The 72,089-nt window shown below is 39.6% G+C and overlaps 1 protein-coding gene across 1 annotated transcript; it reads left to right on the top strand.

The window, feature by feature from the left end:
- The first annotated feature begins 20,064 nt into the window (after window positions 1-20,064).
- Window positions 20,065-67,695, top strand: LOC139445948 (uncharacterized protein C12orf56-like). The gene is made up of 13 exons (XM_071227197.1): window positions 20,065-20,426; window positions 37,658-38,550; window positions 42,356-42,530; window positions 45,754-45,830; window positions 56,769-56,910; window positions 58,325-58,434; window positions 58,971-59,060; window positions 59,799-59,931; window positions 61,653-61,727; window positions 62,825-62,902; window positions 64,875-65,056; window positions 65,867-66,001; window positions 67,555-67,695. The coding sequence occupies exons 1-13, from the start codon at window positions 20,178-20,180 to the stop codon at window positions 67,556-67,558; spliced, it is 2,343 nt and encodes a 780-aa protein (XP_071083298.1). The 5' UTR covers window positions 20,065-20,177; the 3' UTR covers window positions 67,559-67,695.
- Window positions 67,696-72,089: the final 4,394 nt, after the last annotated feature.

Below are 72,089 nucleotides of genomic sequence, written 5' to 3'. Positions count from 1 at the left end.
CTATTTGAAATAACTGACAGCAAGATTGTTGTCGCCGTGTTATATGCATATATGTCAAAACGTGAGTCCGAACTCATATAGACGTATAGAAATTGATTTAAGCAGAACACTTGTGTCTAAATTCCGGTATTTCGCACTCGCTCAGGAAATGCCGGAATTTAGACAGTCATGTTGTAAACATAATATGTCATGAACATTCATATGATATCCTCTATATAGTAATAAGAATCCATCATATTTAAGCCTTATATGGAGTAATATTTCGGTGATAACACCATAATAATCATGATAACTTAATGCGTAATAATTGCCCCGTGAACAAAACGCAAAGCAGGCGACATATACGTCGTCATTTCTGCCGGAACTTCTACCATTTTAACACGTGCATTATTGTTAAATTGTGAGATGGAACCCCAAAGCTTGCTCTCATAACAAATCTCGGTTTGCACTTGTGACTATTGAACACGTTTTCGGTTTGATGTTCTGCTCAATCAATTTATATGTTTATATGAGTTCGGACTCACGTTTTGAAATATATGCACGAAAACGGCGACAACAATCTTGTTTTTTTCTCGCGAGGGCCATTCGTGACCAACTCGCCTTGTTGTAGGTTACGGAAACATCCGAGTGGTGACGAATGTGCGAAGGCATGAGCAACTAAGAAAATGCATCAAGGGCAGTGTATATAAAAGCGACGAACCACTTTCTGTTGTAATCAGAAATCTCTACAAAATGCATTGTACGAATCCGACTATATCATAAGCCTGGGTTAAAGAATAGTGAGTGAGTGAGTCGGGTATAACGTCGCTTTTAACATTATTCCAGTTATATCACAGCGTGTCAGTCAGCTTGACGTTAAAGAATAACCATCAAATAGTGATAATATCAGGCGTAATAATCGTGTGCGTATCCTGCACCACCGGTGGCTCTCATGAGAAACACATGCAAGTCTATTGTTTAGCTGAAAAAAGCGATGACATATGAGGTACAAGTCAAAATATGGAACTGTATCGGACATGAGTTTTGACACTGATACGCCACATGTACTGAGGCCTTGAATGTTTTCAGCAAAAGTCGTATGACGGTCTATGTTATCTTCGCAGAAAGAGCCTGCTCGATGGTGCCTCAAACGGTGTGACGTTCAGACACCAAGGGCTGGAACTGCTGGGATAAAGTGAAAATTTATTATTGGGAAGTTGAAGTCATCCCCCTTGTTATAGAGGTTTACAAAAATACAAGCGCTTCAATGAGGTTTCCAAAAGTATACATATTTTCATCGAGGTTAACGAAAGTACAGATACTTCATGGAGGTTTACGAAAGTACTAATACTTCATCGAAGTTTACGACAGTGCACGCGTTTCAACGGAGGTTTACAAACTACAAGCACTGCATGGAGGCTAACAAACTACAAGCGCTTCAAGGAGTTTTCAAAAAGTAAAACTATTCCATGCACGCGCTTCAAGGGAGGTTTACAAAAGTGCACACGGTCCATGGAGGTTTACAAAAGTGCACGCGCTTCAAGGGAGGTTTACAAAAGTGCACACGGTTCATGGAGGTTTACAAAAGTGCACACGCTTCATGGAGGTTTACAAAGGTGCACGCGCTTCAAGGGAGGTTTACAAAAGTATACACGTTTCAAGAAGGCTTTTCAAAAGACCAAATACTTCATGAAGGTATACGAAAGGGCACGCGCTTCAAGGGAGGTTTACAAAAGTGCACACGCTTCATGGAGGTTTACAAAGGTGCACAAGCTTCAAGGGAGGTTTACAAAAGTGCACACGCTTCATGGAGGTTTACAAAAGTGCACACGCTTCATGGAGGTTTACAAAGGTGCACGCGCTTCAAGGGAGGTTTACAAAAGCGCATGCGCTTCAAGGGAGGTTTACAAAAGTGCACACGCTTCAACGGAGGTTTACAAACATGCACACGCTTCCAGGGAGGTTTACAAAAGTGCACGTGCTTCAAGGGAGGTTAACAAAAGTGCAAGCGCTTCAAGGGAGGTTTAAAAAAGTACGAATGCTTCATGAAGGTTTACGAAAGTACTAATACTCCATGGAGGCTTACGAAAGTACTAATACTCCATGGAGGTTTACGAAAGTATAAATACTTCATGGAGGTTTATGAAAGTGAACGCGCTTCAAGGATGGTTTACAAAAGTACAACTATTTCATGGAGGTTTACGTCAGTATAAATATTTCATGGAGGTTTACAAACGTGCACGCGCTTCATTGAGGTTTCCAAATGTACAAACCCTTAAAAGACGTTAACGAAAATACAACCGCTTCATGGACGTTTACGAATGTAAAAACGCGCTTCAAGGAAGGTTTAAGAAAGTACAACTATTTCTTGGAGGTTTACGAAAGTCTAAATACTTAATGGAGGTTTACAAACGTGCACGTGCTTCATTGAGGTTTCCAAATGTACAAACCCTTAATTGACGTTAACGAAAATACAACCGCTTCATGGACGTTTACGAATGTACAAACGCGTCATGGACGTTTACGAAGGTACAAATATTTCACGGAGGTTAACGACAGAAGAAACCCTTTATGGATGACTTGAAACTTTAGTTTTCCTTTGTTGCTGACCATAAGAGCGAAATATGGATTGTTTGCTTCACATTGCTGCACGAGAGTTTATGAGTTTATACACTTGGTTTTCGAGTGAGTACACTGACAGGTAGGAGTCATGTTGCATTAACTGTCCACGTACAGCGTCCCACCTGTAGCTGAGAAAGTTATCAAGACAAAATTCCAACCCCTCACCGCCCCACCCCGCAACCAGCTGGAATAGCAAATGGTCTGTCCCTTATGAGACTGAATCAAGCCATGGAAAAACTCCATATCCTTCTACATACTTGAATGGTTCCTCAAGCCAGAGGATGATACTTTCCTTACCCAGACACAGCTTTTGACGGATGAACATGCGTATTCACGGAAATGTAAGAATGGTATTGAGAGGAAAACATGTTATTAGGGAGCTTTGAGAGTGACTCGGGTAGACCCACGAACACAGGTATTGTTGGTAGTGAGTGAGTGAGTTTGTTGTTTAACACCGCACTCAGCAATATTCCAGTTATATGACTGCGGTCTGTAAATAATCGAGTCTGGACCAGACAATCCAGGGATTGATATCATGAGCATTGATCCACGCAATCGGGATCGATGACCTGCATCAACCAGGTCAGCGAGCCTGACCACCCGATCCTGTTAGTCGCCTTTTATTACAAGCATAGTCGCCTTTTACGACAAGCATAGTCACCTTTTACGATAAGCATAGTCGCCTTTTACGACAAGCATAGTCAGCTTTTACAACAAGCATAGTCGCCTTTTACAACAAGCATAGTCGCCTTTTACGACAAGCATAGTCGCCTTTTACGACAAGCATAGTCACCTTTTACGACAAGCATAGTCGCCTTTTACGACAAGCATAGTCACCTTTTACAACAAGCATAGTCACCTTTTACGACAAGCATAGTCGCCTTTTACGACAAGCATAGTCACCTTTTACAACAAGCATAGTCGCCTTTTACGACAAGCATAGTCGCCTTTTACGACAAGCATAGTCACCTTTTACGACAAGAATACATGCTGAAAGTATAATCAAGCGTGTTACTCCAAAAAAACCAATGCCCACCTGGTATGTAACGCAATAGTACTGAACGCTAGATTTAGATAATTGTATAGTATACTGCTCAATATTTGATATGGATACTGGGATACAACATATTGAACTGTGTATTTATGTTAAATCGACTTGAAATAAAGCAGAACATTCTTCAGTTGTATGGCAATAACGAATACTATTCGTATGACAACATATCAGGGCCCCACATCGACACGCCTGGAAGACCCTGATCATAACTTGAGACCAGCTATATCATTTTTGGATTTTACGAATTTCCTGATAGCTTGAAAATGGAGTTGTTTCATGTTACACAATTATTTGTGTTACACACTACAGTGGCCACATCCCAAATTTAGGCTTCAAACATTAAACAAGGACAGTCTTACTGATGCAGCTTATTGTGCCTTGGGCTGTTACATAACACGTATATACTAGAGTCACATAAAACAAATAAACGAAGCGGAAATGAAAGGTTAAAATAAAGGACAAGGTAAGATACAATGACTCCGATTGGTCCACTGAAATGTCAACTTTTAACATTAATTGCGGAAAACTGACATGAAAATTACCAGACATGTTCAAATGGTTGACAACTAGCCCTTTTTCTTCATTGCACTTCTTAGTATTGGACTTTTGATCAAATAGATTGGTAAGGCTGAAATACGTGAGAAAACCTGATTTCTTAAACTTCAAATGAAGCTCTAAGTATGAGGAGTGAGTGAGCTGGGTTTAATGCTGCTTTTAACAATAGTCCAGTTATATCGCGGCGTGTCAACTTAATGTGGGAGGAAAGCCCGAAGTGATGCAGGTCTCAGACGTTTACCACTTCGGTGAAACCCTCGAGCACGGGTATGTTGCTGACAAACCTAGACACATAATCGGGGGAACCGGGATTCGAACCCACAATCATAGGTTTCTGGCGTGCCCAAGGGACGCAACTCGGCACAGCGAATTGCGGCACCTTAGATGACTGGGCCACCCGTACTCCCCTAAGTATGAGGAAGACTGCATTTCATCAAATATTAGCGACAAAACTTCCAGAAAACCTTTAAAATCAGCCATTGGGAATCACTCTCACCTATGCATTTAGCCCCATATGTGCAATAGGTAAAGACATCTAAGCCTAATTCCTGTTCATACGAACTTATTTGCAAATATTTCTCTAATTTCTTAAAACAATGCATATCTCGTGGACCAAAAGAACCCTTATCTTACTTTATCCTTGGACATGCCATTTATGACTGTTTGACGAAGTATCTGTCACATATCATCAATCTGTTGCCAACGTTCAGATCTGAACTAAGTTAAATGGTGCTAGTAAATATATTTTATGAGCACTTCGCAATATTCAGACGCTATGTTAGCTCGACACCATGCACAAGGAAAACGTCTATTCATTGAGGTGAGGTGAGGTGAAATGGGGTTTAACGTCGCGTCCAAGATTATTGCACTTATATAGCGACGTGCATGCACGTGGGTGTGTGGCTTGTGCTTGGTGTGTGCCTGTACTAGTCCGGACTGATGCCGATTTATAGTGCTAGCATGCCGCTCTGAGATACCATGCGGCAGTTTAACATGAATACCCCACTCAGACACAGTATACTGACTCCGAGCCGACCAGTCCTTGTTTTAGCCCTTTTATGCCGAGCAACAGACAGGGTAACAACAAGTACCATCTTTTAACGTCTTTTGGTATGACGCGGCCGGGCATCGAACCCCGGACCTTCCGGAGGCGGTCTTCGATTCATTGAAACAATAAAGTCTTTGATAGGCATTTAGAAGTTGGATGAACATGACAACATGACACCTTTTATGGATAGCAACTTCTGTTATTCTTTTTCACGACGTTTCAGAGCTAGTCTTCGTGCTCTTTCATCAGATGAAAGTGACAGCATTCACCTGATGGAGGAGCAAGAAATAGCCATGAACTATTGTGACTATGGAAGGGGGATAACCTGATTGGTTGGTTGGTTGGTTGGTTTGTTGTTTAACGCCTTACAACAATATTCCAGCTATATTTCGGCGGTCTGTAAATAATCAAGTCTGGACCAGACAATCCAGTGATTGATATAATGAGCATCGATCCACGCATTTGGGATCGATGACATGCATCAACCAAGTCAGCGAGTCTGACCACCCGACCCTGTTAGTCGCCTCTAACGACAAGCATTGTCGCCTTTTACGGCAAGCTTGGGTTGCTGAAGACACACAGACAGACGCACACTGCGGCGGTCAGTGGTTCCAGTGCCGTTCTATCAATATATGAACCTTGGGACTGAGTTCTCTGCCTTAGACCATCGTTATATCTTTCATAACACATGGGGAATAAATTATTGTGATCATCAAAACAAGGATGCTATCATCTTCCCAAGGCAAGGGAGTTAACTGACTATATAAGTTCAGTTTCCACCCTTGCCGAACTAGGCTGGTATTATGGAGTTACATTTTGGCTGGACTAACGAGTCTATGCATAGTCCAATCAAAATGGCGCACCGAAATCGAAATCCGGTTCGTTAACTGTCAATCAGATTTCGGCCGATTGTGCAGGATTTGCAAAGCATGTGCACCGCCAACTCGTTGTCAGCAACTATTTTCCAAATCCTTTCATGTTTTTAAACAAGGTGCTCACGTGATTTGATGCTTTTCGCGATGTAAGACCCGTTTTATCACAATATAGATATTGATTATCGATCAGATCGTCCTGACCGGGCGCCACCATTTTGTGTGAAGCAAACGCAAGTGATACGAGAGGTGGAATCTGATTGGTCCATAGGAGAGGCTTAGAAGGGACATAGCTGGTAATAGCCACTGGTGGCGCTACGATCGAGCCCAGTAATTCCAGCCTAGTTCGGCAAGGGTGGAAACTGGACGTTTAAAGTCAGTTAACTCTCTTGCTTCGGGAAGATTGGATGCTATATGCTTTGAACTACACAGTCATCTTATAACCTGTTTCACTCCCAGTGTAAGATAAATGTGGTCTCGACATTTAAACACAACAGCAACAGTGACTATACAATATGTGCGGAGGTGCCTTAACACGACTGTTACCATACTTGGCAAGAACCACTAGGTACACTTAGTCCCTTAGAATTGCGTAACTGCAGATGGCCAACCCAGAGACAATCTCATTAAAATCAGACCTAAGTTCTCGCTGCCGCTAAACAAAGATCTGAGGACATGCCATTACGGGTCACGTCAGAACGACCTTTCGCGAACTTTGACCGATCACTGAAATGACTAACAAGAAGTCGACATCAGCCAATTAGAAAGCAACTTTCTCGAGCTTTACGGCACTCGTTTCAACCTTGCGACTTCCATTTCAGACTACGCTTGAAAAATATGTTTACACAGTTCTCGATTAAAATTTGGAAAACTGAACAAACGAACATTCCGGAAGGTCTAATATATGGTTGAGATTGTATAGCAGAGCTTCCCACGTACTGTGCAACGCCTCCACCGTTCAAATGTTTATCCCACGGAAGCGAGAGACACTTGACGGAATCAGTCGTACGGGCCGTAACTGTCGTTCGGAATACCCCGTGTTAACGTTTGCATGATTAGAAAACTCATTCCAACCGTCACTTTCATGATCTGGTAAGCGACGCTTTGATTGGTCGGATGAAAGGTCGTTCGGACGTGACTCGTAATGGGATGTCCTCAGATCTTTGTTTAGCAGCAGCGAGAACTTATATCTGATTTTAATGAGATTGACCCAGAGACAACCCAACTGATTGGTACGCAGCCCAGTTCTGTTTCCTCCTCACTATTACAAAAAGGATTGTTACTTTCCACACGCATTGAAGCTAACTACTGAATTGCTAACTCAATGATTAAACAGAAACATGGATATCACGGTGTAAGACTTCAATAGTCATTTGGCACAGCTAATTGGCACTTGTAATTCTCTTTGACTTGTCATGACATAACACACATAGTTCTCTGTGTTCACATGGTGAAGATTCAAATGGTGAGTTCAAACATGGACGGATCAGTTGAATTGTCCTCGTTTAGTACATGTGCCCGCGCACAAGATGATGGACGACCCATGGCGTCATATGTCTTGCGAGCTGGTGGCTGCTTGTCACGTACTGGTCTGGAGATTGATGTTGCTATCCCACTGTTGTCACTAACAAACTCATCTTGGGTTTGCACCTGTTCACCACTACTGTTGTTCTGACCTGATTGAACAAGGGGAACAGCCCTTGGGTTTCGTCCATTCTGATCAGATATTGGGAATGATGATAGATAGGCACTTCATCTCCGCTTGAGGATTCAGCTTCCCCCTTAAGACTTACGGGGGATCTTCTCCTCAAATGTCTTTCCTGTATCTTGTTACCTTCTGTACTATTGGGGTCTCTAGTGAAAGATCATTGCATTGAAGTAGCATTTGTAGGCTTAATGTCCTAGTTTTCCTCTTTGGAACTTCTGATTTAACTTCATACACCGGGGAGCCATCACCTAACTGTTTCTGTATCAGAAAGATTGTGCCCTCCACATATGATTAGCTTTCCAGGTCCTCCTTTCTCTAACACATTCTTCATTAAAACTGTATCACCAGGAATCAGCACTGAACTCCTGTATTTCCTGTCATGATACTTCTTCCCTTTCAACACACTCTTTATGGCGTTCCTACAGGGTATTAATACGCCTCTCTCATCCGCTCTGCCCACTTCCCAGTATACTCAACAGATGCAGTGTCACCTTCCTTCTTGCCTGCAGCTAATCCCAAAAGGAAATCAAAAGGGATTCTGGGTTGTCTTCCAAACAGGAGATAAAATGGAAAGAATCCAGTTGTGTCATTGAGGGTAGCTTTGATTGCATGAACCACCCTGTTGGGGTGATTTTCCCCAGTCTCTGCTCAGGAGGGTCCTGTTTAACCTTACCACCTGTCCCTTCCCTTCCGGATTGTATGTGTTGTCCTCGATCAGGCAACGCCACACCATTTCTGAAGCCTGCTGAACAACTGGTTCTTAAATTCCCTGCCTTGGTCACGATAACCCAAATTTCAGGACAAAGTCGACGAAAATCTTATCTGCGGCAGTTAGTCCAGATTTATTCGTTGTGGCGAAGCGGTATAGTGTTTAAGACTGACCAATATAAATTGGTAACACCCTATACTCTCCTCTGGATGTAGGACGTCTATTGGGGCGGGGGGTAGCCTAGTGGTTAAAGCGTTCGCTCATCTCGCCGAAGACCTGAGTTCAATTCACGACATGGGTACAATATGTGAAGCCCATTTCTGGTGTCTCCCGCCATGATATTGCTGGAATATTGCTAAAAGCGGCGTGAAAACAATACTCACTCATTCACTCACTCTATTGAGACTGACGTGAGGATTGGTATCAGTAGAGCCCGACATCATTGATGTAAGAGCAAGCCTTTGTAACATAATGTTCCCCTTCCTTCAGCATCCGAGGCTAGTAGAACCGTTCTTGCACCAGGTTAAATGTTCTGTCTACTCTAAGGTGTCCATAGAGCTCCTTCATCGCCATCGACCTGTACTTATGAGGGAGGACTAGCTGGAAACGAGATTGCTAGTTTGGAACAGCAGACATGCGGACTAGTCCAAGTTTCCACCCTAGCCGAACTAGACTTGTATTATGGAGTTACGTTTTGTCTGGACTAACGAGTCTATGCATAGTCCAATCAAAATCGTGCACCAAAATCGAAATCCGGTTCGTAAACTGTCGTGCAGATTTCGACCGATTGCAGGGTTTGCAAAGCATGTGCATCGCCAATTCGTTGTCAGCAGATATTTTCCAAATCCTTTCATGTTTTTAATCAAGGTGCTCACGTTATTTTATGCATTTCCCGATGTAAGACCCGTTTTATCACAATATAGATCTTGTTTATCGAGTAGATCGTCCTGACTGGGCGCCACCATTTTGTGTGAAGCAAACGCAAGTGATACGAGAGGTGGAATCTGATTGGTCCATATGAGAGGTTTAGAAGGGACATAATTGGTAATAGCCACTGGTGGCGCAACGATCGAGCTCAGTAATTCCAGCCTATTTCGGCAAGGGTGGAAACTGGACTTTTAAAGTCAGTTAACTACTGCCTCAGGAAGATGGCCAAAGGCCGACATGGGTATAATGTGAGAAGATTCTTATTGGTGTCCCCCGCCTTGATGTTGCTGAAATATTGCTAAAAGCGACGTAAAACACAAATCACTCACTCCATTATCATATCATACAAGTTGGCCCTGTGTCGGTCCCGACTGCCTTTGCGAATATAACGTTGCTCCAACCTGAGTAACACGTGCACCACATCGAAAAATATTGAAGGACAACAAATACAGTTACTATTACTGTGAGACACAAAGAATTCGAACGTATGTATACAAGCACATGCTAATTTCACACAATTTGGGGGACAACTCCATGATTGATCATGATTGCATCAGGAAAATGCAGTCTTGGCAGATCGATTGTACCCCAGCATCACGAGATCCAGCCATCCATCCAATCATCATGACTGCTTGTTTAGTGCCGATGAACTACGCGGGTATCTACATAATTTGGCTATCGACCAGCTGTTACATCTCAACTCCAACTCAACATATTTAGATAAATAAACACGTGACCAACGGCATAGAGACAGAAAAGGTTTTCAGTTCTGGCATAATCTCATTCAACAGGCGTTGTAAACATTTTCAGTGTCACATATAATAATATGTTATTACGTACATAGACCATTGGACCCGTGAAGATCCGGGGTAGAATAGGTCTTCAGCAACCCATGCTTGCTGTAAAAGGCGACTATGCTTGTCGTAAAAGGCGACTAACGGGATCGGATGGTCAGGCTCGCTGACTTGGTTGATGCATGTCATCGATCCCAATTGCGTGGATCGATGTTCATGATGTCAATCACTGGATTAACTGGTCCAGACTCGATTATTTACAGACCGCCGTCATATATCTGGAACATTGCTGAGTGTGGCGTTAAACAAGAAAACCAACCAACATAGACGATTGTTGTTATTAATATATATTAATATCTTACTCTGTCACAATCAGAGGCGCGCATAAAATCTCTACTATCGTGTCAAACATTTTGTCATGTTTTACCGTTCTCCCATTGACAAAAGGGCATGGTATGACAAGTTTGTGAAAAATGAATACGTAAATCACGACTTGTATAAGCATAAACGTAACTTGATAATGGCTCAGACCTAGGCCCACATGCCTATTGACTTTGCATCGTTTTGTATACTACAGTACACATTAACATTCTCTATTTCATCCTGCATTCGCTCACAGGTTTCTATTTCATAGTACCAGAGACCATATAATAGAGGGACGGCCCTCTAGCCTATGCGCGAAACCATCAGTGCTACGGCTTGTACTGCGAAGCCTGTCCGGAAGCGAGCAGAAACGCGTTCACTGCAGTCATCGTTGTCGCCTTTTTTTCCCATGCAAAAGATATATTTTACAATAAAAAATTACACGCGTGTATTTCTTAACATTGTTAACATTAAAACTGAGATTTGTTGGTGCCCTAGAGCATGTCGTTGTCACTGTATTTGATGGCTGTGATCACGCTTTGTCTTTGTCCGAGAGAACAAAATGGTGCACATACAAAATCGGCAAAAGTGCAGATTTTCATTTTCAATAACGGCCTCTAATTCGCAATGAAAGTCCTTGGTTACCAAGGTGTATAAAAAGGAAATATGTTAAAAATTGGCTTAGTGCCATTTACAAATTTAGGGCGGATGGGATATTTCAGATTTTGACTCCAGAAATCTCGGATAAGAGAATTAACTCTTACCCCGGATATTATGTAACATTGTTTACGTGGTTACCAGAATGGTCAGTCGTGAATGTCTGCGCATCTATTGCGCATCTTCAGCGGTACAGGGATGTTAACAGCAGGGTGTCGGGGTGTATCAGTTACATGCCAGACCGTAGCGCTGATGGTTAGTGATAAACTGTTGGTGAGGGCCGTCCCTCTATTATATGGTCTCTGATAGTACGTATACTATTTCCCGGGTTCTAGTTTTAGATCATTACAGATAATTTCTCCCTTGTTCGTATTCTATTAGTTTTTATGTGTCAGTGATTTCCCTGAAGGTAACTACAGTTGTTTGACCCTATCAACTAAATCAAAGCAGTCAAGCGTTTGAACTCAAAGACGAACTAGTAACTGAACACGAAAATAGTAGCTCAGAGTAGCTTCCCTTTAGTCGCTCGCTATCGTAAGTCTTAAAAGTGGTTTAATATTGGCAAATTCGGATCAGATATATTTTTACGGAATGAGATTACTAAAAGATGTATATGTTCGACCTTAATTGATAGGACCAGAAAAAATACCTATGCTCGCCAAAATACATTTTTACAAAAAAGAGGATGACAAATGATTAAATCAGTTTAATTAAGCGCTTAACGTTGAAAGAAGCTGAAAACATGACACAGTGTGTTGTGTAACGATGATGACTTTTAAAAAGAATGGTGCAACAGAATCGAATGGCGCATTAGTTAATGAAAGTTTAATGATACCTTAAAGCATCAATGAAGTTTGGTACAGACGGGTTCAGTACGCGATCACTTGGATGGAATGGAAGGGATATTATTTTCCCCAGTAATTATCTCTTACACTGAGGCCGAATATTGCGTAACTAATGAGCATTTCTGAATTGAAGTTAGGTCATCAAACCATGTAAAGAAATTATGCACCAAAACTGGTTTCCATAGGATATATCGCTAGGGTTGAGATAAAGAGGGATATCTCGGGATATCGTTACCATAGATTGAGTAAATGAGTTAGGTTTAACGCCGTTCTTAACATCATTATTTATGTCAGCTTAATGTGGGAGGAAAGCCCGAAGTGATGCAGGTCTCAGACGTTTACCACTTCGGTGAAACCCACGAGCACGGATATGTTGCTGACAAACCTAGAAACATAATCGGGGTGAACCGGGATTCGAACCCACAATCATAGGTTTTTTGGCGTGCCCAAGGGACGCAACGCTGCACAGCGAATCGCGGCGCCTTAGACGACTAGGCCACCCGTGCCCCCTACCATAGATTTAACCACACTGCTATGCAGGCGGGTGGAATTGTCTATAGGACAAATAAGGGTCGAGATATTCCAAAAGTCGCGTTGACAATCACGACATAAGCAAACAGACACTGATACAGAGTATGCACTGGCAGCGAACATATAGGACCCACGAGCACAAAAAGTACATTGGGGTATATCATCATACAGGACCCATGATCACAACAAGTACATGGGGGTATATCATCATACAGGACCCACGAGCACAACAAATATATGGGGGTATATCATCATACACGACCCATGGTCACAACAAGTACATGGGGGTATATCATCATACAGGACCCATGAGCACAACAAGGACATGGGGGTATATCATCATACAGGACCCACGAGCACAACAAATACATGGGGGTATATCATCATACACGACCCATGGTCACAACAAGTACATGGGGGTATATCATCATACAGGACCCAGGACCACAACAAGGACATGGGGGTATATCATCATACAGGACCCATGATCACAACAAGTACATGGGGGTATATCATCATACAGGACCCATGATCACAACAAGGACATGGGGTATATCATCATACAGGATCCATGATCACAACAAGTACATGGGGGTATATCGTCATACAGTACCAATGATCACAAGGACACGGGGGTGTATCATCATACAGTACCCATGATCACAACAAGTACATGGGGGTATATCGTCATACAGGACCAATGATCACAACAAGGACATGGGGGTATATCATCATACAGGACCCATGATCACAACAAGGACATGGGGGTATATCATCATACAGGACCCATGATCACAACAAGGACATGGGGGTATATCGTCATACAGGACCCACGAGCACAACAAATACATGGGGGTTTATCATCATACAGGACCCATGATCACAACAAGGACATGGGGGTATATCATCATACAGGACCCACGAGCACAACAAATACATGGGGGTTTATCATCATACAGGACCCATGATCACAACAAGGACATGGGGGTATATCATCATACAGGACCCATGATCACAACAAGGACATGGGGTATATCATCATACAGGATCCATGATCACAACAAGGACATGGGGGTATATCGTCATACAGGACCCATGATCACAACAAGAACATGGGGATATATCATCATACAGGACCATTGATCACAACAAGGACATGGGGGTATATCATCATACTGGACCCATGATCACAACAAGTACATGGGGGTATATCGTCATACAGTACCAATGATCACAAGGACACGGGGGTGTATCATCATACAGGACCCATGATCACAACAAGGACATGGGGGTATATCGTCATACAGTACCCACGATCACAACAAGGACATGGGGGTATATCATCATACAGTACCCATGATCACAACAAGTACATGGGGGTATATCATCATACAGGACCCATGATCACAACAAGGACATGGGGGTATATCATCATACAGGACCCATGATCACAACAAGGACATGGGGGTATATCATCATACAGGACCCATGATCACAACAAGGACATGGGGTATATCATCATACAGGACCCATGATCACAACAAGGACATGGGGTATATCATCATACAGGATCCATGATCACAACAAGTACATGGGGGTATATCGTCATACAGTACCAATGATCACAAGGACACGGGGTGTATCATCATACAGGACCCATGATCACAACAAGGACATGGGGGTATATCGTCATACAGTACCCACGATCACAACAAGGACATGGAGGTATATCATCATACAGGACCCATGATCACAACAAGTACATGGGGGTATATCATCATACACGACCCATGAGCACAACAAGGACATGGGGGTATATCATCATGCACGACCCATGATCACAACAAGTACATGGGGGTATATCATCATACACGACCCACGAGCACAACAAGGACATGGGGGTATATCATCATACAGGACCCATGATCACAACAAGTACATGGGGTATATCATCATACAGAATAATTTGATATAAAATCAGATTTAAGGACTTAAATGCGGAACATAAAAATGGAAGGTTTTGATACGAGTGTGCCATTAAAACAGCGTTATTCGTGGAGAGGCTTAACTTCCTTAAAAGAACAGACGAAGAATAATGATGTCATAGCCCATTCCTAACTTCTCTTAAACAACCACACCATTAGTAATATTGATAAATGACTTTTCCGTCAGGGTATGTAATTGTAATACAACTTGAGGTGTTTCCTGTAAATATCGAAGGCTATCACTCACCTTCTTCTTGTTATTCGCTGTCACCAGTCTGGCAGCCACGTACGTTGAACAATGACGTCATCAAACGTCGCAAGAACAGAATCGTCAGTGTTTATGAATACTAGTATATCAATATATACACCTCTACCAGTATTTATGAATATGACTCCGGATAAACGTGAGCGTTGAATGTATTGGTTATAGAACAAGTGAATTCTATTATTTAATTAGACTGATGTTTTGTTAAAAATTAAAATATAATAATCAAAGGGAGACACTGGTATAAAGGCATAACTTAAGTACGCATTATCACTACATCACTAGCTAAGGGAAGCGATGCCAGATCTACAACAAAAAAACAACATTGAAAACATATGAAATTGTATAGACAATTTATTGATATTTTTTTTACGAGAAGTTTTAACTTTAACAGATTTTCCTGCTAATATCCCTAAGTTATATGTTGTCGTAGACGTCAGCACCTACACAGAACTGAAAGAACAGGACTTTATTTACACTCTGGCCGTCAACCACGGCATACGATGTAAATAATCTGTATATTCAAGCTTGCGGGCGGGGTAGACATTGGGCGCAATAATTACAGAAATATTGAAATTACCGGAGGACTTAAATTGCTGAAAATATAATTGCAAAATTTACTAATATTATTAAGTATACTAACTTTTTGGCTTTGGAAGAGAGGAGGGAACTTCAGTACATTTGGATGATGAGTAAAGTGTGAAGGCAGATATCTCATGCGTTCGTTACTGAAAAAAGGTACAGACAAAAATATAGTGGAATTCATCTCCAATATCCCTTTGATTAGAGTGGACGGCTTCTTTCACACAAAGGTACTTTTCTCCACCTGCCAGTTTCTACTGGGGGCCGATGATTTGATAATCTAAACTACAATAGTGGTATTCTATACTTTACATCCAAAATATTAAGGTATTGTTCAAATGATATACAATCTTTCATAATTTTATAACATGAGGTTTTTAAAGAGTTTGTAATTGTTTTGTTCCTGTGTTCCTGTGAGTGGACCAGACAATCCAGTGATTGACATCATGAGCATTGATCCATGCAACTGGGATTGATGACATGCATTAACGAAGTCAGCGAGCCTGACCACCGGATCCCGTTAGTCGCCTCTTACGATAAGCATAGTCGCTTTTCACGGCAAGCATGGGTTGCTGAAGACCTATTCTACCCCGGATCTTCATGGGTCCCTTTAGGCAATAAGAGAAGCTACCTTACACATCGGTATGGCACATTATGTGAAAAACACCTATTCATTCATTAAAAAAAATACACACCCGGAGTTTATGCAGAAGCTACAGTGTATCTCTGGAGTCGTTTTAACACGTTAATGATTAAAACTAATTTATAAAATACACCAACTGTTGTATTATCGGTGTTATAGTATGACTAACTCGTTTGTATTTTTGTATAATTTCCTAGTCACTCGCCCACCGCCTTAGCGGCTGTATCATTGGGTGCCGTTGTACAAAACAACCATAAGAGCGCTACGACTGTCGTAAGTCTATGTTAAGGTATGGGATTTACGATCCCCTTAAAGGGGCACTGATCTAACGCAATTCCCCGGACTGGTTGCTGCCTTTGTTATTGTTTTTTTCCCCGTGAGTACCCGGATGATACGCAACGCAACTGAGCGTGACCAGAGACTGGGCTACCGTCTGCAAGGACAGCTAAATGAACTTGAAGGCTGGAGGCAATATTTGTTTTACGCATTTTTGCATAAACACTGATTGGTTAACTATGATCTATAAAGATTTCGACAAAGGGCGCATGTTAATTAATTTCTTCGGCCTAAACAAAGAGACAAAAAGAACGGCGGAGCTCATCGGATGTCGTAATTTGGAAATACCCCAGATGGTTATAGTTTAATACTAAAAAAAGTATCCATGCAGTTAAAGAATTTTCGGGTTTTGGATTGCGTCGATAATACGATTACTACTCCCTTGTTGTCATCCACGTTTTCTCGTCTAACCCTACACTTGTGTATTTGTCGTCATTCCCTTGATGCTCAGTTAATGAATTTATTACAGGTACAATTAGTGGTAGCACCACTTAGATTACCTGACAAAGGTTCCCATTTGGCATTTATTGTGTCGGGGGTAATTATTCAGTCTAAATCCAGGTTGGAAGTGAGGTGAAATGTGTGTTATGTAATATGCACGTGACAGCCCAGCAAGAGATGAATGATCAGTTCATTTACTTTTTATGTATATCAACGGATCGTTCCTGATCATCAAAGGATTAAAAGAAAAAACGTTGATTGATTAATCACTGTTATCTTGCACAGTGGATATGTCAAAAGTGAGTGTTTACATGTCTAGGTTTACTAAAACAAAGGGAATACACTCATATCATGGCGTGAAGTGCCGATGTTAAAACAACATACTTTGTTCAAAGGGATAACTGATAATACGTTGATTGATTGATCATTGTTATCTGTCACTCAATGGAACCGTGGACGTTATGAAAATAGTTGTCACGTGGGCTTTCTCAGCCGACCCTTGAAGACTTGACACCTATGTGAAACACCTGAAACAATCCAAGTGATCAGTTGAGAAACGAACACGGGTTATAATATCCCGAAACGATATATATTTTTAAAAATATTTGATTGTTACAGAGACACGTGACATCGAATAAGTTTCTTTGTACAGCTGCAGACGAGTGGGATATTGTTCCTTTGTGTGGATATTCACGGATACATTCCTCGAACAAGGAAGCTGCCTAAAATTTATACACATAAATTTGGTGGGTTGTAATTATGGTATTTGCATTTTGTTTTCCTTCATTTGAACCGATTCGTTCTTGTTTCTCTATGTCTTGGTTGGGAAATTCTGCGCGATAGACGTTGTTTTCTCCGGTATTTTCCTTTGTAAGCGTGTATATATTACCGTCAATTTGTAAAATTTGATTCTCTCAGGCAATTTATAAAATGTGTAAATATTTCAGCCATTTTGACTAAGAAATCTGTCCAGATTGATTAAGACCAACAAAAGGGCCTATAAAACATCAAAACAGATTATTATGTAGGATTAGAAGCCAAACAACATAGACATGTACTTTTCAACGAAATGTTTTTCAGTCACTTTGTAAAATATTTAGACGTTTAATAAATATGTTACACATTTTGACAGTAAAAAAATATACACACTATAAAAAAGCAATGCTTAGGTGAAATATTTACTTCGTGTTGCAAGTAAAAATAGTGTAAACGAAAATCGCAAAATTACCAAGCAAGTGACTTATCAAAACTTCGTCACCATTACCGATGCTACCCCCAAAGATACCTACATATTCTTATTATCTCGAAAACTGTATTTCATTTTGTTGATCAATGTGACCATACGTCCTTATTACTACCGGTATCCATAAACGTGACTAATGCGCTTACGAAAGGCGCAGCAGAGGTCGAGAACTAGTCTAGATTCCTGCTATACATCCGGGTACTCACTGGGAAAAAACAATAACAAAGGCAACAACCAGTCCCGGGGAATTGCGTTAGATCAGTGCCCCTTTAAAGCTCGCTTTATACAACGGCACCCAGTGATACAGATCTATATGCAACATTTCTCTAAATGCCAACAGGTGCAAACATTTCCAGCTTTGTAAAGACATGCATGGTTACTGGTTTTCCCTCAGACTAAATGGCCTTTCTCATGTCCCATGCCATCCATCAGTTGTTCACTCAACAATCAACAATGTCAAGCTTCAATCGTAAATTGTTCAATTCCATTATGCAATATTATGTTAAACTGTATATAGGGAGAAGGCGGTAATAAGTGTTGCAATTGTGCCCAATCCCTTTATCTTTTTGATCAATAAAATATGTTTAATAATAATACCAATCAATTGTGTCAGCTCAATCATTCCTTGTACGTGACGTTACCTTGTATCAGCTCTCCTATAGCAACTCCAGCAACTCATAACAGCACATTGTACACCAACTTTAATCTTGTCACAACTGGCTTCATTTATAGTAAGTGACTATAGTTGTATGCCGCTTTTAGCAAAATTCCAGCAGTATCACGGCGGGGGATACCAGAAATTGGCTTCACACATTGTACCCGTGTGGAGAATCGAACCCGGGTATCTGGCGTGACGAGCAAGCGTTTTAACCACGAGACTACCTCAATGCCACGGCTTTACTTATATGTATCCAATTATTATTAACTGGCTTGAGTGGCTTCATTTGTTCATAAAGTTGTCTTTTTATGAATTTAGAACTTGGATATAATCATGACACGGAATATTATTGAAAACAACTTCTTTATTGCTCAACGATTCCGTGCTACTCTTCCCAATGATCAGATGAATGACAGGGTGGTAGAGCACGATGAAGGGGCAAGAGTAGCACGGAAACGTTGGGCATGTGTAATAAAGAAGTTGTTTTCCATAATACTCCTTGTCATGATTATATCCAAGATAGACACAATTTTTTTTTATAACAACTTCTTTAATACAGTAAAAAAGCGACGTTTCGGTATAGATCCTTATACCGTTGTCAAGCAAGACTGAATGAGGGACATAGTGCAGAATATATATAGCAAGTGGAGGATTAACAGTAGAGGATTAACAGTAACAACAAGGGCATACATGAGTGGGATAACATAGGTAGGTGTGACAAAGAAGCTGTATTAAAGAAGTTGTTATCCATAAATATTGTGTCTATCTTGTCATCCGTCATCTTCTAAGTAATGCCTATCAAACTAGTTTTGATTATATCCAACTCTAAATTCATACAAAGACAACTTCTAAACAGAGACCTTATATGGTCTCTGTTCTAAATGATCGTACAGACAACCTGAATGTGGCGACCAAAAACATATACCATGATGTAACGGCAAGATAAACACGTCGAAGAGAAAACCATTCAAGGTGATTGCCGAATTTTACTGTGATTAAATGCTTTATTTAACAACGGATGGCCAGCAGGGGACATACTTCCAAAATTGTCAACGGAACAATGCGCACTTCTTTGGAGATCAATTAACAATGTTGTCGGCTATGTAACAGTACCGCTTCGCGTGACGAATCAAAATACCGGTTTTGACCAGTTCGAGGCGAGAGACCATATTTCGTTTCGCTTCCCCTGCCAATCCTAAATTTAGCGGTTACTGTTATTGATTCACGACTAAGCGCACTGGCTTCAGTGTACACGGTAGCTATGGATAGCCATGTCGGCCGCAAAGCGGCGATCGCGAAAGAAAATGTGACAGTTTTACTGTTAATTTTTTAGCACGACGTCTTAGTGGGAAAACTATGAATGGCGCGAAGCAGTGCGGATTTGTTGACCAAAACGAACAGTAAACTTGAGAGTTTTCTGAAGAGAGCCGTTTCAGAGGAAACGTATGAGCGAATTCGTGCCTACGAATCATGTATTGTTGTGTCGGAGCGCGAGAACAAGGCGTTCAAATATATTGTTCTTGGGGACGAATGGATATACCTGACAGAAAACCCACCGAAAAGCATTCAGGAAACAGTGCCTTTGAAAGACATTGTCTCTGTGGAACTGGTAAGACGAAAAACTTTGCAGCACTGAACATGATTTGTCATAAACTTTAGGACTGGTTTACTGTCTCCAAGTCCCTTGTTTATACATTGCTATAGGCTAGGCATAGTCCTAATCAATGTCGGCATGCTGAAGTCAAACACGTGCAGTCATGTCATTATGACAGATATTGTCTTTGGTTTCATGCCTGTGATTTTACCATGTTTACAGTGGACAAATGACATTGGGACATTTAGTCGCGTTTTGCAAGCAAATTCTTGTGCAGGATATATCTATATCTTTGGGACATTTAGGATAATTAGTCAATGTCCTAGCCAAGAAAACGAACCCATCTGAAACCATGTAAGTCGTCTATACTTGGTCTGTCATAAATGAAAGATGCTCTCAAACTTGTCACATAAGACAGCAAATGTGTAGTATTTTCATATTCTGATATGAAATTTCTTTTCAATATGATCCTCAACTAACTCATTAATCACTAAGCTATAATTAAACTATGGAGTTTGTTATCCCGGCAAACAGATTAGCATGCTACCTCATAAACATGATCAAACTGACCCTGGTTCTAAAGTCCACACAGCACAGTACCATGATCCTATAACGTTACCCAGGGCATTGGGATAGTAAAGTGGTAAAAAACGTTTGTCTGCCATGTCGAAGACCAGGGTTCGACATGTGAAGCCCATTTCTGGTGTATCATGTGTAACCCACCGTGATGTAGCTGGAATATTGCTAAAAGCAGCGTAAAAACATACACACTCACTCACTACAGTGTACTGATGGTACACAAAATTACATACCGTATTCGACGTAATAAGCGCCCCGCTCTAATAAGCGCCCACGGCGATATTTGCTAATATATTGGCTAGTGAACAAACCCAATTAGCACCCCTTCCGATTGATCAATGTACACAAGACTTATTTATTCGCATATAATACGCACTCATGTGTTATATGCACCTTTAATTATGGGCAATTACATTCTGGAAAAATATATCTGTCGTATATAAACATATCAGGCTGTCAGCATAAACCACGAAATTTATCTTTTAACTCTGTTTTTTTTCACTAAAATAATATTCTAATTAGAACCTGCTATTTCTAATTTTGAGAGTGCCCTGGGCGCTTATTACGTCGAATACGGTACTAATAATTCCTGAAACTGAAAGGCGACTGTTCCCTGTCACACACATTTTCAGAAGGAATTTCCTTTGGTTTGTGACCGGTCATCTAAGCTGCAGCAAGTCACAGTCCTGCCAGTGCATCCTCACTTTCTATCTTATCAATGACACTGATCCCGCTGATCCTTCACAAGAGCCCAAACAAGAAAACCTTTTGTTTAGTCTAATCATGTATGTAAATGTATTTTGATTCTAAATTAAGTTTTAAATTAAATGCTCTGTATGTATGTAGATGTTAGCCAATGGGTGGAGGGGATGAACAAAAGTCTCCTTATAAACATGTTGAAAAAGCAATATAATAAAAATAATCAGCAGGAATGGGGTGGGGGTACAAGCCCTGCTGCTCTTACAGGGATGAAGAAAATCACATTTTTATTATGACTTGCGATAAAACTGACTACATGTATTTAGCATTAGCAACCCAACCTTTTGGAGTTTGTTGCCTGACATCTGCTGAATGGTATTGGTAACTAGCTGTTCATTCATGCTGCTTGTGATCAATGCCTGTCATCATGGCTACATGCTTCACTGAGCACCCATTGTTGTAGATATACCTTTACATGTGAATGAATCCAGCTTGATCTCAGTTGATACACGATCCATGAGTCACACACAAAATGATTGTCATGTTTTCTTTGGGAGTAACCGTTTGATTTTCAGTGGGGGAGGGGGGGATCAGCATTATTTTCTAAAATATTATTTCCTACATGGGCAGGAGATCAATTTTGTTTGTTTCAAACAGTTTGAATAATTGAAAATATCCAACTCTATTGTTCATGATTGTTTGGATACTTGTCTGAAGAAAAGCCACATTATTTTATTTCCTACAATGTGAGGTATATATGCAGTGAAACAGGGACTTGATTTTTTTATATTATTTTCACAGAATATTTTACATGTTTTAACAATGTTACTCATGTTAATATTCTACACGTTTTGCTGATCAGGCTTTGTAGTTGAGGCTTGTTGGTTGTTTTACACAGCACTGAACAATATCCCAGCTTATTGATGGCGGTCTGTTAATAATCGAGTCTGGACCAGACAACCCAGTGATTGATATCATGAGCATCAATCCACACAATTGGGATTAGATGACATGCTTCAACCCAGTCAGCGATCCTGACCACCCGATCCCGTAAGTCACCTCTTACGACAAGCATAGTGGCCTTTTACGACAGCATGGGTTACTGAAGACCTATTCTACCCTGGATCTTCACAGGTCTTGTAGTTGAGAATATTGTCAAGATGGCTGACATATATGTAGTTGAAGTAAGTTAACAGAAGTCCGCGGATACGGGTTAGTAAAATTCAGGAAGAACGTGTGATAATTCTTTGTGGACTGACACTTTTACAATTAGCATGATAGATAAATAGCAGATCATTTTGTGGACTTGTAAAACAAAACCCAACTAATTTCTAACCATGCAATGATGCATGAACATGGTGAAGTATGGCTACTGAGAACGTCTGTGTATAGATTATCTGTCACTGTGTCCCTGGCTTGTATTCCCAGACCCCAAGATCGGGCCAAGGTCACCATGCAGGCCACATATTGATTGGAGAAAGATACTTAACAAACTATGGCACTTACAAGAGTATAAACATACAATTCCTTCAGTTCAAATTTGACTTGCTTGAAATAGCCGAAAAACTGTCCACTGTCCTCTGGCATGGTATTCAGACACAGGAGGGTGGTGTCATGAAGCGTTTATGGTCAACTTGAAATAAGCATATTAACATAAATAAGATGCTTTGAAATCACCACAGCTTTATTGAACAGAGAGATTAAGCATACCCCAGTACGTGTTACCGGTAATTGTATTTGTGACTTTTCCCTTCATAAGGCCAATATAGTCATCAGAATATTGATCATGTTGAAGATCAGTAGTATTGAAGATGACCCGATACCTGCTTACGTGATTCTCAAATGGTTTAAATGCCTGTTAATTATTTGAAACCGAACCAGGTTAAATTTATCAGCTTCAGCGTATTTAGTATGGGAGTATAAAATTGTCATGGAAGATCAAGATGTGCTATATATATGATAAAGGTCTTTTTCTGGTGGGATGGGAAACAGTAGTGAATTAATAAAATGCTAATTAAAGCACAGGGCTCGAAAAAATCCCCTTGCCCGCTAGTATTGACATGTGGCAGCATGTGTAGGGAGAATTCATTTCTTTATCATTTTCAATAAAATATGCAATATTATTTCGATATGTTTTCATCTGGCATACGTTTTCAGCAATAACCATGTGATAACAGCGAAATACTTGTTGCTCATGTCATAAATAGACGGCACACTTGACAACAGAAAGTGTGTTCACAGTAACGGTAACTATTTTGTATTGTCTGTCGGAAATATCACCAACTATCAGATTCAAAGCTTGGACTGGTGATTTGTTTAAAAAATAACTTCAGAAAGGAATCATAAGAAATACCCAGGGAGAGTAGGAGACACTTTAATAGCTGTGAACATGAACAAGTTATTATAAACCTCAGCCAGTACAATATGTAAAATTATTGAATATATTTGTGAATTTTATTGTTTCATAAACTTCAATTACAGAAAGAAAATGTAATAAAAACTTAGAACATAAAAAATTATAAAATGTAAAATGGGAAGTGAAAATATCGCAGGACAAGTACATAATATCTACTTGGAGTACTTGCACTGCAAGACAAGTTGTGTTTATGAAATTTTTTCGAGCCCTAAAGCAAGTTTTCGTGAATAAGGCTTCATTTACAGCATGTGCACAGCATTAGTTCCTTAAGCAGATTACTTGCCGGAGTACAAGGGAACATTATGTAACCACTACCTAGGAATTTATAAATAGTAATACTGGTGTGATTTATAGAATAATCCGGGCGATGGGCCAATCTAGTGGTTTAAGTATTTACTTGTCATGCTCATTGCCTGGATTTGATTCCCCAAACGTATAAAATTTGTGAGCCCATTGCCAGTGAAACCGGAAAGAGAAAAAGATGTGAGATCCTGTACCCCATGCATTATAACGCCAAACTCAGCAATATTCCAGCTAATATGACGGTGGACTGTAACTAATCGAGTCTGGACCAGACAATCTAGTGATTGACAACATGAGCATCGATCTACGCAATTGGGATACAATGACATGTATCAACCAAGTCAGCAAGCCTGACCACCTGATCCGATTTGCATTATTGATATACGATAGTAGTATTAAACAACATTGAACAAGGTGATTCATAAATGGTTCCAATATTGCAGGAATATTGCTAAAAGTATTCAAAAACTAATTTAACAGAGAGAACTGCAAGAAATTTTTCAATAAGAGTTCTGTTAAGCAGATTTGAGTATTTGTTGTATTTCCCCCAAAGAACCTCTAGTCTGTTATGAGAACCACTTCTCCCTTATAACTGTCCTTACTTGTTCTTCTCCTGACTTCTAATACCATGGAGCTTGTTGATATGTTGTCAATAACTCAATAACACAGACGTTACTGATGACTACATTGCCGCTGTCAGTGTCATTGTCCCACACACTAGTGCTGGTTGTCTCCTTAGCCTGATCTCCACAGGAATAGCTATGATTGATCATGCTATGATGGGTTGTTGTAGTGGAGTCCTTTGTTGACTACATTTATTGGATATATGATCAACGTATATATGATAGCAACACCACCACCTCATGGTGAAAGGCCTGTTATTCTGGAGCGAGTAAAAGATGCAAGGGTGACCGTACATCATGCATTATCAGGACATATATGTACTGGCATTAAAACAATGAGGTGCCAAGTTCTGAGTGCAGCAGTACTTTCTTGTTTGTGTCCGACACTGTCATCAACATGATCAATAGATCTTCAGCAAGGTCGCGCTTTATGGCAAGCATGGTACATCGTAAATGTTGCCATTTTTTACAAATCACTAAATCACCACTCATGGCGTTATTTACAGCATGTTTTGAAATCTAAATTTCGGATATTTACTCGGAGAAATGAATTTCAGAAATAGCATATTAGTGATCAGGGGTATCTGTCTTTTATGAAATCACCAATAATCATTCCAAAACGTCCCCAATAACTCTAGAATCGGTTAGAATGTTTTGGAAAATACGCAAACACGAACGCTGAAGTGAACTTTCTGCCATATTGGATATAGTGTTTACAAAATCATGTTTCACAGACACCAGTTATGAGACACCTGTGACATCACGTATATAACTTAGCTGCCATACATACATCCTTGAATTCCTCATAAATTTTAGAATCAAATGACAAATAGTCTTTGACACCAATACAAAGTGTCTAGATGAAATCAAGCAAAATAAGTTAGGTGCACTTGTTTGGAATTTCTGACAATTTCTGTTGGTTTCAATGAAAATATACCAACAAATAACTGTACATAGATTGTCAGAATGTTTCTGATTACTTACATGTCACATTTATGTTGTATATATGATCCCTGAATCTAGGAAAGTCCCCTCGTAAAATCCGAGTACTGTTGACAGTGAACAGGCCATTTTGTAAAAGTCGGTCACAGGTAGTGATGTCATACGTCAACATTGTTGTACATATTTAGTAATTTCTTTGAGGTGAAGGTCCCTGATTGACAGTGCACACGATCATTGTATCCTGCTGTTTACAGTTTCAGTTTTGATGTAGATTTTGCATATCTTTTATACATTTGTTCACACAATTAATTTCACTTTGGATGGATATTTGTCAATGTTCAAAATGATATCATACGTAGATATATGCAACAACATGTATAACCGAACCTTTGTTGATAATTTCCTGTTTGTTTGAACATTGTTTACATAAGAATTGATAAGTTTATAGTGTCGAATGACGAATACGATATTTCTTTCCTTTGGAAAAGTGTTACAAGATGAAGTGTAAATGTAACTGCAGCATGTACGTATTTCTGGGAATGTGTAATAGTCAATATTATAAGTTCATATAACCAATGTCCATGAACATGATGAATAGCCGTTCCATTTTGTTTTATAACTAAAACTGAATATATTATTTTAACAAAATGGACAATATTTTGTTAAAATATATGCACACATTTCTGAAAGAATTGACTTGGAATTTTTTTTCATGTAGTTGGATACACATAACAGTGATATCTAACAATTCGCCAGGTGCACTTTAGTCACAAACAATTTATGAATTATTCTTCTCGTTTTGCATTATATAATCAATGGGTTTATCCTTTTTTAAATATTGTGATCACAAGATATTAAACTGTTTACTTTATTTCTCCAGGAATTGTAAAAAGTATACAAATTAAACCCATTCCATCATGTCCAGGTACCCCTTTGGTTCAACCTTATATGATTATCCTGATAATTCTAAACCAATAGCATGAATAGCATGAATAGAGCTTTCTTCGCATCTTTTATTGTGTAATTCTGAAATGAGATGAAGAGAAATAATCACATAATAATGAACAAATATATATCCAATATTGAATATTATTTTGGTTGGTTTGAAATATTCTTTTGGGTATTTCATTACGTAAATTGATGCCAAACAGGTGTATGTCTTGTCCAATCAAGATACACGATAAACTATCTAATTGTTTATATATTCAAGACATTATTTACATGGTGAAAGCAGTCATGTTGTGTCAAAAAAGCATCAAATTCTGTTAAACACATCTAGATTTTCCATACCATGAACAAAATTTAGGGGAGATATATACATGATATATTAATCAAAATACCAGTGTCGTCTTTCTCCGACGTTATCAAAGACCTAAAACGAGACATGACGTCAAATAGAATGGAGGTTATGTTTTTGGTATTTCATTACATTTGATGATAAGGCTAGTGCTCCATTAATAATCTCGCAACATTAGTCAAATTACACCTATGCATTCAGGAGAATGTTGGAATCAAAGGACTAATTTATAGGTTAGATAGGCCCATCCATTTCTCTATTACCTCTTTTTTATAAAGTATGGGGGCGGTCGGATAGCCTAGTGGTTAAAGCGTTCGCTTGTCACGCCGAAGACCCGGGTTCGATTCCCGACATGGGTACAATGTGTGAAGCCCATTTCTGGTGTCCCCCGCCGTGATATTGCTGGAATATTGCTAAAAGCGGTGTAAAACCATACTCACTCACTATAAAGTATGATTTCATCATTTCTTTTTTTTTTTATTATACCTAAACGTATACAGTTTCGATATCGATATTTGTGTTGGAATAGTTTGCTTCCTCGTGAACAAAACACCACGAAAATATATTGTCCTTACCCACAGCTAATTCTCACCAAGTGAAATGAGTTACAATAAACTAGTGCTAAGCATAGCGGAGTTATGCCCCCTTTACTTTGTACATGTGTAACCTCTCTGTCGCACTTTTGACGTCATAGAGAAAAAAAATCAGTTTTCATCATTTACAGCAGGCTATTTTTGGCATTGAATGTATGTCGTTGTACATACACATATAACTCCATAATTGTATTCTGACTTAATAATTCACTGCCTTAGAAATGTTTCCTTTTTTAAAGATTATCATGGTAAAGACAACATGGACAATGATTGACAAGGCAGAAAATTCACTTTTAAACATTGAATGGATCGAGCTAGTTCATATCTAGTTCATTATTGAATTGATTAATTTCAAGCGTAAATAGGTATGTTATATATACACACATAATAATTGAATCTATTATTGAATCTATTATCAATTAATGTCATGATACTTTACAGTTGGTATCTTGATAACATTTCCAGTTGTCACCTCTATAAACATGATAAAGTAGTTAAACACTGCTTTCAATGCAATAATATAAAACTAAGCATTAAGGCCTGTTCCTTTCATCAGGTTTATTGGTCCTCAGTTATCAGTGAAATACAAGTCTTCTAGGGCTGGGACGAGTCCAAATTTTCTACCCGGGTACCCATCCCCCTATTACCCGACCCTACCCGGGTACCCACTGTAGGTCTCAAGAGATACAAAATGTCCCATTGGGAATTTTTTTTTACCACAGCACTTGCAAAACGCATTTAGATACATGTATTAAACAATCTGGTCATCATGGTCATGCATACACCATGTACACTGAAGTTGACGTAAATTATATCTTTATTCAACCATATGAAAAGTCAGAATGAATGGGTGCACAGTCAGAAAGAAATGCGAACATTAGTGACTTGTAGTGTAACCATAGAGTTCTAGATTATTTTTGTCAATAAACTATATATCACTGAATAACCACGGGTCCGGGTAGGCCTGGGGGTACCCGGGTTCTACTCAGTACCCACTCAACCCAGGTACCCGAGTTACCCGTCCCAGCCCTAAAGTCTACCATGTCTACAAAAGTGTAACAATATACATGACGTTTAACATGTTAAAAATTGAAATTCCAATTTTTGAATTTCTGCTGCCATTACCATTGTTTGCTGCAGATTTGGGGCTGATACTGGCCTCTGTGCCTTTCCAGACAATCCCTGTCATGTCAAGTTCAATTGCTACCAGTGATGATGTCAGTATGACCTTGTTATGATGGCTAGATTGGTTGTACTTGACGCCATGCACCATGTGTACACTGCAGTATCTTTGATGGATCATGCATACAAATTGTGCAACATGTTCTAAGGCTATAATATTGTATTGGTTTCTTCATGTTCTTTGATCTGGTTGCCACAGACCTACTACCAACTAGAGCCTATTGATTGATAACCATTTTGTTCATTCAGAATCTTATTACCATGGTAACATGTAAACATAACATAATGTTTCTTTAATCAAATGGAGCTCTAGCTTGCACAGATTATGCATGACGTAGGTCAGTTAAATCAGCTGATTATGTTTGGCATGTATTTTCATTGACATAATGGATAGATTTGAATAAATATTTAATGGATTATCATGCTTTAGTGAGATTGGTTCAGTATCATTAATGTGGGAGGAAAGCCTGAAGTGATGCAGGTTTCAGACATTTAGCACTTTGGTGATACCCACGAGCACGGGTATGGTGCTGACAAACCTAGAAACATAATCGGGCGAACCAGAGGATTTGAACCCTCAGTCATAGGTTGCTGGCATGTACAAGGGACGTAACTCTGCACAGCGAATCGTGGGGCCTTAGACGACTTGGCCCCTCTTTGTATTGAATAAGACAAGTTTTAAGGGTAATGAGTAGTTTTGGTGGTGTTCTTTTGTGGTGAAGACATAGCACTCAATTTCAGAAAAATATGCCCCGAAATATTTGTGATCCCTATCATCATGATCATGTTTTGTGTATATATACTACTCAACATGTGCTAAGGACCAGACCTTTCAAGTATATTGTTAATCATATTGACTTTTATGTGAGCATCAGCATGATCAGGTCAAGGGGGGGATGTCTGGCCCTGTCGTCTTAACAGATTAAGGGGCCAAAATTCGAAATGCAGGAATGGGCCCCATGGTTAGGCCAGAAATGTTATTTTAGGTTTGAATCCCAGTTTGCCCAATTATGTTTCTAGGTTTGTCAGCACCATACCCGTGCTCATTGGTTTCACTGAAGTACTGAACGTCTGAGATCTGCATGGCTTTAGGCTTTCTTTTCACATGATATGATTAAGCTGTGATATAACTGGAATACTGTTCAAAGTGGCGTTAAACCCAATTTACTCACTCACTTCTATGTCAACTTACCAAGATAGACTTGAAATAAGCATGGTTATCTGTCATGTATATAGACTGGTTTGAACTTGTTGAATGGCTGGAGTTATTCCATTATTTAGTGGGAATAGGTTCTAATTACCTTGCTGTTAACATGATTAAACATGTTAAGTATCGTTAAGTGTTTGTTGGTCATGTTTTGCTCGTTGTTTTGCAAGGTCTGTTTGATTTAGGATTGATACCGTTTCGCAAACCTTCTTTAAGTGGCATATAGAAATTGGTATGGTGAACAAAGGAGACGTTTCTATGGTTATTCTACTTCTTTAATACAATGAATGTAACGTTTCGGTGTAGATACTGACACCGTTATCAAGTAAGTGATGTACAGACATGTGAAGTAGGAGGGTTATGTACATGTGGATCAGTGAGGTTTATACAAGGTTGAGCATGTTGAGTGATGGTAGATGATGTTTACACAACAGATAAGGTTGAAGTATGAAGCCTGATGATGTTCATATAAATGGGATTAAACAAGGCATGGTCGTAAGAAACAGTACAGTGATTGGTATGGACAAGTTGATTGGAAGCCATTTTTAACAGATTAAGATGAAAAGGATTAAGAGATGTATGGACAATGGAAATGAGAATAAGATTGTTTAGTGATGAGCTCATGGTAGGCTGTTGGGATGAAGTCATGGTAGGCTGTTATGATGAAGTCATAGTAGGCTGTTGGGATGAAGTCATAGTAGGCTGTTGGGATGAAGTCATGGTAGGCTGTTGGGATGAAGTCATAGTAGGCTGTTGGGATGAAGTCATGGTAGGCTGTTGGGATGAAGTCATGGTAGGCTGTTGGGATGAAGTCATGGTAGGCGGTTGGGATGAAGTCATGATAGGCTGTTGGGATGAAGTCATAGTAGGCTGTTGGGATGAAGTCATGGTAGGCTGTTGTAACTGTTGGGATGAAGTAACCTTGATCTTAGTTGATAGCTGCTTGGAGTCTTTGGATATGGTTGGCTTCAATGAGTTTCCTGATCTTCTAGTTGGTATGATTTTGGTGACTTAGTTGCTTGTCACTTATTTATTTTACAAGATGGTGTTTATACTTCAAAACACCCTATATGTTTCCATTTTCTTTATTCTGTTTGTATTAATGTCATAGTTAAACCCTTCAGTTACATTTGTTTTGCACAGGTATTTATGATTATTTACTATTTAATTTATATTATAATATATCATAGTTACCATGGTTACTTAAACACGTTAAACCCACCTGCCTCTGTCCATGAAATTGGAGCTCCAGAAATGGACGAAACTCCCCAACTGATGATTTCTGTACATCACTTGCTTGATAACGATGTTAGTATCTACATCGAAACATCACATTTATTGTAATAAAGAAGTTGCGTATCCATCATGTCCATAGAACTATCTCCTTTGTTTATCTTTTAGCATGTTTAGAGTTTGGTTTAGTGCCATTTTCAACATAATTTCAGCTTGATGTGGCTTCATGTCGGAGGGAAGCAGTTATGCAGGTCTTTGGTGTTTTACCACATTGGTGAAATCCACTGGCATGGGTGGGTTGGTGCTGACAAACCTAGAACAATAGAGTAATCAACATATCAAGATGAACTGTGATTCCAGGTTTCTGGCTTGCCTAAAGATGCAACTGCACTGAGAATTAAAGCACCTGGGACGACTGGGTCACCAGTGTTCTGCAATGTCTGATAGAATGCTGAATTAAGATTATGAACCATGTTTTCCAGTGGCAAGGCTTTTACACGATTACTCAAGAGCACTGGAATGCAATTTCAGTGATTTGTGGGTTGTTGACATTGCTGTTTGAAATCCAATAACCATTCAAACTGGTCCTGTAGATTGGGTTTTGTTGTCATGGCAATAATGCATTGGGACATGAGAACAAGGTTGTTTTTTTATTTCAATTTAATAAAACACTTTTTCTTTTTATGGAATGATTTGATCGTTAAATGGTCATGACTACATAAGCTGTGCAGGGATCAGTTTATCTGGGCATTCTCAGAGGAAGATAATATACTCAGCACTGTTTACAGCATGTCGGTAATCATGGTGTAGCTTCTCAAAATGGAATATATATTTCCCATTTCGGGTTATCATGTGATTATTGTATGTTTTAAAGCTAACATTTCATGATATTTCACTGGTAATCATGGAAACATGTCACCAATAAAGAGGAAAAGGCTTTATAACATGCCAAGTTTACAATGGTTTAACCATGTTAACCATTATAAGGTTAAATTTTTAAAAAATATATTTTTTAGATTGAGAATGGCATAGTCTAAATTGAACATTGTTGAAGTGGCCTGAAAACATGCTTAAGGCCAGATTTAGGAATCTTATTTTTGTACTTTTGTCATGTTAATCATGTTAATGTACACAATACTTAGGCAGACGTGCAGTGGAAGAACACAAGAGAAATAAACATATGAATATACAAAATGGACTGGATGATTCACAAACTAAATCTTGGAATTCAGAAACTGAACTGACTGTTTGATTGACAGAAGTTGATCTGTTGATAAATAAATACAGCTTTATGGATAGCAATTCTGGTTTATTAGCATTTAGCTAAATGCATTAGACCCAAAGTTGTTATCCAAAAAGCTGTATGTTTTCTTATCAGAAACTGAACGTGCCGAAAATCCATGAGATCCATGTGGAAAGGAAAGGGAAGTTATCAATATATCAAGGTGACATTTATTGACATTAAACATAGATTAAAGGACTGTTCTGGGAGGCTTGACATGCTGAAATTCCGTAGGAATCTTATCATTTTGTCTATGATGAATATTAAAACCATTCATTGGTCCAAATTTCTTCTAAATTTTCCTTCCAACATAACCAATTATCTAAATACCAGTTCAGATTATGACCATGATCAAAGTTATATACATGTGTATATAAACTCCTGAAAAGAACTTGCGGCACAAGCGACTTCAGCCTATAACCATTGGCCCTCAAAAGAAGTTAATGAAGCCCTGACGTTTTCATATGACTATTGTTAATATGTCATGGCTCTTCATGGAAGTTAAAGAACAGCTGATCTTTCATATGACTATACATGCACTTAAAATTTGTTTGTTTGTTGTTTAACGTCGCACTCAGCAATATTCCAGCTATATGACGGTAGTCTGTAAATAATCGAGCCTGGACCAGACAATCCAGTGATTGATATCATGAGCATCGATGTGCGCAATTGGGACACAATGACATGCATCAACCAAGTCAGCTAGCCCACCTGATCCCATTAGTTGACTTTTATGGCAAGCATGGGTTGCTGCAGACCTATTCTACCCCGGGTCCATGCCATGACAGATTAACTATCGTCATATGAAAAAATCGGGTGTGCTTCTTTGAAACGTTATTCCAGCAGTGAATATAGTAGGATACAGCTGGAATGTTGCTGACTGGCTTGCTACTGTCATTTCATGGATATATGAATGACACAGCTGAAAGTGTTTTCTGAATAATGACCTATGTACTTACATACACAATGACGTTTCGAAGGTGGTCAAATGTAACAATTGTTTTACTTAGGATTACGTTTTGTTAACAAATCAAAATTGAACTCCAACAACTGGTAGTCTAGATTACCTACATTACATGTGTATCCCTCTGATGTGTGTAAATTGACATGGCTCCAATGGCCAAGAGCTGTGAATACACAATGCCTTTTAGAGTGAGTGAGTGAGTATTGTTTTACGCATTTAGCAATATTCCACCAGCAACATCACGGTGGAGGACACCATAAAATGGGTGTCATCCATTGTACCCATGTGGGGATTCAAACCCGGGTCTTCGGCGTGACGAGCAAACGCTTTAACCACAAGGCTACCCCACCGCCCCCCTTTTAGAAAAGTCAAGTCAAATGTAACAAATGTTATATTCAGGATTATACTTTCTCAGTAAAGTACAAATTCTGGTACCGTTTCTGGTGTATTCCCATCGGGGATCCGAAGCCACGCTCTCTTTATTTCCTTATACATGTATCAAACATATCATCTGATGATATAGCTTGTACACATGTCCCTTCTTCAAACAGTGAAGCTAATAGAGACTACTGAGCAGGAACCAATATGGTGCAAGGCTATATAACTTTATTATCCTATGATCCTGTGATACTGTGATTCTGTTTATTCCAGACAAGTGGCTGTGTATTTGCACCTGGGGCTGGCTGTAAGTCCCATGCTAATATCTCCTACAATGCAGTCATTATTCCTATGTGGTGAGCGGTGGGATCAGCATGATTAGTGTCCACACCTTCCAGGCATATTTATGTTTTTTATAAGTGTCTTTACTAAGGCTGCAATACACAGGATAATTGAAACTTGACCTGGCTGACTGCTTGTGCGTTGGGTAGTAATTATGGGGATTAATATACGTGATATATGTGGCATAGAAATGTTTGATCTGTCACTGGGTATCTTAATGCCGTCGGAAAGCACCATGACTTGTTATTCTTAATCATGTTTATAGATCAATAATGGCAATTTGTCGTTTGCCTAAATAGACATGATAAATGTCAGCCTGGTTAGCTCTCAGTTATTTTTTATTTTAGAATTTGATTTATTCTTTTATTCCTCCAAATTGAACATTACAAAATATATTCCCAAAAGGGTTTTCTAAACTTGCTAAATATATGAAATGCTTGGTGCTCATATGCTCATAATTAACATGATTAACCTGTTATTGTTATTTATTATGATCATGGTGATTATTGTTGTTAGGAAAGACTAAGATATTCACTGATTCCTTTCAAAATCATTATGTTTTTAAACTGGAAACCCTTAATGTTAAATGCTGAATTTGATCAAAGTCAAATTCCATCAGTTTTTTTTTACAATTAAATCAATACAACATGTTCAATATGCATGAATATGTACAATAGGATTAATGTCTGGAACCATGGTTACAGATATTCCAAGTTATTTGTAGTCTTTTCCATGTATTTATCGTGTTTACTTTTTACACAATTATTTAAACAAAACCTGTTGTTCACATTAAACTGTTTCACAGCTATGTTGTGCAATTTGTTGAAACACCTAAAATATTTAAGAAAAAATCCACCAGTTCTTTTGTTGCACGGCTCGTGGCAAAACATTTGACTTGGAACAATGACGTCTTGCCAGCCAATTGAAATGCCCAACCAGGCATCACACCACTGTGTGTGCTTATTGAATCGACTGAGATACACGGTCACGGTGACGTTTGTTTGTTGTGACGACAGCAGGTTGTGTTACATATTAATGAGCCGTGAGCACTGATGAAGGTATTATGTGTTGCAACACATGTTGTTATGGACAGTTGAACATGGCTTTCCTGTGCCTGTAAAGTTTTTGGGTCAGCAAAACTGTAAAGTTGCCCGAAGGTCGTTGTGACATGTAACAAAGCTTAACATGAAGGACTATGCACATGATGCACCTCACTGTGATGCCCATGTTTTGTCTCGGTCTAACCCCCGGTATAATAAGTACCATGTGTCCAATAAACATATTATTTCTGTCTCAGGAATTAGGATAACCATTAACTGTTACATTTATGTTTATTGACTTAAAATTTGATCTAGCAATCGAAATAAATGGTATTTGAAAAACTGATCAAACCTACTTGGAACTGCCAATTTGCCCAAGCCTCGATCATTTACCTCATTGTTTGTTTGTTTGTTTGTTTGTTTGTTTGTGTGTACCCTCAGTATTGCTCACAACTGGACACAATATGATAGATGACATGCATCAGCCAAGTCAGAGAGCCTGACCATCTAATACCGTTAGTTGCCTCTTATCATGCTTATGACAAGCATGTGTCCTTTAACACACAGGGCCACGGATAGCCATACCGACTGTACTGATTACATTAAAAAATGTAATCAGTACAGTCAGTATAGTATGGCTATCCGTGGCCCTGTGCTTTAACATGTTGAAGACCAATTCTAACCACGATGTTCATGGACATGATGGATGGGATACCACAATATCTGCTTATAGCATGTATAGAACTCTACTTTCTGTGCAGTGTGGGTCCTGTTTGGGAAACTTGCAGCATTGTTCCCACAGTTAACTCAGGTCACTTGTGCTAACTGTCATGATGTATTCTCATCAGCCTGCAGCTCCAAGGACATGATGGAGTAAGTCTTCAAGCATTGATATGGAAGTTCTGAACTCGAGGCGCATAGAAATATGATGAACACATGAGGAAAAATGAAAGGGTTTGTAAACACATGAACGTGAACTTCTAGATTTATGAAACAAAATCCCTTTGAGAAACAAGCCCATGAGAGCATCAAGCCCTTGAACATATTGAGAGCATCAATCCCTTAAACATATTGAGAGCATACATTCCTCGAACATGTTGAGAGCATCAATCCCTCGAACATATTGAGAGCAACAATCCCTCGAACATGTTGAGAGCACAAATCCCTCGAACATGTTGAGAGCAACAATCCCGCGAACATGTCGAGAGCATCAATTCCTCGAACATATTGAGAGCAACAATCCCTCGAACTTGCTGAGAGCATCAATCCCTTGAACATGTTGAGAGTAACAATCCTTTGAACATATTGAGAGCATAAATCCTTTGAACATGTTGAGAGCATCAATCCCTTGAACATATTGAGAGCATCAACTCCTTGAACATGTTAAGAACAACGATCCCTTGAACATGTTGAGAGCATCAATCCCTTGAACATATTGAGAGCAACAATCCCTTGAACATGTTGAGAGCATCAATCCCTTGAACATATTGAGAGCAACAATCCCTTGAACATGTTGAGCGCATCAATCCCTTGAACATGTCGAGAGCATCAATCCCTTGAACATGTTTAGTCTATTATCCAATCTCATTTAAATCAGACCTTAGTTCTCGCTACCGCTAGACAAAGTTCTGAAAACATCCCATAAGGGGTCACATCAGAACGACCTTTCATCTGACCAATGAGAGTGTCGCTTACCAGATCATGAAAGTGACAATTGGAATGTGATTTCTAATCATACAATCACACGGGGTATTCTGAACGATAGTTATAGGTTTAACGACTGAATCCATACAATTTAGACCATCTATTAGCCATTCCAGAATGTTTGTTTGTTTAGGTTTCAAATTTGTAATCAAGAATTTGTCAAAATATGTTTCGTAGCGTAGTTCCCAAGTTGAAATTAGTGCCATAAAGCAGAGAAAGCTGCCTTCTGATTGGTCATTCTATTGGTCGGTCAAAGTTTGTGCAAGGTCGGTCTGACGTGACTCGTAATGGGATGTCCTTAGATCTTTGTTTAGCAGTAGCGAGAACTGAGATCTAATTTTAATGAGATTGGTCTATTATCATGATTATGCTTTTACAAATTCATAACATTCTTTGCATGTTTTTTTCTGTTACCATGGTTACAAGTTTGGTAAAGATGGATGTATTTCTTCTCTTATGCAGGTGAACGAATACCCAGATTTCCTGACAGGAGCTGAAAGAGAGAATACCCAACATATCACCATAACATACTTGACCTCTGACCACAGGAAACGATCCAGAAGGCGTTCAAAGAAAACTGGATCTCTCTCAGAACTCAGCCTAGACCGGTCTAATGCCTCAACACCACTTGGGTACGCAGAATCTGTAGAAAGCTTCTCCGAGGATTATGGGTACAGCACACAGAGCACATGCAGCTTGCAGACCAGCAGGCCAAATAGTCGTGGATCTGTGGCATCAAGCTGGAACACCACCAGCAGCATCAGTAAGAAGAAAAAGAAGCAGCTGAATGACAGTCTGGATCATGACAGCATCCTGCGGTCACTCAAGGAGGAGCTGGAGGAGGACCTGGACACTGATGACCGTCTGGCCACCATCCACTCTGTGCCTTCATCTTCCAAGGGGGCTAGATCTCACAGCAAGAGTCCCCGTACCTCGAAACCTAACTCAGCTTCGAAACGCCCCCTCCCCAGCCCCAGAAGCAGTCTTGCTGATACAACTGTCAGCACAAAGGAGCCAAAGTCCCCACCTACAAACATGGACTCGACAGAAACCTACACAGAAAATGATTCTTCCGCGTGTGGCTGTACGACTCTGATGTGTCGGGGTCGGAACAAGAACCAGGTGGTGCCAGTTGTGAATGCTAATAGTGCTCAGATGCTAGACCACAAGGGGGATGTGATCAGTGTTCGGTCAGACAAACGTCAACTTGTGCCAGAAATTGAGGTTGAGACAGACTCTGTGGTCATGAGGTCATCTTCACCTTCCATTCAACATTTTAGTGTAAGTCGGCTGTCGATTGATGGCAGTGTCAGAGGATCTCGGTCAGGGACTCCGGACCTTGCACGGAACAGAAGGTGAGTGGAACTTGTCGTATCATTTTGACATATGTACTTGTAATTGTACATCAAACATGTCTAATTCATAAAATAAGTATTGTTGTCTTTTTTTTGTAGATGTGAACTATTCATTGACAAATAACATTTTCAATTGTCAATCTGTTGATTGCACAGGATTGCCATCCAGCATGTCCAGTTCTCATGGTCTTTTAAATTCTCTCAACACCAGTCAACCAGAAGTGTTTACTGCTGTGACGCTGAGTTCCAAGAGACTCTTGTGTGATAGATGAAACCAACATTTATCAAGGAAAATATCTGATTGTAAAACATCTTTGCTACTACATGTTATACACGATTTGAAAGGTCTAAATCCTATTGTTTATACATATGAAAGTTATGTTTATCACATTTATTAAATAATGCATTTACAACTTGGTTAAGTTTCTTTTAAATAAAAAAATGTAAGCTAACACATTCATAACATCCAGATTAAGGACCAAGTAACAAGTAAGTTACTTACCTAATTCTTTTATCTGTTTATATTTTCATTGTTTACGTAATCAGAAAATTATTTTAAAAGAATTATAAACATGATAAATAGTAACTGTCATCCCCCATTTCCCGATAACAGCGGCTGTCTGCTCAGTAACATGAGGAAATACCTCCGTTTTCAAAATCTTGTATGAAAAACATGTTCATCAACGACTGGCTTGTGATACATGGATAGAAAGTTTAACTCTTTATCTATATGATGGTGACATCCCCTGGAAACTTTTTGTAGCTGTTACATGTGATTTTATTGGATATATATTGGTTTCTAATGACGCTTTCTTGCTGAAATCTGTTACAAGTTTGAGCATGTGACTTAAGTCGGCCAATCAAATAACAACAATGGTACCGTCCTTATGAATGAAGAATTTCAGATTTTGAGGAAAGGTTTTTGTTAAATCGTTTTATTCTGAACATTTTAAGTAGGATATCGCGATCTATATTAAAAATATGGAACTTATGAGCTGTGACAGAGATACTTTATGCATATATTTTGGCATTAAACATTGTGTCTGAGTTGAGAAATTGAGGCGAAAAAAAGCCGAGATGTCATTTGACTTCGATTTGATGCAATCGCATGAAAAGATGGAAATAATAACTTAGATGAAAGTTTGACAACTTTTAGCATGTTTAGATATATTTTTGTTGATTTTATTTATCACTTTGTATAATATGTTTAAAGATTTGCGTGAAACGTCTATATTTTGCTCTTTGAGATGTTCAATGTGGACACGTCGAGAGAATTGCGTGTTCGAGAATTTTATTTTCAATAACATTACGGGAAATAGTGAATAGTTTTTTAATCTGTCAATAAAAAAATGTAAATTGAAATGGAATACGTATTTCAGACGTTGTGAAATGTGATAGATTTAATAAATGAATGATATGACAGGTAGGTTAATAAAATTATATCAAATTTTTATCAAAGCCTAGTTTCTACCCTTGCCACATCAAGGCCACTTTCTTGGCTGAACCCTGGCGCCACCTCGCGTAGATCACGAGTTGTGCCCCTTGTAATGAAAACGAGATATCCAATCAGATCGCTGTTCTTATCTCGTATATCTTCACAAAGATGGTGACGACCATAGGCGACAACCTAGATATTGAAAACATTCATGATTTCATCCCTGACACATAGACAATCGTTTGGGGGTTTAAATGATTTTCGTGTCAACAAAGACAGGCAGCGGTAATCACTTTCATACGAAGGTGTACCAGTTGTGGATGTTGATTGTGTGAAACATTCTCTGATTGGACTATTGATATGTGCTATAGCAAGGGTGGAAACAAGACTGATAAAAAGGCTAGTGGACGCTCTTGCCTCGGGAAGATCGTCTACACCAGTTCTTTTTGACTTGTTCAAGTTCCTAGGCATGCCAATCTCATTACAATCAGATCTCTTACTCAGATAAATCTCTGCGTGAAGATCGGAGGACACTTCCATGTCCGCAGGTCAAGTCAGGGGAACTTTCTAATCAGCCAATCAGTGTTAAGGCTTCTAAATTCTTGGTATGAGTGAGCGAGACAGTCAGACAAACAAACATATCTTATTTCTGTATCTTGAAAACACAATAAAACAATTGTACAGCGTCATTATATTGTTGTGGAAATTTCATACTACATGTTGTTTCTGAGCATGCTGAGGGCAATCCCATCTACACTCATCATAGTATACCAGGAATAATTGTGTTATGTGTGGGTTTTCATTTGTACAAACTGAGATTTCCAAATCAAGGTTTTGAAAAAATGAAGGTGAATCTTCTTAGAAACCTGTTAACTAACTGATGGGCTCTGGAACCCATACAGCCTTCAGTTAGATTGAGAGGTCAAAGTTCACTCAGGGTTCACCTGACACTACCTTCTACGGATGTGAACCCGTGAAGATCTGGGGTAGAATATGTCTTTAGTAACCCATACTTGCCATAAAAGGCGACATTGCTTGTCGTAACAGACGACTAACGGGATCGGGTGGTCAGGCTCGCAGACTTGGTTGATGCATGTCATCGATCCCTATTGCGTGGGTCGATGCTCATGATATTAATCGCTGGATTGTCTGGTCCAAACTTAATTGTTTACAGACCGTCGTCATATTGCTGGAATATTGCTGAGTGCGGCGTTTAACAACAAACCAACCAACCAATCTACGGATGTGTCTTTGGAACTTGGTGCAGACAGGTATCATATTGGATCAACAGATCTGATTGGAAAGAGTTGGCAAGATTATGGTGCCATGTTTAATTTGTTGTTGGTTTATGGATCTGCCAACATGAAACATCAGGCTACGTCGTTACGTATTTGTTTTAAATTATAAATCCTTAAATATTCCGTGTCGTGAATACATGACCCCGGCAGTGAAATGCTGCACTACAAAAAACAACACCATCCAATATTGCGTGAGGTTTCTTCCCTTTACCGTTTTTACAAGCGTATTGCTTTATTATGTTTATTGTGCATCTTGTGTTGTGGTCATGGCATCAGTTTGTGTGCTTGTTTTACGAAAACCATCACTAGACATGATGATATACAAAGTCAGTGGTATTTGTGTACTGGTTTCATTGCAAAATACAAAATATATAGTAAAGTATTTACTGAAAGTTTGAATCAATGTAGACAGATAAGAGTTACAGCCCTTCAATATGATATATCCGATTGTGCAGTCATTTTGGTGGAAAAATGGCGACATTAATGTGCCTTGTGCCTTCAGCATGTTCAGGAAATTTAGAATGTGTGAGAAGAGAACAAAGCAAAATTACTTAAACCAACAAACACTTTTATCACCTATGTCATGTATGTAGCCAATAAACAGCAGTGATATAATTCTCTCATGAGCCTTTCAAGGATGTCATCAATTCTTTGAAACTGTACAGGGTTTAACCTATGTTTCTAGATTCCTTAGCATTTAAGATTCTGTCGATATAAATATCAGATATGTAATAATTTGTAGATGAAATGACTCTACATATATGTATGATTTAAAATATTTTTTAAATTTCTGCATGTTCAAGTACTGTTATTGTATTTTCAAAATGATAAAATTACAATCATGAAAATATGTAGCTATTTTTATGTTTCTTAGGTGTTTTTACATGTCTTTGATCACAAAAAGGGTGTAAAATCAGTCATAAATGCTTTAATTGAATTCCAACCTAGTTATAGAAATTGACCCAAGAAAAGCCACATAAACAAGAGGCCAGCCAAACTGTTTATCAGTATAATGTTTATTCATCAGAACAGAATTTTGAAACATCTTTCGTCATGTTCATTTGGTTTTCAGCTCCAGCATCTTGGCGTCAACATCCGATCTCGGTGACTCCATGACAGGCCTGAATCTGGTGGGCAGCGAGGGCGGACTGACCGAGAAGCGTCGCACCTTGCTGCACGTCTACCTCCTCAACCTCACCTCCCCTATGCTCATGCTCATACGCAGTGCCTGGAACAACTATCTCATTGTGAGTGCTGGCAACTATGTTTGGTTGTTTGTTTGTTCTTTAATGCCGCACTCAGCAATATTCCAGCTACATGAAGGCGGCCTGTAAATAATCGTGTTTGGAAGAGACAATCCAGTGATTGACATCATAAACATAGATGTACACTATCAATGATCATGCACTATAGGGATACGATGACATGCATCAACCTAGTCAGCGAGCCTGACCACGCAATCCTGTTCATCGCTTCTTACAACAAGCATAGTTGCATTTTCCGGCAAGCATGGGTTGCTGAAGACCTATTCTAACCTGGATCTTCACGGGTGGCAACTATGTTACCATATTCGACGTAATAAGCGCCCAGGGCGCTCTCAAAATTAGAAATAGGGGGCTCTTATTAGAATATTATTTTGGTGGAAAAAAGAGAGCTGAAAGATAAATTTCGTGGTTTCTGCTGACACACTGAAATGTTTATATGCAACAGATACATTTTTCCAGAATTTAATTGCCCATAATTAAGAATGCATATAACACACGAGTGCGTATTATACGCGAATAAATAAGTCTTGTGTACATTGTGTACTGAAGGAGTGCTAATTGGGATTGTTAACTAACCAATATATTAGCAAATATCGCCGTGGGCGCTTATTAGAGCGGGGCGCTTATTACATCGAATACGGTATTGTATGTGGCAGTTGGCAGTATTTCAATTGTAACATGGCAGCCTGCATATGATCAGTGCTGGTCTGGAACAACAATCTCATCGTGAGTGCTGTCACTTATTCTGTCCCTGAATTCCCGTACATTTTGAGTGTTGGCAGAGTTGTAAGGTACTGGCCGCAGTGTTGAAAATATTCCATGTTGTAACTAGCCCTGTGGACGAGTAGCGCATACCATCATTCGGCATAGATCACATGCCAACAATTATGGGCACTCTGAGTCCACGAGTAAAAGCTATAACAAATTAGAAAATCATCTGGGACATTCACATATTTTTATGGTGGATTAGATTTATATACTTTATTTGGAACAACTGTCTGAAAATAATTGTCATCATCCGATCATCACGATGGTGATGACGGTCGTTACAGCATTCTTCAGGGGTTTACTAGACGCGGAATCCTGGGTCCTGTATGCATACAAATTGCAAATTGACGTTAAAGAAATACAGAGTGCATCTACTGGGATGCAGAAAATTTGTACCTATGCATATTCAGCAGTAGAAACTAACATATTCAGTGATAACATATATGATGATAACATATAGCAAAACCCTTAAAAACGGCAAATTTCTCCTAGTCCTTAGGATACCTTAACTATTAGGCAGTTTTTAAGAACTACAGGACTAGTGCCAATTTCTAACACTGCATGTTTAGGAATGAATACTGCTGTTTCATTATTTGACACCACTTTAAATAATAATTTTGGTATATATATGTAATCATTTAAAATCTTCAATACACCATGTACACAGTCAAATGCTTCACGGTGCTCTAGTGCTAGTCCTTGCAGTTTCACTCGGGGAATTCCATATCTATTTTTAACTAACAACCTCTGAGCATGGGCAAGTTTACGTCATTGGCAGTAGAGTACTGTCCCCGTATTGATTGGGGTGGAGTCTGTGCGTCAAGGCATAGAAAAACAAACAAGATTTGTGAATGTTTTTCGGTCAGGCAAGTTTGAGTATGTCTTTGAGTTCAACATGTTTAAACAAACATGAGTAAAACTGATATATTATTTTACAATTTAAATAAAGTAAAAGTTTTTTTTATTTGAATTAATGTTGTTATATTCAGTATAAGACATTTCTCAGGGCCCCCATTTTGTAACCTGGAACTAAGGTTGAGAGTCACCTGGCCCCCCAAAATAAGTAACCCTTATACATCTCTGATGCTTGTTTCTAATTGTTTATCGGAGTCATGACGTAAGTTGCCCGACAGATTATGTGGAAACAGGGGTCCGGAAAATTTAAAATCCCAATCGGACTTTTGCATTTAGGCCACGCCCCCTTCAAATAACGTCTATATTTTCGTACGACTTTTCACACACATTACAAGTTGTTACGTACAGTGTTCCCTCATTATTGAGCGCTTCGGTCATAGCGCGTAAAGCATGGCTCCCCAAATTTACTAACATTTTTAGTAAACTTAAGTTTTCCAATGACACAATGTTTTCGCCCATCTCAGAAAACATTATCAGCTGATCATTGCGATCACGTAACACCGGAAATACAAGTCAACAAATCCAAACTGAAGAATGCAATTTAATCCTATCATTATAATATCTGGTAATAAAAAAGTTGTTCATTGTTTATCTGGACTAGAGTTTGCAATATATTTGATTAAGTGGACAGTGGAAAAACATCAGAAGATATAACTAGTTCTTTGAAGCAAAAAGAGTGGCTGTCATCTGTAAGCCTACAGTGTTCCCAAATAAATTTCCAAGATGGCCACTTTCTTGAAAATCTGTCAAAATTATCTCCTAATTCTTCCAAACACAGTAAGTGCATATATAATCATGATAATGGGGGGCGGTCGGGTAGCCTAGTGGTTAAAGCGTTCGCTCGTCACGCTGAAGACCCGGGTTCGATTCCCGACATGGGTACAATGTGTGAAGCCCATTTCTGGTGTCCCCCGCCGTGATGTTGCTGGAATATTGCTAAAAGCGGCGTAAAACCATACTCACTCACTCATGATAATGGATTTCCGACTCATTGTGACATGACTCATGCATTAAGTTATCAGCCATTGGCCACGCACAAGATTGTGTGATGATTGTTAATATGTGCCTAGAACATATGGATATAGAAAACACTTTGTACAATTTGTTCATGTGTTGTAAGGTGGGAATTGGCCCTTGATCCTGGTAGCCGCCTCCGTGGTCTTGTGGTAGAGCGTCTGCCCGGAGAGCGGAAGGTCCGGGGTTCGATCCCCGGCCACGTCATACCAAAAGACGTTAAAAGATTGTACTTGTTGTTACCCTGTCTGGCGCTCGGCATTAAGGGGCTAAAACAAGGACTGGTCGGCTCGGAGTCGGTATACTGTGTCTGAGTGGGGTATTCATGTTAAACTGCCGCATGGTATCTCAGTGTGCTAGCACTATAAATCAGCATTAGACCGGACTAGTACAAGCAGACACACACACACGTGCATGCACGTCGCTATATAAGTGCAATAATCTTGGACGCGACGTTTAACCCAATTTCACCACACCTCACCCCTTGATCCTGATCACTCTCTTTCAGAGATGTACTCTCCTCATTGACCCGGAGATGGAGAAGGTTGCCATGTCAACAGCTATCCGGGGACCCCAGGGCAAGAGGTGTGTTTATCTATACAGTATATCTATACTCAGGAATACTACACACAAGATCAGGTTGTCATTAAAATTAGATGTAAATGTCTCCCAGATATATATTGATCTACAGCTCATGTTTAATATCATGTTCATATCCATATAGCAGTGGATTGTCTATTTACTGATTTTGAGGTTTTTGTCTCTAGTTGCTTTTTTAATTTAGAATCTAGGAAGCTTTATTTTAGGTGATTAGAAGCACTGCTTATGTTGTTAGGGCAGAATTATTTTCTATCTTCGTTTAAGACTCCAAATATTGAAAAAGCAGAATTGTTTTTTTATAATAATCATTAGTTTTTTTCTCTTTTTGGTTTGTTTAAGACATGTGATCAATTCAAATTTCTTGCTCCAGACCATTCTGTCTACTACCATATTTTCTTGCGTATTGCATGCACGTTTTCAATGATTGCTGTCATTCTGTGCAGACTTAAGTTAAAAACATGTAATGTTTGGTAATATTTGTGCAGCAAATTTAGGAAGTTCATTCAGAAAAAACGGTAAGGTGTCCCACTGAATGTGTGTGAATCACTTGATACAAGAATGTCACATTGTTGTCACTCAGCAATAGCATGGAGGAAATATAGATCAATAGGCCCCATTTCATAAAACGATCGTAGCTACGACTTTCATACTTTAACATGGACTTAGGACAGTCGTAGTGCTATGATTGCTTTGTGAAACTGGGCCCTGCAAGTAAGTTATTGGATGTCACAAATTTGTCACCCTCACATCACTCACAGATGCATAGTTAATTAAAGGGCATGTGTCAGCAATATTTGTTTGTATTTGATAATTTCAAATAATCCATAAACATATTATGATTTTCATTAGCAGATATAGAATGCATTGGGTCTGGTTTCTTCTTATTTACTCTTTCTCGGCCTGACAATATATATTTTTTCAGAACCATTGAAAACAGTGTACTTTAACTAGACAACAGTATTAGAAGTTTAGTCTGTCTGCCAGACCCTAGAGAATATATTAGAAAAGGAGTCCAACTCAGGTCTAGTCTTGGACTACCTCACCTGAAATTAAACATTGTTCTGGGCTCTATTTAGATTTGATTTTTTTAAGATACATATTTTATGAATAAGATCACTTTATTTCTTGGACTTCATGTCAGACAATTGGAAGTAGTCTAGATTAGAATAGAATACACTAATTGTCATTTTTTACAAGTGAACTAGTCTTCAAACATCCAACAGAATAATGATTATGTTTGCTGAACACTACCCAAACATATTCCCTCTAGTTCAGTTTTATATAGGAACTTAATTTGTTTCCAACCCCTCCAGCCCTTTCTAAATGGGGTGTTATCAGTCTTTTTTTTATCAGAGACTTTAGTGCAGTGCTAATCTCATTAAAATCAGATGTCTCTTTCTGATACCTCTCTGTGTGTAGATCTGAGGACACCCCCATAGTAGGTCATGGCAGGTGAACTTTCTGATAAGACAATCAGAGATGAAATGTTAGAGGTATGATTTTGGATGATAAACAGAATTTTACCCTCGTGTCTCTTCTATGTTGAATATATCAACACTTATAACTGTTTAGAACTCTTCAGAAAGCCTTGGAGTTTAACTGTTATTGACTTGTGTTGCTATATTTGATATATCACAAGACACTCAGGTGGGGTTCACTGTATGTCTTGCTACTGACTACCCCCATGTTATTAAGCTGCATATATTGGTATCTCCTGTTGGAAATTAAGTATCAGGTATTTACAGTGAACCCTCGTTACTCCGGACAAGTGAATTACCCAGATTAACATTTTTTCAGGTTAATAAATCAGTGAGTGGGAAGGGTTTTACGGCACTTTTAGCAAAATTCCAGCAATATCACGGCAGGGGGACACCATGCACCCATGTGGGGAATGGAACCCTGGCTTTGGGCAGGACAAGCGAACGCTTTAACCACTAGGCTACCCCACTGCCCCTTAAAATCAAGGGTATGGAATACTATAATCAGATAATGAGGTATGAATAGATGTCCCCACCAAGATCATCTCAATAACAGGGTCCTGATTAACGAGGTTTGACTGTAGACAACCAGCTTCTAGGAGTAGGATGTACAGACTAACGTTGGCAGTATTGATTACACTGACATTTATTTTTGCGACGCTTCCAGGCTGGTTAACAGGTGAGGAATACTGATTTCTTTGTCTCCCTCTCTTCTAGCTTCTGTCAGCATCCTGTAGCTTCAGACAGTCTGTGACTGCCATGTAGTAACCTTTCCAAGTTGCAAGAAAAATATCATTGTCACAATGCATATCCCCTTTCTGTGCTGTGTACTCAAACAATATTTTTTAGTCTTTCTTTGAATCACAAGATGGGAAGTGTTGTCTGACATAGGTAGAGTTCTTGTATTACTGTGTCAGACCCTATCAGCACACACAAGATTTTGGGGGTGGAGGATGGAGTTTCCATATAGGGATTTTATTAATTAATGACTGGTCCTTTTGAATGGACAGAAAATATAACTGATGATCAATGATGAAATATTTACTAATCATTAACCCAGGTGACCGTGGCAACAGTGAAGTCTCACGAGAAGGAATTAGTGCTTGTCATGGTTTGTGTGCTAATAGGGTCAAGTATGGTACTTGGAAACAGTCATGTTCCATAATATTAGAATCTTCGGTTAACAAAAAAAAGACATTGGCTTGGCCTGCTGCATCTTGAGGATGGTAATGTGTTAACAGTTGTCTCCCTTGATCAAGTCAACAGAAGGAAGGTGGGGAATTACCCATAAGGCCATACTAATTTGTTTCCTTGTTTTACGGATTGTCTCTTTGTTGACTAAGATCACTATGGTCGTAACTCCCATTCTTTAACATTGACTTACGACAGTGATAGTGCTCAGATGACTTTGTTCACAAAGATCACTAAGATTACTATTTCCACAAAGTAATCTTTGTGGTAAGAGGGCTGTAACTAAGAGGGCTGCATTCTTCAACATTGATTTGTGATAGTCATAGTGCTAAGATCACTTAGCAATCTTAGCGCTAAGGTGATCGTAAGTCCCATACTTTAACACAGGCTTAAGATCATTGTAGCCCCTGATATCGCTTTGGAGGAACGAGGCCCAGAGCACGAATTCTCAAAGTGTTAGTACTGCTATGACTGGCTTAGATGATGTTAAAGTATGTGAGTATCAGCTGCCATTGAGCTGTGAACACTGGGTGAAACAGGGATTATCTCACCTTACATTAAAATACAAGCTTCTGATTGGGAAAGGAGGCTACAATTATTTTCCATGTAGCCCGCTCACGTAACCCACTGAGAAATCAATCAGAACACACAGCAGGTAAATTGCTTATCTCTCATGAGTATCATTGACCTCATATCAACCGATGTTTATCCAAATTCATTTGGTAAATATGGTAAAGGGAAGTTACTTGGTTCGTTTGTGTTGTCTGCTGGATATAAAAAAATATCTGAATCAAAGCGACACGGACAAATTTAGACATATATTCCAGGTCGGTATGAATGAATTTTGGTGAGATAAATTTGTTGTTAACCGATCCCTCAGGGCACATGGTGTGATGTACCCTGTGTGATGTACCCTGTGTGTGTACCCTGACGGCTCTGGAGTGAGTGAGTGAGTATGGTTTTACGCCGCTTTTAGCAATATTCCAGCAATATCAAGGCGGGGGACACCGGAAATGGGCTTCACACATTGTACCCATGTCGGGAATCGAACCCGGATCTTCAGCGTGATGAGCGAATGCTTTAACCACTAGGCTACCCGACTGCCCCTGTCGGCTCTGGATAGGTTTAGGTTGCGTGGGAAAGGTTGTAGTAGATTGTCTGTGCATGGATGAAGGCAAGGCTCATTTACGTTTTGCGTTATCATTTATTTAGATTTTGAAAAGGTGAACTCATCATCTGAAACTGAGAGCAACATCAAAAGTGTGGCAGATACATTACTGGTGTATATTTGATGAGTAGATTTTTGAACAGACAATCTAGATTTGATGAATAGTCAGACAGTGTATGTTTGATAAATAGATGGTATATGTTTGAATAGACAGTGTATGTTTGAGTAGACAGTGTACATGTGATGAATAGTCAGACCGTATATTTGAGTAATAGACAGTGTATGTTTGATTTGAAATGTTTAATGTTTGATGAACATGATGAATACTCAGACACAGTATATTTGATGAGTACACAGTGGTGAAAAAGGAGAAAATATTCAGTAAGGGGCATTTCTTGTTGTCGGCTAAATATAAAAGGGACACAGGTGGTCCAGTTGTTGTGTCTCTAGTCTATGCCATGATCCATTGGTCCTGTGTGTGAATCCCAGGTTTAGCCTGATAATGATGCTTGGTTTGTCAGAACCATACTCTGCTGATGGATTTCACTGAGGCCTATAAACTGCTAAACTCTATGAATTATGGTCCACCAACATTAAGCTGATGTGACTGAATGTTGTTTAAGGCAGTGTATTTGAACATATTTATTACAAAATACCATCCATGGGTATCAGGGATGTCACGATAAATCGAACTATCAATATATTGCTATTGGTAAGCACTTAAAGTCAATAAATCGATTGTTAAATCAGTTTCCGATCAATAGTATCGATTTCAGTTAGGAATATCGATAGTTTCGATTGTAATTACCATATCAATAAAATACAATTCAAATTTGTTTTTCTTTTGATCATGAGTGGTAGTAATTTACACATGGTGATGTGGAAGTTTCTCTTTCTTACATTATTAGGGTAAAGAAAAAACAAATCCATCATATCATAAACTTTACTTTTTATTTGTTGTCATGATTATCACATTCAAAGGAAACATCAGTTCCAAGGTTTAATTCAACTCTAAAATCCATCTAAAATGATACACTGAAAACTATCGATATTTATCGCAACAGTTGCTTGCAATACCAATAGTTATCGCAATAGTTTCTTTCAATATCAATAGTTATTGCAATAGTGATTTCCAGACCAATAGTCACTCCTAATGGGTAGTGAGGTCTTTCTGTACTGGCACTTCTCGTGCTGGGAGTCTGTGACACTGTTGGTATAGGCCATATTGTCAGTTGTAGCAGTATTACCAGGGGTACAGGTGGTTATATGCATCCCTTATTATGTTTAGAGGCGGTATAAAACCTAACGAGGGTTGCATATTACCGCATGTACCCCACGTGACTACTACAACAAATTATTCTTACTGACATGTTTTAATCTGCAATTGTAAAATAAGCTACAGATTCAAAATAGTTAGAAAACAGCTGTTTGATTGAGCTGAGGTTAACTTGTGCTATGTCACGTGAGTGACGTGACGTTCATTCACTCTGAAAAAGTGTGCAACTTTTTGTTTTGAAGCAGGGTATAAGGGATGAATTCTCCCGCTCCCTGCACAGCCTGTCTTCTTCGTGGCGGGGTATAAGAGATTTATTCTCCCACAAATATATTTCCCTCCCGGACTGATACATAGTATATTATCAAGATCTCATCATTCTTTCATGGAGGTGTACGTGTAACCAGGTTAAAGTTGCATGCTCTAATCCCTGTAGATAGTCCTCTCATTCATCATGTAACCATGGTAACAGACATTTCATAACAATAACAATTATAACAAAACAGGCATGAATCCTCTTAAGAGAGGTTCTCACTCCGGGCCATCAGCAGTGATTTCTCTAAGTTCTTCAAGCATTTCATTCTGAAATAGACCCGTGAAGATTCCGGGGTAGAGTAGGTCTTCAGCACCCCATGCTTGCCGAAAATGGTGACTATGCTTGTCGTAAAAGGCGACTAACGGGATGGGGTGGTCAGGCTCGCTGACTTGGTTGATACATGTCATCGATCCCAATTGTGTGGATCGATGCTCATGATGTCAGTCACTTGATTGTCTGGTCCAGACTCGATTATTTACAGACTGCTGTCATATAGCTGGAATATTGCTGAGTGCGGCATTAAACAACAAACCAACCAACCAACCAAAATCATTCTGAAATAAATGTCTACAGCTAGCATGAACTGATTGTCTGGTTATGTATGTCCATTTTTAGGTATTGGAGGTAAAACAGCATCCAGGCACCTGGAATTTGTGATGTTCTGTTTGTAGCATTCGCTAGTTCTACGATTAAATTCCAGCGGTATCAGGTGGTGTTAGTCCTGTGGGTACTGTGTTTGCTTGCAGGACATAAGGCTTAGTTTTTTATACCCCGACACAAAGTGGAAGGGGGATTGAGGAATAGGTGCTGTCTGTACGTCCTTCTGTCCGTCCCTCTGTCAGGTTTCGTTTCCGGAGCAGAACTCAAAAACATGAGAGATATCTTAACCAAACTGGGCACATAGATAGGTCTAGTGGTGAACTGGTGCCTTTTGATAGTTTGGGATTTAAAAAAAAAGAAATGTTTTCGAGTTTCCATGGCAACTACTTTGACTCAGACTGAAAATGGCGATAGTGCTTGTTAAGGAACAGATCTTGAAAACTGTACAATATTTCTTCACCAAACTTGGCGCATAAATAGGTCTAGAAGTAAACTGGTGCCTTTTGATATGTTCAGATCTTCAAAACCATAAATATTTTTTATCTTGGACACAACCGGACATGTCACATTCGGAGGGGGGTGTGGGGGTATGAGTATTTCATCCTTGTTATTTATGCACTCGTATTGTATTACATGAACTCTTTGTGCCTGCCTCCCACTCTCTCCCCCACCCCCCTGCAGTACAGAGACATTAACGCTGATGTATCTGGCTTATTGCACTAGCTACCAAGCAAGGAGAGAGTTGTCAGAGCTGGCCCCCTTAATGAAATGTCACACGATATAGAACAGAAACTGCAAATCACTTTAGCCATGTTAGCCATGCACCGCCTGCTTGTCAATACTGCACCGCAGTTTGCCATTTTCAATGTGTTAGCTTCACATACAGGTCTATTATGCACTTTTAATTGGATATGTAAGTTTTTCCATTTCAGTGTTATCAATAAGTTGTTATAAATGCTTATATGTACTGATCGCATGACATATTGTCGGTCATCTGATTGTCTGACCTTTATCTGTCCAAACATGTCTAAAAATTATGAAAATTACTTTCAATAAATATTTCAACAAGTTTTTAAAACTCTAGAATGATAATGACAAGAAGCATAAGTTGTACTTCAGTACATCATGTACACTAGATAAACATGATAAAAATGCAAAGGTACTTTTTTATCCTTTTTCTCAGAATGTGCTGAATATATTTTCACCAAATGTCCTAAAGTGATGTTCATTTTTATTAGTCAGCATAAATGTGAAGCACAATAAATCATACAATCATACTTTTCAAAATATGAAGGAAAATATTAAAATTTAATTTTAAGACAGCATATAGCCAATATAAGGACAATACATTATCTTAAAGGTCAAGGAGACTTTATAAACATGGCAAAAGCTGCTCGTGAAAATGGTTTCAAATTGCCTTAAACATTTTAAGGCAGTAAATTTGGATGCAGACTAATGTCAAGAACAGGATCCCTCCAGAAAATGATTGATATTTCAATGGGAAACTTTCATGAATTATTTTTAGGAAGTGATGTTTCTTTTGCAGTTAAGTATAGACACGTATTACGTCATAGATATTAGCAACAGTAATGAATCAGTGACATAGGTGCACAGCTCGTTCAGGATGGCAGACAGTCAATGTAAAATACAATGGGGAATAGCATCTTATAAGTAATGGTAATTAAGACTCTAGACATATACATCTACAAGCTAATTAGCCTTTGTTCATTCAGATAAAGGTTTTCCAAAATTTGTCACTATTACAACTGTACCAAAAAAACAACATGAGTTATATTTCTGTATCTTACGCATTTGTGCTTCCGAGATGATGTGACCTACAAGTGTGTTTTTTATTCATTAGTACTATCATTAGTTCCATCTCACTTAAAAAGGATTTTATCACGCTTCAGATGCAGTAACTTTCCAATAGCAGTAAATACTGGAAGATACCATGTTACACCATATGAAGAAAGACTCTGCCCTCTCTGTCTATCTAAAAATAAGTACTTTATTGAAAATGAATATCATGTATTATTAATTTGTGAATCCTACAGCTCCCTTCGTAATGCACTTTTGATAAATGTATTACCTCTAACCTTCAGCATAACTTTATCTCTATTATTTCCTCAGATGCATATGATACCTTATATAAAATATCTATTTTTCTTACCAAAGCTCATCAACTAAGGGTAAATAGTCAATAATCCACTGCAAATAATTGAAAAAAAAAATAATAAAAAAAATTAAAAAAATTTAAATAATATAAATTTTCCCAGTTTGTAAATATGTCATTTTGCACAGGCTTTATGTATTCCTGCATATGTATGTAATTTGGGCCAGTGGCCTTTTATTCAATAAATTGTCTGTCTGTCTGTCTAATATGGACATTAAATTAAAAAATATAAATGTTTCACCACCCACATTAAATTTATGACAGATGTGTTTTTGAAATAGATGACTTGTATAATTTACATTGAGAGGGTTTTGTGAATACAATTTAATTAAGAATTCTGCAGAATGTACGGAAATTTGACCTTGGGAACTTATTATTTATAATCTGGAAGAAAGAATGGGAAGGAAGATCAATATAGTCCCAACTTTTGGAGGGTTTAATTGCTACATTTGACATTTGCTTTTGAATGCAATACTGTTGAATACTTGATGTTGTTTTGGATGATAGGTTTACAGTAGACTTCAAGGAACAATGGAAATAATGAAAAATTAATTTGGTTAATAGATTTCACATTGGCTGGAGATTGAGAATAGTAATCATAGATTAGCTGTCAATACAGCTGCAATACTGGTGAGTGAGGCATTTAACAACAGACAAACAAACATGGATTTGCAACACTATTTTTGTTTTATTTTCAGTATGAAATTACACGGAGTACCATATTCGACGTAATAAGCGCCCTGCTCTAATAAGCGCCCACGGCGATATTTGCTAATATAATAGCTAGTGAACAATCCCAATAAGCACCCCTTCCGATTGATCAATGTACACAACACTTATTTATTTGCGTATAATACGACTAGTTTGTTACATGCACCCTTAATTTTGGGCATTTAAATTCTGGAAAGATGTATCTCTGGTATTAAACATTTCAGTGTGTCAGCATAAACCACGAAATTTATCTTTCAACTCTGTCTTTTTCACCAAAATAATATTCTAATAAGAGCCCCCTATTTCTAATTTTGAGAGCGCCCTGGGCGCTTATTACGTCGAATACGGTATATGGGGTTTCAAGGGTTTACATGATCATGATGATGCAGAAATGTCCATCCAGTACACACAATTGTATAGAATGGACACAGAAAAAAGTGTATTTCGGCCCGAGGGACACACAATAATATTCAGTGTACCCAATTCTTTAAACTGATCCGGTGGTCAGACACGCTGACTTGGTTGATGCATGTCATCAATCCCAATTGCGTGGATCGATGCTCATGTTGTCAATCACTGGATTGTCTGGTCCAGACTCGATTATTTACAGACCGCCGTCATATAGCTGGAATATTGCTGAGTGCGGCGTTAAACAACAAACCAAACCAAAATTGTCTTCCTATCAAGTTAACCATAGTTTGAGACAAGCAGACAGTAAAATGTAAAACCACAGTGCCATTAACATTTCTTCAGGTAATATATTGAACTAGATGTACAATGCACCACATCCATTTTTTTGCACCAGCTGAGTCTGGTTGCATGCAACCCTTTGATTACTTCTTTCGTCAGAATTATCAGGACAATGTAATCGTTGTTTTCAGACTGAATTATTAATCACTAATTTTTCTCTCTTTTCCCTCAGGAAAGTAGTTATGGCTGTAAGAGTGTTTTGCATGTCACGTTACTTACGACAGAATGGGTGAATTAATTATTATTCAGCTTAAACCTGTGGTTGATGTTGTCGGTGTTGAGATTGCTATGTTAGTCTTCTCTGTGGAAAGGGATAACTTGGTTGTGTAAGGAAGATGGTATTTAACACTGTTGTAGGTTGTTGTCTGTTTATTTTCCAGCAATATTATGGATTTGAATTTTCAGATTTTATGTAAAACATTTCGCCAAAATCCCTTTCACTTGAACAGGTTTGCTGAAGTCACATGATGTATTAGAAAGATTTTTCAAGTTTATTATACAAGGATGTGCTGTTGGAATTATGTGTCTGAGTACATATTATCAGGGTCAACTCACACCATGGAGATAGGGATACTGGACCCAAGAGGCTGTTTCGTTTGTCGCACTCAGCAATTTTCCAGGTATATGACAGCGGTCTGTAAATAATTGAGTCCAGACCAGTGATTGACGTCATGGGCATCGATCTACGCAATTGGGATACGATGATATGCATCAACTAAGTCAGCGAGTCTGACCACCCATTCCTGTTAGTTGCCTCTTACTACAAGTTGCCTCTTTTGGCAAGCATGGGTTTCTGAAGACTTATTCAAACCCGGATCCCCAAGAGGCTGTTAATTATCTATATATTTCAGGATAATGTCAAGGAAACTATGGAGACTGGGTTGGTAAAAGGTCTCCAGCAGCATATTCTTGTCATAGTTGACGACTAAATGGATCGGGTGGTCAGGCTTCATGTCATTGTGTGTCCTTGTACCCTGCCAATGTGGGACATTGCTCATACTATCAGTCATTGGTTTGTCAGGTCCAGACGTGATTATTTACATGCTGCCATCATATAGCTGGAACACTATCAAGTGCAGTGTTAAACAACAAACGGACAAATATATCGGGGAGTTGTTTCGAGTTGATAATTTTGCCTACTGATTTATCAGTTCCAGTTATCATGACTTCTAGGCTGACTTGATATGGTTGTAATGTTTGGTTGTAAACTCCATTCATTTACTCACTCACTCACTCACTCACTCACTCACTCACTCACTCCAGAGAGAAGACCGAGCTTCTGTTTAACCAGCTGAAGAGGGAGCTGTTCAATGCCGCTAACACAATGGAGGAGCTGAACAGCCTCCTCATTGAACTCAAGGCAGCCACAGAGAAGAACTTTTCTCTCAAGAAACTCTTCTGGAGGGTGAGTTTGAGTGTTGTCAGGGTTCTGCTGCACATAAAATATTGAGTCCTATGCACATACACATTTAGAATGGGCGCATGTAATTTACATTCAAGTCCTGGGGGATACAAAGAAGTATGGCTGGTTTTTTTCATTAAAACGAATCAAAATTGTAGATTGCATGCCACATGTAGCTGACATTCTATTCTGGTAGGAAATACAAAGTGTTTACTAAGAGCAGCGTTCCCATTTACCGGTAATTACCAGTTTTTTACCCATGAAATTAGTCTTGGACCGGTAATTCATGTGATTGTCAGTCCCTGTGGACCGGCAAATAAAGTACCTTATAAATCTTTGTTGTTGTACAAAATACATTTTTCAAACAAAGTCAGCTTGTCTATTACCACCATTTGTAGCGACTTCATCTCAAAATATTTTTTAAAAAAAAGAGAAAAAATTGTGACTGAAGTTTGTGTGAATGACATATAGATCTAACTAAGTTACTTCAGAGATGACAACTTTGTGTGAACATGAGGTTGAAAGAAATAAAAGCAAATAATTTGCATACGTTTTTTTTTGGTTGTTTTTTAAAGTTGGGACTGGCAAAAATTAGGGGGTACTGGTAATTTTTAGCATTGTTTAGAGTTGCCAGTCCATAAGGACTGGCAGTTTCAAAAGCCATCGGGAACCCTGCTGAGAGATCCGTGGACTTTGAAAAAGATAGATCCCTAGTAGTTGTGCATGGTTAGGCAAGACATCCAGATGTGTTCATAAGGCCTGTAACATATTTTATTCAAAGTCTGAATAGGACAAAGTATAAAATATTGGTCATTTTGTGTCTCCAAATTTGTCAAATACAGTGAAATCTTGTCAATTGTAATTGCTTGTGGTCTTACTGTGTCATGTCATAGTTCAAGATAAGTGGAGTGCCAGTATTAGGCCATAGCGGTAGTGACGATGACATGTTCTTATGTACAAATATATTGAGTTTGTAAAATTTATTTCCAAATATATGTTTTTTTTGTCAGGACAGATCAAATAGTAACAATGATGAGATTGATTGTGAGTCCTCATGTTTTTTTCTGATCTCTGGCTTCGTGCTTGACATGCTTGAAGACCACTTTGTTTTTTCAACGCTTAGAGGACTGAAGATGAATTTGCCTGATCTGGATTCATTATGGGTGTTTTCGTGATGTCATGGCCACTCAGCTTGATAACATTGATTAGGATGATTATGATGAACACACAATGCCATTTAGCAATCATTAGCATACAAAGTCAGCCATCTAACCCACTCAGCCACCGAGGCTTCCATGATTATGATGTTGATATTAATGTTGACTCTATTGCTGCTGCTGCTGCTGCTGATGATGATGATGATGATGTTGCTGATGTTGATCCTGGCATGTGAATGCTTGCTTGCTTGCTTGTCCAGAACTCGGACCTCTTCCTGTTCATGGTGCGCCACCTCCAGAAATATCTACCCAAGTCCCCTAGCAACCTGTCCACTGATGAGGGGCGGTCGGCTCGAGCTGATGAGTTTGAGTGAGTAGTGATTAAGAAAATAGTACCAGTCAAAGTGTTTTTTCTTTAAATGTCATCATGTAATATTTTTAGTAGCTGGAGTATGCAGACATGTAAATAGTACATGGATCATAGTTTTCTGTGAGACTTTCTGATTTATTATTCCCTGTGATGGAATAAAATGACTTTTTTGGAAGATATTCATTCTAATATAGCTCAAAGATTATGTCATGGAGAACTCATGAGAATTCCTCTTCCGGTATATAAATTTGAGTGATTTCTCCGACTTAAACAATATTATGGTTGATATATAATTTTGCATTATGACCTGCAGATCCGTCACTTTTGCTTGTATGAAATCCGCATTCTGAATGACCAATGAATTCCTGGCTCAGAATCAACTGCTACAACAATAGCATGACATCGCCATAATGGTTTAACTGGTTTTTAACTATATGGGCCTGATTATTAATTTTGTATGAGTCAGCTTTCTAACTTCCAATATTAAGTCACGTCGCGAGTTGTTGGTTGAAGTGCTCATAAAATGTCTGGTGCAGGTTTGTGATTCTGCTGGTGGAGATCCTCAGCCTCATGTTCCGGGAGACAGAGATCATACAGGGCAGGATACAGACACTCAAGGCTGAGAGGTAACCAAAACACCTGGTACAGATATTGGAAACTTGTTGTTTAGGATAGATCTGGAGTTCTATCCAATGGCTAGGAAAGAACACGCTTGAGTTTACTTTCACAAAATGTCAAACATGTGAGTTAAATTTTAACGTCGCATCGGCAGTATTTTAGATATAGCGTGCATGCATGTCGCTATATATGTGCGATAATCTTGTATTCCTGGACAGAATAGATCCCCAGTATTCCATGTTTCTCACACTGTGGAGATTCCTGGACAGAATAGATCCCCAGTAACCCATGTTTCTCACACTGTGGAGATTCCTGGACAGAGTAGATCCCCAGTACCCCATGTTTCTTACACTGTGGAGATTCCTAGACAGAATAGATCCCCAGTACCCCATGTTTCTTACACTGTGGAGATTCCTGGACAGAATAGATCCCCAGTACCCCATGTTTCTCATACTGTGGGGATTTCTAGCCTTGTCTCACTGTGGGATCCTGAGACTAGATATGTCCTGTGTGGTCAATGCTTGTCATTCCTTGTGTTCATGGTATCGCTGTGCGTGCTATGGGCCACTGGTGTGCCTACTCCAGACTATTATCTTGTACATGACATAAAACCCAGTTTCACCTCATCTCACCCGTACCAACTTAATCACAATAATAAGCATGGAATCCAATGTCTTGGATTAATGAAAGGGGGGGTATGTATCTGAGAGATGTTTATCAATTACACGTTTCACCATTGTCCACAGAGGGAAGGCTGTCCTTGACCTCCTGATGGCCTTGACCTGTGTTCCTGACCTGCCAGACAAGCCATTGTCTCCAAAGAAGATCATGAAGTTGGGTATTGGTGACCAGCTGATGGAGCGAGTTTCGGATGAAGATGTGAGTAGAGATCACCATGGTTATGTTCAAACATCCACTTGACAAACAGGAATTTACCTAGGCGAGCCCAGAGACCAGTACTTTGCCCCAAATCTGCAGCAAATGTCAGTAAATATTTCCAAATTGGAATTATAAACCTTCCCACTTCATGTTAGTATAAAGTAATGGCTTTGTGGAGGCTTGTTATAATTATACATTTTCCAATTTGGTCGTCAGTCTCACAGTCACTAAACCATATATTCCCATCCACACATCCGTTACTGTAATGCTATGTCCTAGATGAAGCAAGTCTAGATTTTCCTACAGTTCCAGTCTACCTATTTGCCTGCCAAGGGCACTTAGTTTGGAATCCTAGATAAATCTCTGATAAAACAAGACCCTGCAATATGCTGCATAATTGTTTAACCACCTTGTACTTCATGCAAAACTAACATAAGAAACAAAATTGAGTGGCCGCCTTTTTTGAACCAGTACTAGGCTATTTATGGGGACAGGCGAGGCCCAGTCGTCTAAGGTGCCACGATTCGCTGTGCAGAGTTGTGTCCCTTGGGTATGCCAGAAACCTATGATTATGGGTTCGAATCCCGGTTCGCCCCGATTATGTTTCTAGGTTTGTCAGCACCATACCTGTGCTCATGGGTTTCACTGACGTGGTAAAACTTCAGGCTTTCCTCCCACATTAAGATGATATGCTGTGATATAACTGGAATACTGTTAAAAGCGACGTTAAACCCTCACTCACTCACTAGGCTATTTATTATTAGTTTTTAAGACATAACAACCATCTAAGTGTTCTTGTGACCAAGCAGGGAGGTGCAGTGGTTAAAGTGTGAAGTGTGGCGTCCATTCTTGGTGCTTACCATGATATAACTGGAATATTTCTGAAAGCAGAAGGGACGTTGGGGTAGCCTCGTGGTTAAAGCATTGGCTCGTAACGCTCAAGACCCTGGTTCGATTCCCCACATGGGGACAAAGTCCGTTTATGGTGTCTCCCGCCGTGATATTGCTCCATACTCGCTCACTCTGAAGGCGGAATGACTCCATACTAACCCATTGATGTGATCTGTCCGGGGCGTGGGTGGCTGAGTGGACTGAGGTGCTGGAACTTATCCAGGATCCCTGGAATATAGGGCTGGGACGAGTCTGCATTTACTTCCCGGGTACCCACCCCACTATTACCCGACCCTATCCGGGTACCCGCTGTAGGTCTAAGGAAATAGGTACAAAATGTCCGATTGAGCATTTGTTTACCGTAGCACTGGCAAAATGTATTTAGATACATGTATTAAACAGTCTGGTCATGCACACACTGACGTTGACTCATGTTATATCTTTATTCAAAGATATGAAATGTCAGAAGGAATGAGTGCATAGTCAGAAAGAAATGCAAACATTTGTGACTTGTAGTGTAACCATAGAGTTCTAGATATTTTTTGTCATTAAGCAATATATCACTTGACTAACCACGGGTCTGGGTACTCCTGTGGGTACCCGGGTCCTACCAAGTACCCACCCGACCCGAGTACCTGAGTTACCCGTCCCAGCCCTACTGGAGTGTATGTTTCTATTTGCTGAACATTATCCCCAAATATTGATTAACTTGAACTAAATATTGAAAATCATGGAAGAATATATGACATACTTGGGTTGGGATCCGAACCTGCCATTATGGATGGGGCTGCTGGGACGAGGGCTGTGATGAGCATCACCTTATGTTTCAGCTGGCCAGGCTGGGGGATGATCTCACCAAGATGGCCATTAAAGCAGTCTTTGAGTTGTTCCTCATGGCAAGACAAGTAAGTGAAGTTTATCCTTCAGAACTGTAATCAGTCAATCAATTACTTCACATTGCCATATGAGTTGTAACAGACAGAAAGATATTAGTATGGAAGCGTAGTAGGGCCATGGTGAAAATTGTTTTTTGTCTAAGTATCTTCTACGTAGGACTTAGTATCTTCTACGTAGGACTTAGTATCTCCTACGTAGGACTTAGTATCTTCTACGTAGGACTAAGTATCTCCTACATAGCACTTAGTATCTTCTACGTAGGACTAAGTATCTCCTACGTAGGACTTAGTATCTTCTACGTAGGACTAAGTATCTTCTACGTAGGACTAAGTATCTCTTACGTAGGACTTAGTAGTAGGACTTAGTATCTCCTACGTAGGACTTAGTATCTTCTACGTAGGACTAAGTATCTCCTACGTAGACTTAGTATCTTCTACGTAGGACTAAGTATCTCCTACGTAGGACTTAGTATCTTCTACGTAGGACTTAGTATCTTCTACATAGGACTTACTATCTCCTACGTAGGACTTAGTATCTCCTACGTAGGACTTACTTTCTCTTACGTAGGACCTAGCATGGCCTAGAATCACTATTTCCTATGTAGAACTTAGTATCTCCTTAGTCCTACGTAGGATATACTAAGTCCTATGTAGAAGATACTAAGTCCTATGTAGAAGATACTAAGTCCTACGTAGAAGATACTTAGACAAAACAAATTCACCGTGGCCCTACTACGCTTCCGTACATTAGAGATGGCAAAATGTTTTTAACTTTTTACATAAAGTGGGTTCCATTCATCTACTGCAGAGCTCAGATGTTGAATTATATTATGAACTTATATCATTAGAATCGCAGATAGAATATAACCAACACTAGTATGATGTGGAACTGTAACCAATGTTCACTGGTGTCATCAAATCCAAAAGCGTCAGATATTGCTTGGATATTGATCACGGGTTTGTCTGGACCATATTCTAGTTTAAGGGGCTGTTTTCACATAACTGTAATACTGCTGAGTGTTACACTAGACAACGCCTAAACAAACTCCCACCCTTCTGATCGTGTTGTGTGTTGAAACCCCTATAACACTGAGTGTATCCAACAGGCCAACTGGAACCACAGCGAGGGCAACTTCTTCAACATCAGTTGGATGGTGCGAGTCCTGGAGGAGATTCGCACAACAGTGAGTACACAAGAGTCAGATACTTGTATGCATTGTTTTGAAGTGAACAAGGACTTGTATACTTCCAGAATGTACCTTGCTTGTCTCTTTGTGGAGATTCCAGGACAGAATAGACCCTAGTTCCCAATGTTTCTCCTCCTGTGGAGATTCCTAGACGTAAGACCGCCTCCGTGGTCTAGTGGTAGAGCGTCTGCTCGGAGAGCGGAAGGTTGGGGGTTCGATCCATGGCCGCGTTATATCAAAAGACATTAAAAGATTGTACTTGTTGTTACCCTGTCTGGCGCTCGACTTAAAGGGGCTGAAACAAGGACTGGTCGGCTCAGAGTCAGTATACTCTGTCTTAGTGGGTATTCATGTTAAACTGCGGTATGGTATCTCAGTGAACTAGCACCATAAATCTGCATCAGTCTGGACTAGTAAAAGCAGCCACACACACATGTGCATGCACGTCGCTATATAAGTGCAATAATCTTGGACGCAACGTTAAACCCCATTTCACCTCACCTCCTGGACAGACTAAACCCCAGTACCCCATGTTTCCCACACTGTGGAGATTCCTGGACAAAATAGATCCCCAGTACCCCATGTTTCCCACACTGTGGAGATTCCTGGACAGAATAGATCCCCATTTCCCCATGTTTCCCACACTGTGGAGATTCCTGGACAGAATAGATCCCAAGTACCCCATGTTTCCCACACTGTGGAGATTCCTGGACAGAATAGATCCCCAGTACCCCATGTTTCACACACTGTGGAGATTCCTGGACAGAATAGATCCCAAGTACCCCATGTTTCTCATACTGTGGAGATTCCTGGACAGAATAAATCCCCAGTACCCCATGTTTCTCATACTGTGGAGATTCCTGGACAGAATAGACCCCCAATACCCCATGTTTCTCACACTGTGGAGATTCCTGGACAGAATAGACCCCCAGTACCCCATGTTTCTCACACTGTGGAGATTCCTGGACAGAATAGATCCCCAGTACCCCATGTTTCTTACACTGTGGAGATTCCTGGACAGAATAGATCCCAAGTACCCCACGTTTCTCATACTGTGGAGATTCCTGGACAGAATAGACCCCAGTACCCTATGTTTCTTACACTGTGGAGATTCCTGGACAGAATAGACCCCTAGTACCCCACGTTTCTCATACTGTGGAGATTCCTGGACAGAATAGACCCCAGTACCCTATGTTTCTCATACTGTGGGGATTCCTGGACAGAATAGATCCCCAGTACCCCATGTTTCTTACACTGTGGAGATTCCTGGACAGAATAGATCCCCATTTCCCCATGTTTCTTACACTGTGGAGATTCCTGGACAGAATAGATCCCCAGTACCCCATGTTTTTCATACTGTGGGGATTCCTTGTCTTGTCTCACTATGGTATCCTGAGACTAGATATGTCCTGTGTGGTCAATGCTTGTCATTCCTTGTGTTCATGGTATCATTGTGCGTGCTATCCGCCACTGGTGTGCCTACTCCAGACTATTATTTACAGGGTGTGATAACTGAAATATTGCAAAACTGCTAGCTCCCATCGTTATGAAAGATGATCATGTTAGACTGTGACATAATATTTCTGTACCCGGGTTTCGAATCCCGACATGGGTACAATGTGTGAAGCCCATTTCCGGTGTCCCCCGAAGTGATATTGCTGGAATATTGCTAAAAGTGGCGTAAAAGCCATATTCACTCACCAAGGTAAATCTAGCAGTAACAGGCTTTCACTTGGCACTGATAATAGTGTCTAGACCAAGATTTGTGATTGTTCCAACTTGAGGGTCCATCTTTGTTGCACACAAGAACAGTTTAGATGTCAGTTTGAAAACATTTGCTTGATCATTGTCATGTATAGAAAAGTAATGAAACATGAAACAAATCATGCAAGTATGCAGCAGCATATTTTGTATGTATGCATTGGAAAATGAAGAGAATAGTTTGATATAAGTTTTTAAATCTTTTCAGGAAAAGTTTGTGGAGCGAGTGATTGCCCAGATGATGGAATTAATTTCACCAGCCAAATTTGACACGTTGGCTCCAGAGGAAGGTGTCGCCCTCTACCAGCAGTTCTCGTTACTACTGACGTTCCTGGAGTACAGTCCACGCATCACCAAGTTTATCAAGCAGCAGTACCATGAGGAATTCAAGTAGGTCGTACAGAGAATAGGACCCCAGCCAAATTTAGCTTATGTCACAGGGAATTCTGGGTTAGAATAGGACCCCAGCAAAATATGCTTTGTCACGGGGGATTCCAGGTTAGAAAAGGACCTCAGCAAAATATGCTTTTGTCATAGGGGATTTTGGGTTAGAAATTTAGAATAGGACCCCAGGTAAAATATGCTTGTGTCACGGTAGCTTCTTGATTAGAATAGGACTCCAGCAAAATATGCTTGTGTCATTGAGGATTCCAGGTTAGAATAGGACTCCTGAAAAATAGGCTTGTGTCACTGAGGATTCTTGGTTAGAATAGGACTCCTGAAAAATAGGCTTGTGTCACAGGGGATTCCAGGTTAGAATAGGACTCCAGCAATCTATTCTTGTCTTTATGGATCAAATTGTCAGGCTTGGTGACTTGGTGGATTGTGTGTCATTGTCATTGGTGCTAGATGTTGCTCATAGAATCAATGACTGGTTTGACCTAATATTTACAGGCCGCTATATCTGAAATATTGTTGAGTGTGGCATTAAATAACAAACACCAATATACTATATTTGTATATATATGAATGCTACATGTTCAATGCATATTCATTACCTCAGTGTTTCTTCCTGGCATATTTTTCTGAATGCATGATCCGACTGGCTAATAAACGGCAGCGGGGTTGCCTTGTAGTTGAATCATTTCCTATAGTGTGGAACCCATTCTTTTTGTCACCCTGGTCATGATATTTGTGGAAGATTGCATAAAACAATACTCCCTCACTCACTCAGAAGGAAGAACAATTTTTTGTGTTCAGATATTTCATCCAAGTGCCGAAAGTTGCGAGGAAGCTTCCCCCTCAGTACCCAGTGTCCAGCTCTACCAGGAACATCATGGACCAGGTCATAGCCAAGGTGCTCAGTCACAGCCGGTCCTCATCACGCTCACCCAGGTAACAAGACTCACCCATCTCACACTGAACTCCTCGCTCACCCAGGTAACAAGACTCACCCATCTCACACTGAACTCCTAGTTCACCCAGGTAACAAGACTCACCCATCTCACACTGAACTCCTAGCTCACCCAGGTAACAAGACTCACCCATCTCACACTGAACTGCTAGCTCACCCAGGTAACAAGACTCACCCATCTCACACTGAACTCCTAGTTCACCCAGGTAACAAGACTCACCCATCTCACACTGAACTGCTAGCTCACCCAGGTAACAAGACTCACCCGTCTCACACTGAACTCCTCGCTCACCCAGGTAACAACACTCACCCATCTCACACTGAACTGCTAGCTCACCCAGGTAACAAGACTCACCCATCTCACACTGAACTGCTAGCTCACCCAGGTAACACTAATGAACTCCTAGCTCTCCCAAGTAACAAGACTCACCCATCTCAAACTGAACTGCTAGCTCACCCAGGTAACAAGACTCACCCATCTCACACTGAACTGCTAGCTCACCCAGGTAACACTAATGAACTTCAGCTCACCCAGGTAACAAGACTCACCCATCTCACACAGAACTGCTAGCTCACCCAGGTAACACTAATGAACTCCTAGCTCACCCAGGTAACAACAGTCACCCATCTCACACTGAACTGCTAGCTCATCCATGTAACAACCATTATCATAGATGCATTTCAGAATGATATCTGGGTTTTTGTAGTGATCTTGATAAAATACTATCTATCCTGCCTTGGAGGGAAATAAATTAATTCACAATGGCAGATTATAACATGTCAGGTAAGATATATTTGTAGTAGCAGTATCACGAGGGGTACCATATGCATCTCTGGTTAGGTTGTATACCACTCAGCTCAAGCTCGAGGTATAATACCAAACACAGGACGCATAATCCCACATGTACCCCTCATGATACTACCACAACTATCATTGTAGGCCCCTCACATTGAACGTATAATTCCGATCTGAAAAAAAAGATAACTTAAACATTGCGGAAAGGAAAACTCTTAAAACTTTGAAAGCTGACCCATCCATCACCATAGCCCCAGCAGATAAAGGCAGAGCAACTGTCATCATGGACACCAGTGACTTCAATGCCATCACCAGCAACATCCTAGATGACCAGACAACATACCAAGAGCTGAAGAAAGACCCCACCACCCGACTCCAAAGAGAGCATAAAACCCTGCTGAAAGAGCTCCGAGAAAAAAATGAAATTGGCCCAACCCTCCACAAGAAGATGACTGTCCCTCACCCCAAGCCACCCTAGCACTAATTGTAATAAAGAAGTTGTTCATCCATAGAACTTGTCTTACTTCATCACTCCAACTTCTAAATGCCACTGAAAGAAGTCTATAGTTATGCTTTCATGTTTTTTGTAGCACAATGAGCATGCACTAAAGGGTAGATATGGTGCTATAGAAATGTCCCTTGTTAATCTTCTTCTTCTATAACAACATGTCTAGCCATCTAAGAATTCTGTCCATGTTGTCTGCACAGTGTTCATCCTCTTGTGTCTTCTTCTTTCAGGTAGTCCCTGTGTCTGCAACATCTCCATGACAACTCCAGCAGACATCTGTGGCTAATTGTTGACCATCCAGTTCCACAACAAAGTCAATTTACAGTTCCACAACAAAGTCAATTTAGTTCATCTAGGAGGGCATGTGTCAAAGACTTCAAATCCTTCAATTTAATCCGCTACATATCTGGTTGGAATCTGCATCAGATCTCAGATCAGAGGTTGAGGCCTAAAACCCTACCGGTCGCACAGATATCAAAGTTGCCAAACATCAAATATTTGTTGTCTCAAAATCTTTGTTTGAAGTGATATGTTTACTGTGAGTGCAGTGATGCACGTGCCCAATGTATGAACCTCAGTTTTATTTTCTCAGCAAGTTTCCAGTATATTCCTAAACCCATTTCATTCATCTGTAAAACCATCTCGATATCTTGGCAAGAAGGAGAGTATAACGGTTGATTCCCCCACCTTAGACTCGTCCACTTGTCGGAGTCCGTGGGGATCTTGACATGACAGTTTATCGGGTTATCATTTTCAATTTTTGGTACATTTCCTCAGAGACAGATAAATATGTGTTATATCAAGCAATGTTTGAGATATTAATAGTGTTCTTCTAAGAGAAAGTGTGCCTTCACGACTGTCAGTCAGTGTCCTGTGATATTGCATCTTACTGTTGTGCGCAAACTGCCTCAGTTTGTCTGAGGTGACAGTGTAGTATCCTGTCAGGTAGGCTTGTCACCATTGTGCATCTCTGTCATACCCTAGCTGCAACATGAATACCTCAGTACCACCAACACACCATAGTTAATGTGTGTCACAAGTCTGACCCTTGTTAATGTGTTACATGTCACACCAATGTTAATGTGTGTTCTACGTGTTGCCACCCCCAGTCTGACCTGTGTTACATGGGTTGTTGGTAGTGTCCGAGCCCTACCTCAGTAGCTGTGTAGATAAACTTGAAAGTGGAAAAAACAAAAGCATTAATTCAACCTGTGAGCCAAAACCTTTCGAGTCCACAAGACAGAATTTGGCTCTGAATCATCGTTTTCAGATTTTAGTTTTATTATATGGACTATCATTAGCTGAGCTTTCATTACCGAATAGAATTTTACTCGACTCGGGCTTCGGACTTGTGTAGTTTTGCCTTTTATGTTTCCGCTCATGATGCTGGGATGAAAGCGACATGGTCCTAGCTGTATGTTAATGCTTGTACAGACCAAAGGGTTGATGGCCACAACATATTCCTGAACTTCAAGTGAATCATCATCTGTTGTTGGTAAATCCACTGAATGAAGTGTCTGTTGCTAGTAAATCCACAGAATGAAGTGTCTGTTGCTGGTAAATCCACTGACTGAAGTGTCTGTTGCTGGTAAATCCACTGACTGAAGTGTCTGTTGTTGGTAAATCCACAGAATGAAGTGTCTGTTGTTGGTGAATCCGTGGAATGAAGTGTCTGTTATGTTGGAAATAAGAGATGCTGCCTATGATTGCGGAGGGTCCTAGGTCCTGATACTATCTTCCCCTATACTTCCAATACAATACATATTGCACGATATTGCCTCATGGGTTGCCAACGTTCATCATACAAGACATGATGACAAATACTTGTCGATACTTTGTGGGTATGAAGTGACAATTTCTGGACTTCTGGCCCAATTTCACAAAGCGATTGTAGTGCTGTCAGTGTTGTAACTCCTATTCTTTAACATAGACTTAAGGGAGTTCCAATCACTTTGTAAAACAAGCCCTTGGACCCTGTTCCACAAAGCGGTCATAATGCTAAGGTGATCGTAACTCCAATAGTTCAACATTGGCTTACGATGGTCGTAGTGCTACAATCACTTTGTGGAATGGTGCCCTGGGCCCTGTTCCTCAAAGCGATCTTTGCGCTTAGGTGATCGTAAGTCCCATACTTTAACATAGGCTTACGATGGTCGTAGTGCTACAGTCACTTTGTGGAATGGGGCCCTGGTCTTCAGTTGAGTTGATTGTATAGGAGATGGGACCTATGGCCAATCAGGCAAGCAGAGCTGATTCAGTGTTGCAGGCAATGTTCTGCAATACAATGACATCATTGTGAGGCTTGTATCAGTATGCGGGTATTTTGTATCACAATATCAATGTAGTGTATCACTGCTCAAGTAGAACAATGCTGATCAATGTTGAAGAATCTTACACCAGTAGCCCTGCCCATTGCTCATAATTTTGGAATCAATGTCATGTGTCAAGATTTGTTCATATTACATATGAGTCAGATTAGTTTTGTTATTATACTTTGGTCAATCTTGTGAGAGCATGATCAAGAAATGTATAGTTTAATATTTTGTCAGTGTTGAGGTTTTCTGGAATGTATTTTCTCTCCTTCCTTACATTGGTATGAATTATGCATGCCAAGCTCAACCAAAGGCCTGATGTAGCAGCTGTAGTGTTCTATTCTTTAGTATCCTGTATTCTGCTTGTCCATCGGATAGAGGGTCCAGATTTGTCTGTGAACACCATTAGGGCTTTGATATTCTCTCCTGCAGCCCTGAACAAGGATACAAGGTCAAGATTTATGTGTGAAAACGTCCAGGGCTGAGATATTCTCACCTAGAGCAAATGAACAAGGATACAAGGATGCCATATATGAGTTTCCTGGATGATTTTTTTTGTTTTAAGTAAGACTTTTCTTGAAGTTTGGGTGGGCATGGGTAGCCCAGTCGTCTAAGGCGCCGCGATTTGCTGTGCAGAGTTGCGTCCCTTGGGCACGCCAGACACCTTTGATTGTGGCTTCGAATCCTGGTTCTCCCCAATTATGTTTGTAGGTTTGTCAGCACCATACCTGTGCTCGTGGGTTTCACCGAAGTGGTAAACGTTTGAAACCTACATCACTTCGGGCTTTCCTCCCACATGAAGCTGACACACAGTGATATAACTGGAATACTCTTAAAAGCAGCGTTAAACCCAACTCACTCACTCACTCTTGAAGTTTGGTGAGGGCTGTGTTTGTAGTAACAGCTTTATGCTGTGGGTGAGTTGCTTCGCGCTTTGTGTGGGATATTCCTGAGGGTTGTAAACTTAATATCAAATGAAATTGTTATGAAATATTGCTTTCTTGTTTGTGTATCTTTTTATCGTTGTTGATTGATTGAGTTGATGTTCAAATCAAAATATACACAAAGTTCACTATGCTTACAGTTGTACAGACTGATTATGTCTGTGTTTTTTTTATAGTTTTAATTTGGTGTCATCTCTGTATGTCAACATATGTTCTGTTGAGCCTCTTAAAGAAACATATGTATATCATGAATTAAGAGCAATCTTATTTTTTATTTATACTTTATTTTTTGGAAGTAGGTGGCTCAGAACTTCTGATAAATCCTTTCAATAGGTTCTATAAAATCAAAATTTCATTTTTTTGTGATGTTTAAGGAAAGTCTCCTTGAAACTTTTGATGTTGATCTCAACGCTTGCTGCTGCTGAATGTTTGTTTCAGAATTTCTTCATGGCTTTCTGTTAATGTGGACATGAATGCCCAAGCTGCCTAGGCACTACACTTCACTGTGCAGAGTTGTCTGCCTTACCCATGCCAGGATCATGGGTTCGATACAGATGAACCCTGCTTTATGAACTGTGTCCTATGTGCTTGAATTAACAATAATCAATATATTAACCCCTGTGACACCTGTGTCACATGGTTCAACTGACTGAAGGAAGCCCAGTGGTTACAGCGTTTACTCGTCACGCCAAAGACCCAGGTTCAATCCCCACATGCGTACAATGTGTGAAGCCCATTTCTGTTGTCCCCCACCGTGATGTTGCTGGAATATTGCCAAACCCGGTGTAAAACCAAACTCACTCACTCACTCTTACCTAAACCATCTTGTAAGGCTTTTGTCAATATACGCATTTAGTTATGCTCAAGTTTAGTAGTTACAAGATTGTTTATATCTGCTTTTATGTTCTTCAATATAAATTGTTCATATGTACATGATATATACTACGCAAAAGAAGTTAGAGAAACCAGATTCTATCATGTTTCTATCCGTCTTACTGCTTTTGAGTAGTATATATCGATCTCCAGAGTTATTTTATTTTTCTCGGTTGCCAGTGTGATCAGTGATATCCATGACATGTATACTTTATAGTCCGTATTTGTGCATTTGTTTTTACTGAGTCCCTTGTTGCCTAGACATATACATAAGTTTGATGGAAACAAGCATGTACATTTAAATTGGAAAGGAGCCCGAGTGAGATGGGAGATTCAGAACCAGAACCTGTGGAAAATCTAGACTTGCTTCATTTATCACATTACAGTAAGGGCTGGTCATCATGAGCAGGACAATAAGTATGTACGGGTAAACAGAAAATATAGTTGATGAATATGCATCGTTCATGAGCGTCTTTGTCTGGTTTCGTTCCAAGGAAGGGTAGTGGTAAGGATGGTATATATATATATATGTAAGCTTTATATTCGTACCTTGCTGTGTTCTATTATCAAGCTTTATATTCGTACCTTGCTGTGTTCTATTATCAACTTTGAGTGATTATAGTTTCAGTGCATAGA

This window comes from Haliotis cracherodii, unplaced genomic scaffold (assembly GCF_022045235.1).
Source record: "Haliotis cracherodii isolate W230 unplaced genomic scaffold, xgHalCrac1.p SCAF_6, whole genome shotgun sequence".
Lineage (NCBI taxonomy): Eukaryota > Metazoa > Mollusca > Gastropoda > Lepetellida > Haliotidae > Haliotis > Haliotis cracherodii.
The sequence above is the reverse complement of the archived record's forward strand: the minus strand, read 5'-3'. Positions and strand labels throughout refer to the sequence as shown.

What these genes read in the sequence shown, in the direction of transcription:
- LOC139445948 (XM_071227197.1), top strand. Translation starts at nt 20,178, where the DNA reads ATGGCGCGAAGCAGTGCGGATTTGTTGACCAAAACGAACAGTAAACTT. An exon ending in CGGGGACCCCAGGGCAAGAG is followed by an intron (nt 45,831 to 56,768) that starts GTGTGTTTATCT and finishes CACTCACTCCAG; the next exon opens with AGAGAAGACCGAGCTTCTGT. An exon ending in AGCGAGTTTCGGATGAAGAT is followed by an intron (nt 59,932 to 61,652) that starts GTGAGTAGAGAT and finishes CTTATGTTTCAG; the next exon opens with CTGGCCAGGCTGGGGGATGA.